The 72,089-nt window shown below is 40.6% G+C and overlaps 2 protein-coding genes across 2 annotated transcripts in view; both read left to right on the top strand.

Moving 5' to 3' along the window:
* LOC145875993 (uncharacterized) overlaps window positions 1–2,160 on the top strand; it is a 19,656-nt gene extending 17,496 nt beyond the window's left edge. Inside the window, exons 3-4 of the mRNA XM_082971764.1 lie at window positions 1–42; window positions 107–2,160. The exon at window positions 1–42 is cut by the window's left edge and continues 802 nt beyond it. Coding sequence (XP_082827890.1) covers window positions 1–42; window positions 107–346 — 282 coding nt within the window. The 3' untranslated portion in view covers window positions 347–2,160. The remainder of the gene's footprint in view (window positions 43–106) is intronic.
* Window positions 2,161–22,296: 20,136 nt separating this feature from the next.
* On the top strand, window positions 22,297–32,959 carry LOC145875974 (uncharacterized). The gene is made up of 2 exons (XM_082971751.1): window positions 22,297–22,842; window positions 29,081–32,959. Exons 1-2 carry the CDS (start codon window positions 22,512–22,514, stop codon window positions 30,040–30,042), a joined length of 1,293 nt encoding a protein of 430 aa, XP_082827877.1. The 5' UTR covers window positions 22,297–22,511; the 3' UTR covers window positions 30,043–32,959.
* The last annotated feature ends 39,130 nt before the right edge of the window (window positions 32,960–72,089 follow it).

The following is a 72,089-nucleotide window of genomic DNA, read 5'->3' as shown; positions in this document are numbered from 1 at the left end:
GGAGAGAAACCTTTTAGCTGTGATCAATGTGGGAAGAGTTTTGTTCATTCTGGGAGTCTGACTGTACACAGGAGAGAAACCCTATTGCTGTGATCAATGTGGGAAGAGTTTTATAAGATCTAGCAAACTGACATTACACCAGAGAATACACACAGGGGAGAAGCCTTATACATGTGATCAGTGTGGGAAGAGTTTTGCTGCATCTAGCAATCTGACTCTACACCAGAGAATACACACAGGAGAGAAACCTTATAGCTGTGATCAATGTGGGAAGAGTTTTGTTCATTCTGGGAATCTGACTGTACACAAGAGAACACATAGAGGAGAGAAACCTGCCCAGAGATAATCTGATAAAAGATCTCTGATCAAATATCAGAAAATACATGGAGTTGTTTCATGATATCAATAAATAAACTTCACAATGTAGAATGTTAACACATTGTAGTAGGACAATGTAGACACCTAAACGTTTGCCCCTTCATCAATTGATTTCAACATGATATGGATATTAGCCTTGGGGAAAATCCAGGCTCTGAAAGGGTTGTTACACTTACCACGTTGGTGACCCACTTGAATCAAAATGCAACACTTCAAAATGTATCTGGCTGTTTTCTACCAGTTGTCCTCTAACCAGGGATGTACACATTATTCCCAGATTCCGTGTGGTTTTTGAGCTGTTAGTTTTAACAGGACGTGCAACTTCATCTCCCTCCTGTCACACAAATGATTTTAGCATGATATCGATGAATAAGTGTTGTGTTCCTTTGTTTAGCGACCCCTAAATTTAAATGCGTCACTCCAAAATGTAGCTGACTGTCTTCTGCAGGTTGTCCTCTAATCAGTGAGGTAAAATATATCTCCCATTTCCATGTGTTTTTTAGTTGTGTTAGTTTCAACAGCACCTACAACCTGATTTCCCCCCTGACTATATCAGTGATTTATTGCTACTTGTCAAAACAAGTGTTTTTGGTGCTTGTGCAGTTTATAAGAAGCTTGTTTAATAAAAATACAAGTAATATGATTATTGTGGCAGATGTTTGTGTATATAGCACATGTTATGTTTAGGTTTTCAATACATCACAAACTGTTTCTGCATTTTGGTTTTTGATTTGGACAGCCCACCAGACATTATTTCCTAAAGGACTTAATGATGAAATGCCTATGTATTTTATGTTGTGATTCTGAACTTGAATTGTTTTCCTATTTAAGATAATTGTGATGCTTTTCGTACGATGTACCCAATGATTAATGAAAACTTGTCCTCATTGTGGTTTTATTTAATGCGTCTTATTTATACACTGTAGTGTTTGTGAAATGCTTGTTATGTTTGGTAGCACTTATTTATTTGTCCTTTGCCTCCAACCCCTTTCCATGCATGGAAAATATCCCACCTAGCAAAATGTAATTGAAAAGATATTGAAAATAAGACTATGCCCAACATCCAATACACATTCAGTTTTAGTTGAAAGTGAAAGTTGAGAAGATGTCGTTTTTTCATTGACTTGAAAACAACTTAAATTCAACTTACTTGCAGCCTATACACATGGACGCAGTATAATAAATTGGTCTATAATCAATTGTATTAACAATCCTACATCACTCCAGCATTTATTGACAACATCCAAGTGCTAATTGTCTTTATTCCACTACTGAAGAAGCAGGACTCAAATCACCTCATATTTCAAACATTCAGCCTGACAAAAGATACATGTTTTATTATTTTATGCCTCACCATTAAGTTAATTATTGCCAATACATATTAACAAAGGGGTGTACATTTGGTTTGATATTTCATATTTACAATTAATGTAGCATTTAGTAATCAATGATTTATGCAACCAACTGACAATTTTTGGGTACAATTATATTGACGTAATATCAGGGATCATTTTATAATGTCATTTTAGAATATCTGTGTTCATTCTCAGATGTGCCAACCCAAATGTACTAGAGCATGACATTGGGGACTGGGCCCCGATCCAACAACATGCCTATCTAGTGAACCCTGAAAAGAGAGAGAAGCTCCGCAGTGAGGTGGAAAGTTACTATGGATATTGCAGGAGTTTCCTCTTGAAATCAGACATGTCCGTTTTAAGGGCAACTTGGTAGCTGATTGTCTCAAGGCTGGGCAGTCAAAAATGTTTTGTGTTTAGCCATTGCGTTGCCATTGATCCCAATTTATTTTGACTGCACGTTTTTCCGTATTGGAGATGAGTATTGTTTGGGCTCGTTCCAAGGGGACGAGAGTTCTAGAAGCTAGTGAGTTTTAGGAAGACGAGAGTTCTAGAAGCTAGTGAGTTTTAGGAAGACGAGTGTTCTAGAAGCTAGTGGGTTTTAGGAAGACGAGAGTTCTAGAAGCTAGTGAGTTTTAGGAAGACAAGAGTTCTAGAAGCTAGTGGGTTTTAGGAAGACGAGAGTTCTAGAAGCTAGTGAGTTTTAGGAAGACGAGAGTTCTAGAAGCTAGTGAGTTTTAGGAAGACGAGAGTTCTAGAAGCTAGTGGGTTTTAGGAAGACGAGAGTTCTAGAAGCTAGTGAGTTTTAGAAAGACGAGAGTTCTAGAAGCTAGTGAGTTTTAGGAAGACGAGAGTTCTAGAAGCTAGTGAGTTTTAGGAAGACGAGTGTTCTAGAAGCTAGAATTGTAGGATTCTATAGAAAGAAAAAGGATTAAAAAAATTATACGGGTAATAAATAATAAATATTTTGTTTTCTTGTTTTTATTTGTTGATTGTATATTATTATTTAGAAATACGTGTTTTTTCTTGTTTTTAATTGTTGACAGCCAGTAGACACCATGTTTATATTGGTGAAGGTGAAGCATTGTAGATGATTAAGTGAAATGGAAGTTGTAGAGATACTCTGAATGATCGGCTATGAAAAGCCAACTGACATTTACTCCTGAGGTGCTGACCTGTTGCACCCTCGACAACCACTGTGATTATTATAATTTGACAATGCTGGTCATTTATGAACATTTGAACATCTTGGCCATGTTCTGTTATAATCTCCACCCGGCACAGCCAGAAGAGGACTGGCCACCCCTCATAACCTGGTTCCTCTCTAGGTTTCTTCCTAGGTTCCTGCCTTTCTAGGGAGTTTTTCCTAGCCACCGTGCTTCTACACCTGCATTGCTTGCTGTTTGGGGTTTTAGGCTGGGTTTCTGTACAGCACTTTGAGATATCAGCTGATGTAAGAAGGGCTTCATAAATACATTTGATTGATTGATTGATTGATTGATTGTACAACTGAATGCATTCAACTGAGATGTGTCTTGGGTACATATTGGTGTCACCTCGTTAGTCAGTATGTGTTACACCTGTGCTGGCTTGTCCATCTCGTTAGTGGGAAGGTGTTTCACCTGAGCTGGTCCAGGTTCTATTTAAGAGTGTCTGGCCCAGTGCTCCAGTTGTCTTGATACATGTGGAGAGTCAACACCTTTAGTTGCTCCACCTTTTTGGTTTGCTTCCTGTCTTTAAGTTTGGTGTGGGTTTTCTTTTGTTTGTCTCTTCTTGGGCAGATTTATTGGGTCTCATGGTGGGTGTCTTTTAGGTCCCAGTTGTTGTTACTAGTCAACTTCCAGTGGACACCCCCATAGTGTCTTTCAGAGCCCCTCCTAAAAAACAAGCTATATTTTGGGTTGGATATTGCATCATATTGTTAATATTTTAATCAATGGCATTTCCTTACAATGCTCATTAGTCTTTCAGTTGTTATTATTGTTTTTTATCCTCATATTTGTGTACTAAATATTTCTGATTATTTTCATAGTTTTTTCCTGTGAAGCCATTGTGTTGCATCCATGTCTGAAATGTGCTGTATAAATAAAGCTTGATTTGATTTGAACATATTGTAAAACAAATTAACCCAATGACCGACCAATCAACAAACTATTGGTCCACCTTAGTATGAAAAACTGTATCAATCCCACTTTTCCAGCCTGCTGAAGGCGTGGTGGAGTGGTAAACACCACCCCCGGCTCTACCAGGGGCTTGAGGTGGTCTCCCACAGCTCTGCTTATGTCATGTTCTGTGGCCTTGCTGTTCCATTTCTGACTGCCCCTGCAACACAGAAACACATTTAGTCATATTATATAAAACACTCAAAGTAAGAGCGTCTGCTAAATGACTTAAATGTAAATGTAAATGGATATGGAGCATCTATGGCCTCAGTTACACCTGGCACCTAAATGTGACTTCTGTCATCTGATCACTCCAAGCTGCATTAGGTTCAGATCTACCAGGATGGGCCTTTGACATAGTCTGGATGCAGTCAGGCCACTGATTATGCATAAGCAATGTAAAGAGATGGGGTGAATGAGTGGAAAAGTACATTTGACACAAATTACCTTCATAATATCAAAGAACAAATGTGTGTGCCTGAGGGGAAATTAACTTTCATACAGCCAACAGGGATGAGAAATTACACCAATATTAGTGGATAATTTGCACTAATGTAAATAAACATAGATGGAACATATTCCCTTTAGCTGACGTGATGAACCGCTAAGGGAACATAAATATTTACCATCTAAACCATGTGTGACCTCTCACCTCTCTGGCTGTAGAAGTGTTCTTCCTAACCAGTCCCTCAACAGCTCTCTGACTGAGCTCTACCCTCACTGGGTCTTCAGAGGAGAGGAAGGCTGAGGAGGGATGGAAGGATGAATGGATCAGTCAGTCAATAAATTGTAGAGCTGCTGTCTATGCTGTCTGACAAAATCACTATTTTAGTAGTTTATTAAAGTAAATAAGGCTTTATGACTGCTGAATACCAACTATCAATCACTTAGATCATGTATTTTCAGGTAGAGATACATCCTTGGGACGTCCATAGCCCATTGAAGTTGACATTTAAAATGGTTAAGGTAGGGGTTAAGGTTAGGGTTTAGGGTAGGGATGTCCCAAGGATCCCAGATAGCATTGACCATTGTGCATTCTTCTGTCTCTTTTACATAGCAGGTGATGAGTTCTGACTTCTGAACTTGAAAATATTAAATATCCTTATTATGTGAAATTGAATGAAACAATAATGTATGTTGATGCTAATATGATGTACAATATTCCATGATGTTTCTATATGATAACAATAGAGTAATATATTTAATATGATGTACAATATTCCATGATGTTTCTATATGATAACAATAGAGTAATATATTTAATATGATGTACAATATTCCATGATGTTTCTATATGATAACAATAGAGTAATATATTTAATATGATGTACAATATTCCATGATGTTTCTATATGATAACAATACAGTAATATATTTAATATGATGTACAATATTCCATGATGTTTCTATCTGATAACAATACAGTAATATATTTAATATGACAAATACTATTTTTTAACCGTTTCACAAATTCATTTTAATTAACTTAATCATTATGATTCAACATCAGTTCACCGTCTCACCTCATACTGTATTGGAGCAGCAGCAGCTGACTGCCCAGTTCACCGTCTCACCTCATACTGTATTGGAGCAGCAGCAGCTGACTGCCCAGTTCAACATCAGTTCACCGTCTCACCTCATACTGTATTGGAGCAGCAGCAGCTGACTGCCCAGTTCAACATCAGTTCACCGTCTCACCTCATACTGTATTGGAGCAGCGCAGCTGACTGCCCAGTTCAACATCAGTTCACCGTCTCACCTCATACTGTATTGGAGCAGCAGCAGCTGACTGCCCGGTTCAACATCAGTTCACCGTCTCACCTCATACTGTATTGGAGCAGCAGCAGCTGACTGCCCAGTTCAACATCAGTTCACCGTCTCACCTCATACTGTATTGGAGCAGCAGCAGCTGACTTGATCGTTGATACTAATCATCATGTTTGAATCTGAGAGTAAATAGAGCCGACTACACTCTAAAAATGAAGGGTTCAACTGGAGTCGTTCTCAGATCCCCTAAGAACCGTAGGGTTCTTGGTCAATGAAAAACAGACCCAAAAGGTTCTTCAAAGAACTTGTTAGAAGGTGGGTTCATCGAGGAACCTCCGTTGTTGCTGGACTTCTTCGGGAACTTCGCAATTACAACTGAAAACGATGGTGACAAGTTTGGATGCGACAACATTTAAAAAGGTTAAGTTGGGTTGATGTTTGGCTCTGAATATGTCTCGAAATAATGTATTATAATAAAATAACATACTAATAATGAGTAACGAAGACAATGATGGTTTCTGTGAATATCTTCCATAACGTTACTATAGTTAATTAACGTAAATATTAGAAAGCCGGGTTTGACCGTCGGCGTTGTATGAGCTACAGTACAGTACCGTTAGCTAGCTAGCTAACGTTATGTCCTAACTAGGCACAACTAGGTTTGGATTATTTCCTCAACTATATTCTTTCCCATATATTGTATATCGTTTCCATAAAGACAACATGGCTTTACACTCATTAACGTAAGTTTCCAATCTAGAGCAGTTCTCATTTTTGTGATAATGAACTAGCTAACGTTAGCTTCGTTAACTAACTAACTAAGGACGGTGACCTGTCCAGACGAGATGTTACAACGAACTGAATCGTCAATGGAGGTCTTCCTCTTTATATAGCCTGCTACAGCATGCAATACTATTAACTCACAAGGGGGCATAACGTTACATGTACAATACTATCCCATTTTGGAAACGTTACATGTACAATACTATCCCATTGTGGAAACGTTACATGGACAATACTATCCCATTTTGGAAACGTTACATGTACAATACAATCCCATTTTGGTAACGTTACATGGACAATACTATCCCATTTTGGAAACGTTACATGTCCGCCCCCTTGTGGAGGGAAATTAATATCTTAGATGGTAGCTGTAGATGGGATTCAAATGCATAATGGTATTAATACAGTGTCTAGACTACCTCTTTTGTATAAATGCCCTTCAGAATCCAAACACAGTATTGCCACGCAGCAAAATGTTGAGTAAAATCTTTCAAGTCAGCCTGATAAAATATTGAACAATTTGTGTACAAAGATATCTTGAAATGTGATATTATGCCTGTATGGCAGTACTGTTACTGTATGGCAGTACTGTATTGGCTAGTGCTTTCTCCAATATGTTCTTCTATTTTACATTACATTGTATGTCGATGCCATATATCTTTCAATATTCATTAAAAAAAAAAATATATATATATATATATATATATATATATATATATATATATATTAATACTTGTAAGACTATTCTTTGACACATTTTCTCTTCCTTTGAAATTCTTATAGGACAGAACATGGACACAATGCAATTGGGATCAAGAAGAAGGTACAGATATGTTGTAGGACAGCTGCATTTGAAGTGTACATTTAACCTACATAACAGTCAATACAAACATAGAACATCACCCAAAACACCCAAAACAAACACTCCCTGCCACACCCTGACCAAACTACAATAACAAATAACCCCTTTTACTGGTCAGGACGTGACAGCACTGTTTTTCAGCCAGAGACAGCAGAGTCATCATTCACCGTTTTGCCGCCTTCTGAGAGCCTATGGGAGCCGTAGGAAGTGTCACGTTACGGCAGAGATCCTCAGTTTTCAATAAAGAGAGTGTAGAAGGCCAAGAAATGGTCAGCGAGGGCACTTCCTGTAAGGAATCTTCTCAGGTTTTGGCCTGCCAAATGAGTTCTGTTATACTCACAGACACCATTCAAACAGTTTTAGAAACTTTAGGGTGTTTTCTATCCAAAGCTAATAATTATATGCATATTCTAGTTTCTGGGCAGGAGTAATAATCACATTAAATCGGGTACGTTTTTTATCCGGCCGTGAAAATACTGCCCCCTAGCCATAACAGGTTGTAGTTACAGTATACTACAATTAACTAATAGTATGTAGTATATACTCATTAAGTATGTAGTTACAGAATACTACAATTAACTAATAGTATGTAGTATATACTCATTAAGTATGTAGTTACAGTATACTACAATTAACTAATAGTATGTAGTATATACTCATTAAGTATCTAATATACAGTATACTACAATTAACTAATAGTATGTAGTATATACTCATTAAGTATGTAGTTACAGAATACTACAATTAACTAATAGTATGTAGTATATACTCATTAAGTATGTAGTTACAGTATACTACAATTAACTAATAGTATGTAGTATATACTCATTAAGTATGTAGTTACAGAATACTACAATTAACTAATAGTATGTAGTATATACTCATTAAGTATGTAGTTACAGTATACTACAATTAACTAATAGTATGTAGTATATACTCATTAAGTAAGTTGTATACAGTATGTTAGTATGGGTAGTCAAACACAGATATTCGCCTTTTTTCAATTGTTTTCAATGCCATTACATTAAAGGAGAAACATACCTACATTCAATAACATTTATACATTGTCTGAAACCTTTGTTTTAAACCCTTCTCAAAGTTGGTGCCTTGCTGGATTTGTATTTTTTTATTTTTTTTTAATTTAACACTACTTGACTTTCCTTGTATTTATGGCAGTGTAGTTCCCTTCAGGGTCAGTCAACTTTGGTACAACATACTATAGGGAGTCGCGACTTCGGTTGAAGGATCTAAAATCACACCTGAAAAGGCCAATGAAATCCGCTCCGGACTGGAAGTCCCGCCTTCCACAGGTGATGAGCGTCAGGCTGTGATTCATTCCTTCCATTATTCCGCTCTTCACCTCGGTGTGAACCGGAACAATTCATGCTACTAAAACATACAATTGGAACACGAGACTGTCTTACGTTGCTCCAACTAAACTGACCCTTAGTGGTAGAGTGTGATCAACCCCTGGACTTTGTGTGGTTCTCATAGTTTCCTAATCACAATGTCCTGGTTATAGCAATGAGTAAGATGGCTAAAAATGAGACCTAGGCAATGAAAGTTAAGACCGAGGTAAAGTTGGATTTATATTCACACATTCAGATATTCAACAGACATTGGCCAAAAGCCATTTAAAATGGTATAAATCAATAACTAATTCATTGATTATCACAGAAACATCAAACTAGATTTATTATATACATGTCTAGCATACTTTTACAACTTTTTTTAAACAAAAATTCCAGTTTTGATTTTATAGAAATACATAAATATATAAAATGCCATTTAAAAGTGGTATAAATCAATAACTAATTCACCATTTGTCACAGAACAAATAATAATAAAAAGTTCATTTGTGAAATGTCTTTCCTTAATGCATTTGAGCCAATCAGTTGTGTTGTGACAAGGTAGGGTTTTCTCACTTTCTAGTAGGCTTATATTGAACATATGGCAAATAGGAGTGGCGATGTCGTCCTCTATTATCCTCAGTCATTTTTCCATCCAAGTTGTCAGACCCCGGTGGCCTGAAAAAGAAAAGGAGAACTTCACGCTCCAGGAGCTCAGATGCAATAATTTAATAACCTAATAACCAACGTTTCCACAGACAAGCTGTCTTCATCACGGTATAATGACAAACACTGCAGGTAACTGGTTTATATTGTGTCAAAGGACACACACAGGTGTCTGTAATCATGTCTGAGTGTGGCCTGATATCATTGGTTAATTTACAGATATAAATAGAACATATGAAAACATAAATGGATAGCATACGATCATAGATACAATTTGGCTATGTAGACCTACAAACATTTACAATGAATAGCAATATTACAATAATGGATACATAGACCTGCAAACATTTACAATGAATAGCAATATTACAATAATGGATACATAGACCTGCAAACATTTACAATGAATAGCAATATTACAATAATGGATACATAGACCTCCAAACATTTACAATGAATAGCAATATTACAATAATGGATACATAGACCTCCAAACATTTACAATGAATAGCAATATTACAATAATGGATACATAGACCTCCAAACATTTACAATGAATAGCAATATTACAATAATGGATACATAGACCTCCAAACATTTACAATGAATAGCAATATTACAATAATGGATACATAGACCTCCAAACATTTACAATGAATAGCAATATTACAATAATGGATACATAGACCTGCAAAGATTTACAATGAATAGCAATATTACAATAATGGATACATAGACCTGCAAACATTTACAATGAATAGCAATATTACAATAATGGATACATAGACCTCCAAACATTTACAATGAATAGCAATATTACAATAATGGATACATAGACCTCCAAACATTTACAATGAATAGCAATATTACAATAATGGATACATAGACCTGCAAACATTTACAATGAATAGCAATATTACAATAATGGATACATAGACCTCCAAACATTTACAATGAATAGCAATATTACAATAATGGATACATAGACCTCCAAACATTTACAATGAATAGCAATATTACAATAATGGATACATAGACCTCCAAACATTTACAATGAATAGCAATATTACAATAATGGATACATAGACCTCCAAACATTTACAATGAATAGCAATATTACAATAATGGATACATAGACCTGCAAACATTTACAATGAATAGCAATATTACAATAATGGATACATAGACCTGCAAACATTTACAATGAATAGCAATATTACAATAATGGATACATAGACCTCCAAACATTTACAATGAATAGCAATATTACAATAATGGATACATAGACCTCCAAACATTTACAATGAATAGCAATATTACAATAATGGATACATAGACCTCGAAACATTTACAATGAATAGCAATATTACAATAATGGATACATAGACCTCCAAACATTTACAATGAATAGCAATATTACAATAATGGCTACGTTGAGACAGACGGGAGCAAAGGTCTTTAAATTAAAGATCCAGACAGCCTCTTGTTTTTAACAATAAATTGTCGAGGTCACCCCCTCTCCTAGGGAGGGTGACGTGTTCGATGCCGATATAATGTAGGGACGAAATCAAGGGGTTCGCTTCCAAAAAGATTTTACCACAAGGACAAATGAAAAGATAAATAACTGCCTTAGTGGTGCACCTGATAACACCTGTGATTGGGATCTGTTTCCCTGTTTGGGGGTGTTTGAAGGATCTACATTTGTAAGTGCCATTGCATTGAGCGCAGTGACCAAATTAATGAATGAATATGAAACTGCCTTAAATACAGATGTGAATGATAGTATGTTTTAAATTCTCACTTAAAATATGCATTGCTCTATTTGAACGTCTCAATATAATATTATTATTTCATGAAAGGAATGAAAAATAAATTTGTGTGCAACAACAACAAAAAACGTATCTTAACTACGTTTCCCTCCAGTCAGCAGACGGCGATGTGCGTCTTTCAGGTGATGCTGCAGCGTGACGCAGCGTGACGCAGCGTGTTTTAAATATACTTCTGACATCTAGTTAATTGCCCCCATTTACATGTTATAGGTACATTGTTAGTCAACTAGCTGGCTTGATAAGTTAGCCTAGCACTAAACTAGTCGCTCATGCTAACTAGCTAGCTAGCTAGCTAACATCCCCGAACATGAGCTCCCTAAACTACTCCCCTCCTGTTAAAGAAGAGGAGGTCTGCTGGACGGAGAAAGAAGCTCTGGGGCTGAACATTGTCGTGAAAGAGGAGAAGGAAGAGGAGGATGTCACAGTAAAACAAGAAGTAGAGGGTGAAGCTGTTACAGTGAAAGAAGAGGAGGAAGAGAAAGAGGAAGCTGTTACAGTAAAAGAAGAAGTAGAGGGTGAAGCTGTTACTGTAAAAGAAGAGGAGAAAGAGGAGGATGTAGTTTTTGAAGTGAAGGAGGAGAAAGAGGGAGAGATTACTGTCATATTGACAGAGGAGTCAGGAGATCTGATTACCATCAGTAAGTACTGTCTTAAAAACGGGCTCTAACTGTCCAACAATTTTAAACGAATGTGTTGTTTTAAAGCAGCATGCTACTAAAATTCTATACTTGAAAATGTTGTTCTGTACTATAGCAATTTATGTTATAATATAATGTTAAAGCTACATTTTAAAATGGGTGATTAAAGCCCTGAATGCTGATTGGCTGACAGCCGTGGTATATCAGGCCGTATACCATGGGTATGACAAAACATGCATTTTTACTGTTCTGATTACATTGGTAACCAGTTTATAATTGCAATAAGCCACCTCTGGTTTGTGATATATGGCCAATATACCACGGCTAAGGGCTGTATCCAGGCACGTTGTGCTGTGTTGTACATAAGGACAGTCTTTAACCATGCTATATTGGCCATATACCACACTTCCTCTGGTCTTATTGCTTAACTGTAACATGTGTATACCATCAGAGTCCCTCCCACCACAAAATCACAACTTAATTGTCTCACAGAATGGCAAACAAGTTATAAATGAAACTTTTGACGTGTGTCTATTGTAGGCCTTGTGTGGAGTGTGTATACCAACAAAAAGCAGATTTCTAAATAATGTTGGAGAAATACATAAAATAAGATGCATTATTGACATGAAATGGACATGTGTTATGGGGAGACTGAACATATTAGCAAACGTTTGTAAGTCTACAAAAAAACATAAAATAAAATAGCCATTTCAAGGAAAGGCTGAACTAAAGAATTATCATTTAGAAAGTATGGTAATTATTACTTTAGAGATGAAGTGGGACACCAACAAAACGTTATTTACATTGGATCAAATACAGCCTATAACATGACATTATCTATTATTATAGAGCTCTGATCAGCCTATAAACATGACATTATCTATTATTATAGAGCTCTGTTCAGCCTATAACATGACATTATCTATTATTATAGAGCTCTGATCAGCCTATAACATGACATTATCTATTATTATAGAGCTCTGATCAGCCTATAACATGACATTATCTATTATTATAGAGCTCTGTTCAGCCTATAACATGACATTATCTATTATTATAGAGCTCTGATCAGCCTATAACATGACATTATCTATTATTATAGAGCTCTGATCAGCCTATAACATGACATTATCTATTATTATAGAGCTCTGATCAGCCTATAACATGACATTATCTATTATTATAGAGCTCTGCTCAGCCTATAAACATGACATTATCTATTATTATAGAGCTCTGCTCAGCCTATAAACATGATCTATTATTATAGAGCTCTGATCAGCCTATAAACATGACATTATCTATTATTAAAGAGCTCTGATCAGCCTATAACATGACATTATCTATTATTATAGAGCTCTGATCAGCCTATAAACATGACATTATCTATTATTATAGAGCTCTGTTCAGCCTATAAACATGATCTATTATTATAGAGCTCTGATCAGCCTATAAACATGATCTATTATTATAGAGCTCTGATCAGCCTATAACATGACATTATCTATTATTATAGAGCTCTGTTCAGCCTATAAACATGACATTATCTATTATTATAGAGCTCTGATCAGCCTATAACATGACATTATCTATTATTATAGAGCTCTGATCAGCCTGTAAACATGACATTATCTATTATTATAGAGCTCTGATCAGCCTATAAACATGACATTATCTATTATTATAGAGCTCTGTTCAGCCTATAACATGACATTATCTATTATTATAGAGCTCTGATCAGCCTATAACATGACATTATCTATTATTATAGAGCTCTGTTCAGCCTATAACATGACATTATCTATTATTATAGAGCTCTGTTCAGCCTATAACATGACATTATCTATTATTATAGAGCTCTGATCAGCCTATAAACATGACATTATCTATTATTATAGAGCTCTGTTCAGCCTATAACATGACATTATCTATTATTATAGAGCTCTGATCAGCCTATAAACATGACATTATCTATTATTATAGAGCTCTGATCAGCCTATAACATGACATTATCTATTATTATAGAGCTCTGATCAGCCTATAACATGACATTATCTATTATTATAGAGCTCTGATCAGCCTATAAACATGACATTATCTATTATTATAGAGCTCTGCTCAGCCTGTAAACATGACATTATCTATTATTATAGAGCTCTGATCAGCCTATAACATGACATTATCTATTATTATAGAGCTCTGATCAGCCTATAAACATGACATTATCTATTATTAAAGAGCTCTGTTCAGCCTATAAACATGACATTATCTATTATTATAGAGCTCTGATCAGCCTATAAACATGACATTATTATTATAGAGCTCTGATCAGCCTATAAACATGATCTATTATTATAGAGCTCTGATCAGCCTATAAACATGACATTATCTATTATTATAGAGCTCTGATCAGCCTATAAACATGACATTATCTATTATTATAGAGCTCTGTTCAGCCTATAACATGACATTATCTATTATTATAGAGCTCTGATCAGCCTATAACATGACATTATCTATTATTATAGAGCTCTGATCAGCCTATAAACATGATCTATTATTATAGAGCTCTGATCAGCCTATAAACATGACATTATCTATTATTATAGAGCTCTGTTCAGCCTATAAACATGACATTATCTATTATTATAGAGCTCTGATCAGCCTATAAACATGACATTATCTATTATTATAGAGCTCTGATCAGCCTGTAAACATGACATTATCTATTATTATAGAGCTCTGATCAGCCTATAAACATGACATTATCTATTATTATAGAGCTCTGATCAGCCTGTAAACATGACATTATCTATTATTATAGAGCTCTGTTCAGCCTATAAACATGACATTATCTATTATTATAGAGCTCTGATCAGCCTATAAACATGACATTATCTATTATTATAGAGCTCTGATCAGCCTATAAACATGACATTATCTATTATTATAGAGCTCTGATCAGCCTATAAACATGACATTATCTATTATTATAGAGCTCTGATCAGCCTATAAACATGACATTATCTATTATTATAGAGCTCTGATCAGCCTGTAAACATGACATTATCTATTATTATAGAGCTCTGTTCAGCCTATAAACATGACATTATCTATTATTATAGAGCTCTGATCAGCCTATAAACATGACATTATCTATTATTATAGAGCTCTGATCAGCCTATAAACATGACATTATCTATTATTATAGAGCTCTGATCAGCCTATAAACATGACATTATCTATTATTATAGAGCTCTGATCAGCCTATAAACATGACATTATCTATTATTATAGAGCTCTGCTCAGCCTATAAACATGATCTATTATTATAGAGCTCTGATCAGCCTATAAACATGACATTATCTATTATTATAGAGCTCTGCTCAGCCTATAAACATGATCTATTATTATAGAGTTCTGCTCAGCCTATAAACATGATCTATTATTATAGAGCTCTAATCAGCCTATAACATGACATTATCTATTATTAAAGAGCTCTGTTCAGCCTATAAACATGACATTATCTATTATTATAGAGCTCTGTTCAGCCTATAAACATGACATTATCTATTATTATAGAGCTCTGATCAGCCTATAACATGACATTATCTATTATTAAAGAGCTCTGTTCAGCCTATAAACATGACATTATCTATTATTATAGAGCTCTGATCAGCCTATAACATGACATTATCTATTATTATAGAGCTCTGTTCAGCCTATAAACATGACATTATCTATTATTATAGAGCTCTGATCAGCCTGTAAACATGACATTATCTATTATTAAAGAGCTCTGTTCAGCCTATAACATGACATTATCTATTATTATAGAGCTCTGTTCAGCCTATAAACATGACATTATCTATTATTATAGAGCTCTGATCAGCCTGTAAACATGACATTATCTATTATTAAAGAGCTCTGTTCAGCCTATAACATGACATTATCTATTATTATAGAGCTCTGCTCAGCCTATAAACATGACATTATCTATTATTATAGAGCTCTGCTCAGCCTATAAACATGACATTATCTATTATTATAGAGCTCTGATCAGCCTATAAACATGACATTATCTATTATTATAGAGCTCTGATCAGCCTATAACATGACATTATCTATTATTATAGAGCTCTGTTCAGCCTATAAACATGACATTATCTATTATTATAGAGCTCTGATCAGCCTGTAAACATGACATTATCTATTATTATAGAGCTCTGTTCAGCCTATAAACATGACATTATCTATTATTAAAGAGCTCTGTTCAGCCTATAACATGACATTATCTATTATTATAGAGCTCTGTTCAGCCTATAAACATGACATTATCTATTATTATAGAGCTCTGATCAGCCTATAAACATGACATTATCTATTATTATAGAGCTCTGATCAGCCTATAAACATGACATTATCTATTATTATAGAGCTCTGATCAGCCTATAAACATGACATTATCTATTATTATAGAGCTCTGATCAGCCTATAAACATGACATTATCTATTATTATAGAGCTCTGATCAGCCTATAAACATGACATTATCTATTATTATACAGCTCTGCTCAGCCTATAAACATGACATTATCTATTATTATAGAGCTCTGATCAGCCTATAAACATGACATTATCTATTATTATAGAGCTCTGATCAGCCTATAAACATGACATTATCTATTATTATAGAGCTCTGATCAGCCTATAAACATGACATTATCTATTATTATAGAGCTCTGTTCAGCCTATAAACATGACATTATCTATTATTATAGAGTTCTGCTCAGCCTATAAACATGATCTATTATTATAGAGCTCTAATCAGCCTATAAACATGACATTATCTATTATTATAGAGCTCTGTTCAGCCTATAAACATGACATGATCTATTATTATAGAGCTCTGTTCAGCCTATAAACATGACATTATCTATTATTATAGAGCTCTGTTCAGCCTATAAACATGACATTATCTATTATTATAGAGCTCTGCTCAGCCTGTAAACATGACATTATCTATTATTATAGAGCTCTGATCAGCCTGTAAACATGACATTATCTATTATTATAGAGCTCTGATCAGCCTGGAAACATGACATTATCTATTATTATAGAGCTCTGATCAGCCTGTAAACATGACATTATCTATTATTATAGAGCTCTGATCAGCCTGTAAACATGACATTATCTATTATTATAGAGCTCTGCTCAGCCTATAAACATGACATTATCTATTATTATAGAGCTCTGATCAGCCTGAAGACATGACATTATCTATTATTATAGAGCTCTGATCAGCCTATAAACATGACATTATCTATTATTATAGAGCTCTGTTCAGCCTATAAACATGACATTATCTATTATTATAGAGCTCTGCTCAGCCTATAAACATGACATTATCTATTATTATAGAGCTCTGTTCAGCCTATAAACATGACATTATCTATTATTATAGAGCTCTGATCAGCCTATAAACATTATCTATTATTATAGAGCTCTGTTCAGCCTATAAACATGACATTATCTATTATTATAGCGCTGTGCTCAGCCTATAAACATGATCTATTATTATAGAGCTCTGCTCAGCCTATAAACATGATCTATTATTATAGAGCTCTGCTCAGCCTATAAACATGACATTATCTATTATTATAGAGCTCTGCTCAGCCTGTAAACATGACATTATCTATTATTATAGAGCTGTGCTCAGCCTGTAAACATGACATTATTTATTATTATAGAGCTCTGTTCAGCCTATAAACATGACATTATCTATTATTATAGAGCTCTGCTCAGCCTATAGACATGACATTATCTATTATTATACAGCTCTGCTCAGCCTATAAACATGATCTATTATTATACAGCTCTGCTCAGCCTATAAACATGACATTATCTATTATTATAGAGCTCTGCTCAGCCTAAAATACGACATTATGTAGCCTGGCAGGTAGGAGCCAGTAACCGAAAGGTTGCTGGATCAAATCCCTGAGCTGACAAGGTAAAAACGCTGTCATTCTGCCCCTGAGCAAGGAAGTTAACCCACTGTTCCCTGGCTGCCGATGACGTGGATGTCTATTAAGGCAGCCCCCCACACCTCTCTGATTCAGAGGGGTTGGGTTATGTACGGGACACACATTTCAGTTGAATCCATTCAGTTGACTAGGTATCCCCCTTTCCCTATTGTAGAGCTCTGCTCAGCCTATAAACATGTGAGAAAGATTAGATTTTATGTTCTACATTATTATTATTATTAGGGCGGCCACCAAGTTTTTATTAAATTATGTAATGTTCTGAAAACTGACTTCAGGTTTTTGAGGAATCTAGCCTCACAGGAAGACAGTTTTATTTTATGGAGGTTTAATTCAGTTCTCTGTTTAATATTGAACTAAATACTCTGTCTTTGGTAGGAGAGGGACCAGACTCTCACTCTGACAGCGGGGAGACTCCTTCAGGGGAACCAGACCTCAGAGACGCCCAAACCAGCGAGACAACACCACTGTTCCCAGTGTGGCAAGCGTTTTAAGTGGTTAAGGAACCTGAAAGTACATGAGAGAACGCATACAGGAGAAAACCCTTACGAATGCTCCCACTGTGGAAAGAGTTTTACCAAGTTAGGGAACCTAAAAGAGCATGAGAGGACACACACAAGAGAAAAGTGTTTCCAATGTTCCCAGTGTGGAAAGAGGTTTACCCAGTTACGGTACCTGAAACAACATGAAGAAATACACACAGAAGATAGGAAGACCTACCACTGCTCTCAGTGTGGAAAGATATTTACTGGGTTAGGGAACCTGAAAATACATATGAGAAGACACTCTGGAGAGAAGCCGTACCACTGTTCCCACTGTGTAAAGAGTTTTACCCGGTTAGGGAGCCTGAAACCACATGAGAGGGGACACTCTGGAGAGAAGCCGTACCACTGTTCCCACTGTGGAAGGAATTTTAGGTGGTATGCGAGCCTGAAGGAGCATGAGAGAATACACACAGGAGAAAAGCCTTACCACTGTTCCAATTGTGAAAATAGTTTTACCCGGATAGGGAGCTTGAAAAAGCATGAGAGAACACACACAGGAGAAAAGCCTTTCCAACATACTAATACACAGGAGGAGAAGACATACCACTGCTCTCATTGTGGAAAGACATTTTCCCAGTCAGAGGACCTGAAATCACACGAGAGAATAGAGAGGCTGTGTTCTGACTTATGTTTTTGATTGAGAAATTGTGTTTTTGTTCATTCTACATTAAATAATATTGTATGAATGAAATCATACTGAAAAATAGGTCTACATGTTTTTCCCAGCTCAAGACATGATCATGTCGAAAATCGGATTAAAAGAGTAAAAAAAAATGTTTTGATTATGAACTTAAGATTGATTGAATGCAAGTGTAAACCCCTAAATGTTGTTCACTATATCATTGGGATATTTCAAACATGTTAATTATTAAATAGATTGATATTAGTATTTCTTCATTCAGATTGTCATTGTAAATGCGTATTGGTTCTCAATTGACATATCTGATTAAATAAATGTGAAATAAAGTAAATGCCATATTGTTTTTGGGAAGTCTATTTGGTTCTATGTTGGGACTATAAGAATATTTTGAAGATAAATACACAAGGCAGAGTACGAGAGAGACAGAGGACGAGAGGTCAGTACAGTACTAACAACCAATGGAAATAGTGTTTTTTCCTGTAATAGGGAGTTATTGATCAGTGGTTCAGCAACATGGGAGGATGTAGATGTACACTACCGTTCAACAGTTTGGGGTCACTTAGAAATAACCTTGTTTTTAAAAGAAAGCCATTTTTTGTCCATTAAAATAACATCAAATTGATCTGAAATACAGTGTAGACATTGTTAATGTTGTAAATGACTATTGTAGCTGGAAACAGATGATTATTAATGGAATATCTACATAGGCGTACAGAGGCCCATTATCAGCAACCATCACTCCTGTGTTCCTATGGCACGTTGTGTTAGTTAATCCAAGTTTATCATTTTAAAAGGCTAATTGATCATTAGAAAACCCTTTTGCAATTATGTTAGCACAGCTGAAAACTGTTGTTATGATTAAAGAAGCAATAAAACTGGTCTGCTTTAGACTAGTTGAGTATCTGGAGCATCAATGTAACCTCTCAAATTCATAGACAGGTGTCGCGTCTATTTTTACCCAAAAGTAGTTTTTTACCTGGAGACTGTAGTGCTACTTTCTCAAAATGAACATAAATGCTGTAGGGGGAGGGTTCTGGTGTTTTACCAGGAGACTGGGGCCGATCCCCATTTAGGAATGTATGTCTTGCTTACTCACACTCTGCATGTGTTGATACCTGGCTGAAAACCCTCACAGTTGTTGGCCAACAGATTTTGTCATGGAGTTTTCATTCAATAGGGTTTAGAGTCCATTTCATCTTAAGCCATTCTTTTAAATACGGTAATACCTTTAATTAGAATGTTGTACCTTTAAATACCTTTTCATTCTAATTTTGTTGACGGACTCAATAGAATACACGGAGTCAGAAACTAGGGATCAATTCAAGAAAGTCATCATTCGTCTCTGTTTCAACACCAACTGGTAGATTTAAAAATACTCTGATCTTATAGATTATTTAGGTACATTTTAGGGTTAGGAAAGTATGTATGAATCATAAAAACGATAGTCCTATAAATCTACCCTAATTCTTACTAATCATGGAAGTTTGATGACAACGGCCCAATCCTATATTTACATAAGTGTTCAGACCCTTAACTCAGTACTTTGTTGAAACACCTTTGGCAGCGATTACAGCCTTGAGTCTTCTTGGGTATGACACTAGAAGCTTGACACAACTGTATTTGGGTAGTTTCTTCCATTCTTCTCTGCAGATCCTCTCAAGCTCTGTCAGGTTGGATGGGGAGCATCGCTGCACAACTATTTTCAGGTCTCTCCAGAGATGTTTGATCGGGTTCAAGTCCAGGCTCTGGCTGGACCACTCAAGGACAACAGTGCAATAATATGTAACAACTTCACAACAAATACACACATCTAAAGTAAAGGAATGGAATTAAGAATATATAAATATTTGGACGAGCAATGTCAGAGTGGCATAGACTAAAATACAGTAGAATAGTATAGAATACAGTATATACATATGAGATGAGTAATACATAGACAGATACAGTAGAATATGATAGAATACAGTATATACATATGAGATGAGTAATACATAGACAGATACAGTAGAATAGTATAGAATACAGTATATACATATGAGATGAGTAATACAGTAGAATACAGATAGTAGAATAGGATAGAACCTAGTCTGTTCATTATATACATCTACATGATGTATTGTTACACCATGTAGGAGCAGTATAGACCTAGTCTGTTCATTATATACTTCTACATTATGTATTGTTACACCATGTAGGAGCAGTATAGACCTAGTCTGTTCATTATATACATCTACATGATGTATTGTTACACCATGTAGGAGCAGTATAGACCTAGTCTGTTCATTATATACATCTACATGATGTATTGTTACACCATGTAGGAGCAGTATAGACCTAGTCTGTTCATTATATACATCTACATGATGTATTGTTACACCATGTAGGAGCAGTATAGACCTAGTCTGTTCATTATATACATCTACATGATGTATTGTTACACCAACACAAAAAAAGGAAATTATATTATTTTATACTAATACAATTGCTCAGAGAAAGAGATTTAGTTTCAAATGTAATTCTCAAAAGGTTGGGGTCTGAATTATTGCCACCCATGTTTTCAGTACTCCAGCACCCTCCCCTTGGGAGGATAACGACACTGAAATGTTTAATGAGATTAGAGAACACATTGGGTGGGATCTTAGACCATTCCTCCATACAGAATCTCTCCATGTCCTTGATTTATTTAGTCTGTCTTATGGACTGCCCTGTTCAATTCAAACCACAGATTTTCAATGGAGTTCAAGTCCGAAGACTGAGATGGCCATTAAAAATGTTGATTTTTGTGCCCAATTAACCATTTCTTTGTGGATATTGATGTGTCTTAATGGAAGATCCTCTTATGGCCAAGTTTCAGCCTCCTAGCAGAGAGGTAACCAGGTTTTGGGCTAAAATATCCTGGTAGTGGGTAAAGTTAATTTATTTATTTCATACAGTAATTTTTGCTCATCATTATCAAGGGTACCAATAACTAGGTGCTTATTTTGATATCTAGTTATTTGACTGAATCAGAAATACAGATGTGGAGTAGATGTAGAGTTTGTTTTAAATTCTCATAAAAAATCTGAACTAATCAAACACTTGTTGCTCTTTGTACTTGTTGATATAATATTCATATTTAATGGAGAGAAAAAAAACGTTTCCCTACTCCTTTATAATATTATAATCAATGAAGAATAAAAATAGTTTTCCCTCCTCAACTGCGTTTCCTCCCTCCAGACAGCAGATGGCGACATGTGTCTTTCAGGCGATGTTTCTAGTGTGACGTATAATCTAGTGGACGGAACGCTTCTTCAACAACTGCAGCCACCTCGGTAGCTCGCTAGCCGACAAAGTCTGAACATTCAAGTTCTTTAGACACTTTCCAGGTTTAATTGCAACTGTGATTTAAACATACTTATGTGTAAACAACTAGCTACCCCATTAAATTTAATATTTACGTTGTAAGTCAACTCTCTGGCTGGTTAAGTTAGCATTAGCCTAGCTAGCTAACATCCCCGACCATGTGCTCACTAAGTTACTCTCCTCCTGCTAAAGAAGAGGTCTGCTGGACGGAGAAAGAGGGACTGTGGCAGAACGTTGTCGTGAAAGAGGAAGAGGAGGATGTTACATTACAAAGACAAGTAGAAGGTGAGGCTGTTACCGTGAAAGAAGAAGAGAAAGACGCTTTCAGAGTGAAAGACGAGGAGGAAGATGCCGTTTTTGGAGTGGAGGATGAAGTGAAAGAAGATGAAGACGTTTTTGGAATGAAGGATGAAGAGGGGGAGATTACTGTCACATTAGAGGAGGACGAAGAAGAGAAGACTGGAGATCTGATTAACATTAGTAAATACAGTGAGTACTATCTTATAAAACAGGGACATTGATCTGATTAACACCAGTAAATACAGTGAGTACTATCTTATAAAACAGGGACATTGATCTGATTAACACCAGTAAATACAGTGAGTACTATCTAATAAAACAGGGACCTTGATCTGATTAACACCAGTAAATACAGTGAGTACTATCTTATAAAACAGGGACATTGATCTGTTTAACACCAGTAAATACAGTGAGTACTATCTAATAAAACAGGGACATTGATCTGGTTAACACCAGTAAATACAGTGAGTACTATCTAATAAAACAGGGACCTTGATCTGATTAACACCAGTAAATACAGTGAGTACTATCTAATAAAACAGGGACACAAACTCTGCAGATGTTGAACTAATGTGTGATTTTTAAAAGGGCATTCTACACTCAAATATGTTTTTGTACTGTATGAATTGTTCACTTTTCCTGTTGAAAAGTGATATAAATACAGTAAAGTATAAACACACTAATGGGAAACAAATAAATGTTTTGAGCAAAATAGTGTTTTTTTAACAACTGCAAACTAGAAGGAGTGAGTGATGTCATAGTAAGGCCTTCAAGGAGTTGGCTTGATGGGAAGTTGTGATGTCATCCAATAGGAGACTGATATTCATGTGAATATTCATTATTCTTTTTTAAATCCTTCATGTTCTGTCAAGTTGGTTGTTGATCATTGCTAGAAAGCCATTTTCAAGTCTTGCTATAGATTTTAAAGACGATTTAAGTCCAAACTGTAACTAGGCCACTCAGGAACATTCAATGTCATCTTGGTAAGCTCCTCCAGTGTAGATTTGGCCTTGTGGTTTAGGTTATTGTCCTGTTAGGAAAGTTGTTTGTATTCAGATCTCTGAAATGCTCTCTACCTACGTAACATTTAGTGTCTCCTTATGTTACGCTGGAAAAACAGTTTTCATGGATACAGAAATCCTAAATCATTTCAGAGTTTGCTAATCCAATGGTTCTAACCAAGAGTGACCTTAACTTTATTGACAACTCCCAAATGGATACTGTCATTAATGTGGTTCTTCAATAATTACACATAATACATAATACTTTAGCTGTTTAGTTACAGTCACATGTTCAACTATCATCAGCTGATCCAGGAAATCATTTTCTGAATGACAGTCACATGACAAACATGACGACATGCAACAACAACCAAAGTGCTTCTTCATTCATTACTCTGGTAAAGACAGTTATACTGTGCTCCACATTGGATCCAACACCCCTAACAAATTGATTTTTATAATGCGTTATTGTCTGATTGATTTACAGTAGGGTCTCGTTAGTCTGTTTGTGCACAGAGATATGCTCCACGTTGGATCCAACATTCCTACTTTGGTCATAATGTGTAGAGAACTGTTCCTTGATGGATAGGATATTGTACAACACACAGAGCTATTTTCCTATATTCAGGACATTTAGAATGACAACACATTACAGAGTAGCCTAGTGGGATTATTCACAAAATTATTTGGTGATCAGGTTATGAAATGTCATGACAAAGACATTTTAATTTCCATGTTTCACCTGAAATATTAAATGATTTATAGTCCTACGTCTATGTTGTTGTTAGATAAAGTTATGGGTCCTACAGTAGGTCTATGTTATTGTTAGGTGAAGTTATGGGCCAATTTGTTAAACACTTAGTGTACAAACCCTTATTGTCAGGCTGATGGAAAAGCTAGCCAAAGAGCATTTAACTGGTTGAAGTGTTTAACTATAAATCAGTTGATTTGCGACAATAACACAAACATATTAAGCAGGAGATTCAAACGAGCCTTACAATTATAATCCAAAAGTAATGTGAAATGTACTCATCATCAACCTGTAAATGGAGGCTATTTTTGCTGTCAGCCTATGAGAACTCCCCTGAGTTTCCCCCACGGTGGTGAATTAGTGAGTAGACACAGAGCTTAATGTGACTTTACTTGAGTAGCACTCCTGATCTTGCGCTGTAATATTCAGAATACATTGTGAAAAACTAAAATCTTAGCTCACCATTTTTGCTCCAGGCAGATATACTACATCCATAACTAGTGGTTTCCTCATTAGCAGATATACTATATCCATAACTAGTGGTTTCCTCATTACCAGATATACTACATCCATAACTAGTGGTTTCCTCATTAGCAGATATACTACATCCATAACTAGTGGTTTCCTCATTAGCAGATATACTACATCCATAACTAGTGGTTTCCTCATTACCAGATATACTACATCCATAACTAGTGGTTTCCTCATTAGCAGATATACTACATCCATAACTAGTGGTTTCCTCATTAGCAGATATACTACATCCATAACTAGTGGTTTCCTCATTAGCAGATATACTACATCCATAACTAGTGGTTTCCTCATTACCAGATATACTACATCCATAACTAGTGGTTTCCTCATTACCAGATATACTACATCCATAACTAGTGGTTTCCTCATTACCAGATATACTACATCCATAACTAGTGGTTTCCTGTTACGTGAATTAAGTTATCAATGTTCTTAAACCGAACTTCAATTAAACTACTCAGTCTGCCCCCCCCAGAGTGTGTTAGATTCTGGTTGAATGAAGCAGACGGATAGCCAGCCTACAAGGGTTTAAACGTTAATTTATGAGAGCTCTGAAAATCCTTACAATGTACTAAGCCTTTTATATTAACACACACACCAGTACAGAACTCCAGAACGACAGGGTGTTGTCCAGGGTCATGCCAAGGTTCTTAGCACTCTGGGAGGAGGACACAAGGGAGTTGTCAACCGTGATGGTGAGATCATGGAACGGGCAGTCCTTCCCCGGGAGGAAGAGCAGCTCCGTCTTGCCGAGGTTCAGCTTGAGGTGGTGATCTGTCATCCACACTGATATGTCTGCCAGACATGCAGAGATGCGATTCGCCACCTGGTTATCAGAAGGGGGAAATGAGAAGATTAATTGTGTGTCGTCTGCATAGCAATGATAGGAGAGACCATGTGAGGATATGACAGAGCCAAGTGACTTGGTGTATAGTGAGAATAGGAGAGGGCCTAGAACAGAGCCCTGGGGGACACCAGTGGTGAGAGCACGTGGTGCGGAGACAGATTCTCGCCACGCCACCTGGTAGGAGCGACCTGTCAGGTAGGACGCAATCCAAGCGTGGGCCGCGCCGGAGATGCCCAGCTCGGAGAGGGTGGAGAGGAGGATCTGATGGTTCACATTATCAAAGGCAGCAGATAGGTCTAGAAGGATGAGAGCAGAGGAGAGAGAGTTAGCTTTAGCAGTGCGGAGAGCCTCCGTGACACAGAGAAGAGCAGTCTCAGTTGAATGCCCAGTCTTGAAACCTGACTGATTAGGATCAAGAAGGTCATTCTGAGAGAGATAGCTGGCCAAGGACGGCACGTTCAAGAGTTTTGGAGAGAAAAGAAAGAAGGGATACTGGTCTGTAGTTGTTGACATCGGAGGGATCGAGTGTAGGTTTTTTCAGAAGGGGTGCAACTCTCGCTCTCTTGAAGACGGAAGGGACGTAGCCAGCGGTCAAGGATGAGTTGATGAGTGAGGTGAGGTAGTGGAGAAGGTCTCCGGAAATGGTCTGGAGAAGAGAGGAGGGGATAGGGTCAAGTGGGCAGGTTGTTGGGCGGCCGGCCGTCACAAGACGCGAGATTTCATCTGGAGAGAGAGGGGAGAAAGAGGTCAAAGCACAGGGTAGGGCAGTGTGAGCAGGACCAACGGTGTCGTTTGACTTAGCAAACGAGGATCGGATGTCATCAACCTTCTTTTCAAAATGGTTGACGAAGTCATCCGCAGAGAGGGAGTGGGGGGGGGGGGGAGGGGGAGGAGGATTCAGGAGGGAGGAGAAGGTAGCAAAGAGCTTCCTAGGGTTAGAGGCAGATGCTTGGAATTTAGAGTGGTAGAAAGTGGCTTTAGCAGCAGAGACAGAAGAGGAAAATGTAGAGAGGAGGGAGTGAAAGGATGCCAGGTCCGCAGGGAGGCGAGTTTTCCTCCATTTCCGCTCGGCTGCCCGGAGCCCTGTTCTGTGAGCTCGCAGTGAGTCGTCGAGCCATGGAGCAGGAGGGGAGGACCGAGCCGGCCTGGAGGATTAGGGGACAGAGAAAATCAAAGGATGCAGAAAGGGAGGAGAGGAGGGTTGAGGAGGCAGAATCAGGAGATAGGTTGGAGAAGGTTTGAGCAGAGGGAAGAGATGATAGGATGGAAGAGGAGAGAGTAGCGGGAGAGGGAGAGCGAAGGTTGGGACGGCGCAATACCATCCGAGTAGGGGCAGAGTGAGAAGTGTTGGATGAGAGCGAGAGGGAAAAGGATACAAGGTAGTGGTCGGAGACTTGGAGGGGAGTTGCAATGAGATTAGTGGAAGAACAGCATCTAGTAAAGATGAGGTCAAGCGTATTGCCTGCCTTGTGAGTAGGGGGGGAAGGTGAGAGGGTGAGGTCAAAAGAGGAGAGGAGTGGAAAGAAGGAGGCAGAGAGGAATGAGTCAAAGGTAGACGTTGGGAGGTTAAAGTCACCCAGAACTGTGAGAGGTGAACCATCCTCAGGAAAGGAACTTATCAAGGCGTCAAGCTCATTGATGAACTCTCCAAGGGAACCTGGAGGGCGATAAATGATAAGGATGTTAAGCTTGAAAGGGCTGGTAACTGTGACAGCATGGAATTCAAATGAGGAGATAGACAGATGGGTCAGGGGAGAAAGAGAGAATGTCCACTTGGGAGAGATGAGGATTCCAGTGCCACCACCCCGCTGGCTCGATGCTCTAGGGGTATGCGTGAACACGTGGGCAGACGAGGAGAGAGCAGTAGGAGTCGCAGTGTTATCTGTGGTAATCCATGTTTCCGTCAGCGCCAGGAAGTCTAGGGACTGGAGGGTAGCATAGGCTGAGATGAACTCAGCCTTGTTGGCCGCAGACCGGCAGTTCCAGAGGCTGCCGGAGACCTGGAACTCCACGTGGGTCGTGCGCGCTGGGACCACCAGGTTAGAGTGGCAGCGGCCACGCGGTGTGAAGCGTTTGTATGGCCTGTGCAGAGGGGAGAGAACAGGGATAGACAGACACATAGTTGACAAGCTACAGAAGAGGCTACGCTAATGCAAAGGAGATTGGAATGACAAGTGGACTACACGTCTCGAATGTTCAGAAAGTTAAGCTTACGTTGCAAAAATCTTATTGACTAAAATGTCGAAAATGCTAGCTAACTAACACTAACACTACACTAATCAAGTCGTTCCGTTGTAATGTGATAGTTTCTACAGTGCTGCTAGTCGGTAGAGGTTGGCTATTATACAAAAGCAACTTTGTAGCTAGCTAACATAACACTAATCAAGACGTTCCTTTGTAATGTATTTAGTTTCTACAATGCTGCTCGTCGGTAATAGTTGGCTAGGTATGGAACAATGGCGTCGCGGGGGACGGAAATAGCTGGCTAGCTAACCTCGATAATTACTAAACTACACAATTATCAAGCTATGACAAAGACAACTATGTAGCTAGCTAGCTAACACTGCACTAGTCAAACCGTTCCGTTGTAATGTATTAGTATCTACAGCGCTGCTAATCGGTAACGGTTGTTTAGCTAGCAAACCCACTAGCTAGCAGTGGGTTTGATGACTAGGTGTGTTGACTAAGTCTGGAGTCAGGACAAGGCGTCGCGTCGCGGCTGGCTAGCTAACCTCGATAATTACTCTAAACTACACAATTATCTTTGATAGCTAAGAAAAATTGCTCAGATCAAACAAACCAAACCGTTGTAATGTAAAGAAGTGTAGTATTACCTGTGGAGCGAAGCGAAGTGCGACTGCTCGCTCCGGAGTGGAGCGAGCAGTCCATTACATTTCCTCATTACCAGATATACTACATCCATTACTATCGGTTTCCTCATTAGCAGGGAGGAGTTTCTGCAACCAAATTGTGTGTGCTTTGCCCTCGTGCCGCAATTGTCGCAAACACAGAAAGGGACCCAAATTGGAGACCAAAAGTCGTCTGGCACACTGCTTAGAGTTTCAACAACATGAATAACTTATTTATAGCCTACAATCATCGATGTTACTACTAATGTGAAAACAAGACAAAATATGACTATTGTTGCTATCTTGACTGTGTTTATTTTCAAATTTAACAGACGTCAATTGTTGTACAACTTCATGGGTACGCTCTGGGCATCACCCTTTACCTCAAATAAACAGTGGATTTTTGTTGTGGGCATTTAACTATCTGACGTTGTCATTCACACAGGAGAGAGAAGTGACTATCGTGGATCCTCTGGGGAGCCTCAACAACATCATGAAGCTGAAGTGGCAGAGAAGAGTCTCTCCACATTAGAACACCTCAATAAACACCTGCAGAGACCCACAGGGAAGAAATCTCACTGCTCCTCTGACTGTGGGAAAAGATTCAACTCTTCAGTAAAACTTAAAATACACCAGAGAACACACAAAGGAGAGAAATCTTATAGCTGTGATAAATGTGGGAAGAGTTGTACTACATCAAGCCAGCTGACTTTACACCAGAGAATACACACAGGAGAGAAATCTTATAGCTGTGATCAATGTGGGAAGAGTTTTGGTCACTCGAGCAATCTGACAGTACACCAGAGAATACACACAGGAGAGAAACCCTGTAGCTGTGATCAATGTGGGAAGAGTTTTACTACATCTGGCTCTCTGACTGTACACCAGAGAACACACACAGGAGAGAAACCTTATAGCTGTGGTCAATGTGGGAAGAGTTTTGTTCAATCTGGAGAGCTGACAGTGCACCAGAGAATACACACAGGAGAGAAACCTTATAGCTGTGATCAATGTGGGAAGAGTTTTACTACATCTAGATTTCTGACTGTACACCAGAGAATACACACAGGAGAGAAACCTTATAGCTGTGGTCAATGTGGGAAGAGTTTTGGTCAGTCTAGCCAGCTGACATTACACCAGAGAACACACACAGGAGAGAAACCTTATAGCTGTGGCCAATGTGGGAAGAGTTTTGGTCAGTCTAGCCAACTGACTCTACACCAGAGAATACACACAGGAGAGAAACCTTATAGCTGTGGTCAATGTGGGAAGAGTTTTGGTCAATCTAGCAATCTGACAGTGCACCAGAGAAGACACACAGGAGAGAAACCCTATAGCTGTGATCAATGTGGGAAGAGATACTGTCGTAAAATATCTCTGATCAAACATCAGAAAATACATACATGAAGGATTTGTTTCATGATATCAATGAATTAATGTCACAATATAGAATGTTTTAACATTGTAGTAGGAGTATTTTAATGATGTCAATGTAGAACACTAAACGTTTGTCCCCTGTTCTATTGATTTCAACATGATATGGATATTAGCCTCAGGGGGAAAATCCAGGCTCTGAAATGGAAGAGTACTATTTATGAGATTTAACAAAAAGTGATTAACACAAAAAGGGTTGTGTTACACTTACCATGTTGGTTACCCACTGGAATCACAATGAAACACTTCAAAATGTTTAGGTTTTCAATATATCCCAAACTTCTTCTGCATATTGGTTATTGATTTGGACACGTTGCAACTGTGTTTTGACATTGCACTATTCTCATTTAGCAAAATGGAATTGAAAAGACGTTGAAAATAAGACTAAAAGTCCAATATATGTTCGGTTGTAGTTGAAAAGATGTCGTTTTTTTCAATGACTTGAAAACAACTTAATTTCAACATACTTGCAGCCTATACACCTATAATCAATTTTATTAACAATCTTACATCACTCCAGTATTTATTTACAACATTCAAGTGCTAATTGTCTTTATTCCACTACTGAAGAAGAATGACTCAAATCACCTCATATTTCAAACATCCAGCCTGACAAAATATACATTTTTTATCATTCCATGTCTCACCATTAAGTTAATTATTGCCAATACATATTAACAAAGGGGTGTATATTTGGTTTTGATATTTCATATTTACAATTATGTAACATTTAGTAATCATAGTTATTCATGCAACCAACTGACAATTTTTGGTACAATTATATTGGAATTGTTGCCCTGCTTTTAGAATATCAGGGTTCATTCTCAGATGTGCCAAACCAAATGTACTAGAGCATGACATTGGGGACTGGACCCCGATCCAACAACATGCCTATCTAGTGAACCCTGAAAAGAGAGAGAAGCTCTGCAGTGAGGTGGAAAGTTACTACGGATATTGCAGGAGTTTCCTCTTGAAATCAGACATGTCGTGGTAAGGACAACTTGGTTGCTGATTATCTCAAGGGTTGGCAGTCAAAAAGATGTGTTTTGCGTTTAGCCATTTAACCAGTGAGTTGCCATGGATCACAATTTATTTTGACACGTTTTTCTGTGTTGGAGATGAGTTTTATCTCTTATTCTTTTCCGTATTGAAAGTGCGCTGTTGGTTAGGGGCTCGTAAGTAAGCTTTCCAGTGTTGTATCCGGCGCATGTGACTATTACAATTTGATTTGAGTTTTGTTTGGGCTCGTTCTAGAAGCTAGTGAGGTTTAGGAAGACAAGAGTTCTAGAAGCTAGTGAGTTTTAGGAAGACGAGAGTTCTAGAAGCTAGTGAGTTTTAGGAAGACGAGAGTTCTAGAAGCTAGTGAGTTTTAGGAAGACAAGAGTTCTAGAAGCTAGTGAGTTTTAGGAAGACGAGAGTTCTAGAAGCTAGTGAGTTTTAGGAAGACGAGAGGTCTAGAAGCTAGTGGGATTTAGGATTCTATGGAAAGAAAAAGGAGAAACAAATAATACTATTGTAAATTATTATTTAGAAATATGTGTTTTTTCTTGTTTTTAATTGTTGACAGCCAGTAGACACCATGTTTATATTGTAGAAGGTGAAGCATTGTAGATGATTATGTGAAATGGAAGTTGTAGTGATACTCTGAATGAAAAGCCAACTGACATGCTTCAACACCTGCATTGCTTGCTATTTGGGGTTTTAGGCTGGGTTTCTGTACAGCACTTTGTGACATCAGCTGATGTAAGAAGGGCTTTATAAATACATTTGATTTATTGATTGTACAACTGAAATGTGTCTTGGGTGCACTGGTTAGCACGTCTAGCCCGTTAGCACGTCTAGCTCGTTAGCACGTCTAGTTCCGTCAGCACGTCTAGCTGGTTAGCACGTCTAGCTCGTTAGCATGTATAGCACGTCTAGTTCCGTCAGCACGTCAGCACGTCTAGCTCGTTAGCACGTCTAGTTCCGTCAGCACGTCTAGCTGGTTAGCACGTCTAGCTCGTTAGCACGTCTAGCTCGTTAGCACGTGTAGCTCGTTAGCACGTAGGACGCACTGATTGGTGTCACCTCGTTAGTCAGTATGTGTTACACCTGTGCTGGCTTGTCCATCTCGTTAGTGGGAAGGTGTTTCACCTGAGCTGGTCCAGGTTCTATTTAAGAGTGTCTGGCCCAGTGCTCCAGTTGTCTTGATACATGTGGAGAGTCAACACCTTTAGTTGCTCCACCTTTTTGGTTTACTTCCTGTCTTTAAGTTTGGTGTGGGTTTTTCTTTTGTTTTCCTCTTCATGGGCAGATTTAGTGGGTCTCATGGTGGGTGTCTTTTAGGTCCCAGTTGTTGTTACTAGTCAACTTCCAGTGGACACCCCCATAGTGTCTATCAGAGCCCCTCCTAAAACCCCACCTGTTTAGTTGTGGTTGTTGTCAGTGAGTCTTTGTTAGTTCCTCTTCTGTTTGAGAAACATTTTAGATTTTTCTTGCTGGGAAATGTAACAACAAACAATGTAGTAAAACAAGCTGATATTTTGGGTTGGATGTTGCATCCAATTAATATTTTAATCAATGGCATTTCATCCTCTTATGTTTGTGTACTAAGTATTTGTTTTTTCCTGTGAAGACATTGTGTTGCATCATGTCATATCAGAGACCCTCCTAAAGAACACACTTATATTTTGGGTTGGATATTGCATCCAAGGAATATTTTAATCAATGGCATTTCCTTAGAATGCTCATTAGTCTTTCAGTTGTTTCGTCTTCTGTTTGTTGTGTACTAAATATTTGTTTATTTTCATTGTCTTTTATTTGTTTTTTCCTGTGAAGCCATTGTGTTGCATCCATGTCTGAAATGTGCTGTATAAATAAAGCTTGATTTGATTTCAACAAATTAACCCAATGACTGACCAATCAACAGACTCTTGGTCCATCTTAGTATGAAAAACCGTATCAATCCCACTTTTCCAGCCTGCTGAAGGCGTGGTGGAGTGGTAAACACCACCCCCGGCTCTACCAGGGGCTTGAGGTGGTCTCCCACAGCTCTGCTTATGTCATGTTCTGTGGCCTTGCTGTTCCATTTATTGACTGCCCCTGCAACACAGAAACACATTTAGTCATATTATATAAAACACTCAAAGTAATGGATATGGAGCATCTATGGCCTCAGTTACACCTGGCACCTAAATGCGACTTTTGTCTTCCGATCACTCTAAGCTGCATTAGGTTCAGATCTACCAGGATGGGCCTTTGACAGTCTGGACGCAGTCAGGCCACTGAATATGCATCATCAATGTAAAGAGATGGGCTGAATGAGTGGGGAAAGGTACATTTTACACAAATTACCTTCATAATAAATCAAATGTTATTTGTCACATACAGGTGTTCAGAAGATGTTATTGCGGGTGTAGCGAAATGCTTGTGTTCCTAGCTCCAACAGTGCAGCAATATCTAACAACTTCACAACAAATACCTAATACACACAAATGTAAGTAATGGAATAAGAATATATAAATATATGGACGAGTGATGTCAGAGCAGCATAGACAGATACAGTAGAATAGTATAGAATACAGTATAGACATATGAGATGAGTAATACATAGACTAAGATACAGTAGAATAGTATAGAATACAGTATATACATATGAGATGAGTAATACATAGACTAAGATACAGTAGAATACAGTATATACATATGAGATGAGTAATACATAGACTAAGATACAGTAGAATACAGTATAGACATATGAGATGAGTAATACATAGACAGATACAGTAGAATAGTATAGAATACAGTATATACATATGAGATGAGTAATACAGTAGAATAGTATCGAATACAGTATATACATATGAGTGATACAGTAGAATACAGTATATACATATGAGATGAGTAATACATAGACATGGTTGTCTCATCGCTGAAACTCCCCAACGGCTCAGGAGGTGGAGTCATGCGTCCTCTGAAACATGACCCGCCAAACCGCGCTTCTTAACACCTGCCCGCTTAACCCGGAAGCCAGCTGCACCAATGTGTAACTCTTCAGCTAGCAAAGTATGTTGTCCTTGGCGCCGTAATTTGGCAATATAAAACTGTGGTAAAGTTACATAAAGTGCTGTTACGCAACTATAGGTTTTGTTACAATGTGAACAATTATAAAGATTTATGTTAACAACTTTCACCAAGCTCGCTAATTAGGGTACCTATTGTAACTTGGGAGTATTTGGGACCGTGTTTGAGTGAGTTGCTATGTGCTCACGCAGGTGCCCGAGGGCTGTGACTGCACCGAGGGCTAACATATTGTGTGTTGTCTCTTCGTGTGCAGGTATGTCTTTTATTTTGTTCCGAATATGTTGTATATCATTTTAATTGTATAGTGTGCTGTTGGGCACTGAATGTATGCATGCAGTTCCCGCTCTTTTGGCCGGACCTTCAGCTAGCAAGGTGCCCGAGAGCTGTGACTGCACCGAGGGTTAACATATTGTGTGTTGTCTCTTCGTGTGCAGGACCAATAAACATGATTCAACCATCATAAAAGTACACAACGCAGAACGAACCACGCTACAAACCGGTTTGCGTGGTTCGTTCTGCGTTGTGTACTTTTAATCAGGACACTGCCACAACTGGAATTATGATGGTTGAATCATGTTTATTGGTCCTGCACACGAAGAGACAACACACAATATGTTAGCCCTCGGTGCAGTCACAGCTCTCGGGCACCTTGCTAGCTGAAGGTCCGGCAAAAGAGAACGATAAAAGTAAGTACGGATAACCCGCGATGGACCAAACCAAAATATACAAACTTTTACAATTAGGTGTATTTACAATATAGATATCAAAAAATGTTTGTACACCGAAAAATAACATTAACTATGCTGCTGTAATTAAATAAAGAAAACACATAGAATTATTATTATTGTTATTAACTTATTAACATCCCCTCTTGACCTGGCCTACTTGAACTGTCCTTGCGTGCAACTTGGTGCATAATCTAGGGGAACAACATCACTCTACTACATTCACCCCCACTGTTTTACACTAGATTATAGGCACAAAACAAAACACATTACCTCGAAGGTAACAAAGCAAAGAAAGAAAAAAAAATTCACACCCACAGAGCGACGGAGTAACCCAGTGTAGTCCCTTAAATCTAGACCCACAAATGGTCGATCAGCTGGAAAGCTATCCCGCGAAGGATTAGGAAAAATAAGAGGTAGCTAATCCCTTATTCAACCGTATACAAAAAAATGCCAAATACATTTTATGCTGATGAACTACACACAAAGTTACATGAATTGTCAAAATTTTTAGACCAACCCACAAATCACTCTAAGACCCAGTTAGATTACCATATACACCCCAAAAAATGAAAAGGTAGGCAATATCCTACCGTCACTGAGAAACCAAGAACGGTTTCATTTCCTGTGTAGACATAGTTTGGATTAACCTATTCACTGGCTTAATAAATCTACCTAGTCTAGTCCGAACACCCTCACCCAAAAACCTAGCAGGAATGTCACGGACAGCACTAACCGTGCTCAGAGGTCTAACCTCAGGTTGGGGAATACTACAACTCGGCCTATCCGGAGCTAGCACACTTTCAGTTACAGACTCAACACTAGTAGTGTCAGACGACTGATCAGAATCCTGGTAGATTGCCACAGACCACACTGACAAAGCATCTTCAACTAAGTTAACAACATCTGTCACAGCACCATCCCCACTGAATGGAGTTTCGCCATCAGAACTCTTGTAGGCTTTGGGGATCTCTCTCTGGTCCACTTCTACTGAGCACACCTCACTGAAGGGGACGTCATATGGCCTTTCCACTTCACTTCCATCAACTGGGACTTCACCATCCTCTTGGAATATCCTCCCAGAAGACTCAGGAAGGCTTGCTACCCAGTGAACAGTCCTTGCGTCACTCCCATCCATTTTGCTGGACGTTGCAGACATCCCAGAGAACACGTCACCACCCGATAGATATCCGTGACTCTCAGGTTCCTCCCAAGAAGGCAAAGGCAGAAAGTTGACTGGCATAATCAGGTTCCTATGCACCGTCTTGATGCGTCCAGTGGTAGGGTGCTGTATACGATATGTGTTCAGTGAGCTGTTCTTCGCAACAACTATGTACACCGCACTGTCCCAGCGATCAGCCAGTTTCTTCTTGCACCTCTCTCCCTTGTTAGCAAGTAGAACTCTGTCTCCCTTCTCTACCGAATGACCCTTCGACCGTCTGTTGTAGGCCTCAGCTTGTCTCTTTTGTTGCTTACTAGCATGCTGCTGAGCCAATGTCATGGCTTCTCTCAGATCCTCACCCAAAGACTGGACATACTTATCCACATCGACCGTGTCCCCATCCAACAGCACACTTTCAAACATAACATCTACTGGCAACCTAGGGGTGCGTCCAAACATCAAGAAGAAGGGCGGAAACCCAGTAGTCTCGTGAACAGTGCTGTTATAGGAGAATGTCAATGTGTTCAACATCTGAGGCCATTTAGCCTTGGACCTAGCTGGCAGAGCTCTAATCATCCCACCCAGCGTGCGATTTAGACGTTCTGCTTGACCGTTCCCCATGGGATGATAAGGTGTGGTGTGGGACTTTCCAACACCAGAGAACTGAAGTAATTCTGCAATAAGTGAACTTTCAAAGTTAGCACCCCTGTCAGAATGGATACAATCAGCGAACCCATAAACGCAGAAGAAATTATTCCAGAGAACACGAGCCACAGTCTTAGCAGACTGGTTTGGACACGGATACACACATGCCAGCTTAGTAAAGTGATCAGTCACTACTAACACATCAATAGACTTGTTGTTTGAATCTTCTGCAGTCCAGAAATCAATACACACAAGTTCCAAAGGTGCCGTTGTCACAATGGAGACAAGTGGAGCTCTTGCTTCAGGCTCAGGTGCTTTACTCAACACGCATCTCTTACAGTGGGCCACGTATTCCTTGACATCCTTTTCCATAGAGTCCCAGTAAAACCGCTGTCTCGTAAGCCACAATGTGCGCTGCTGACCCTGATGACCAGCGTCATCATGAACTCCCTTCAACACAAGGCCTCTCAAAGACACAGGTACAACATACTGGAATATTTTCTTCTTACTCACTGGGTGTTTTGAGACACGATACAGAATCCCTAACCGCGTGGTGAGTTTTCCCCACTGTCTTAGAGTATAAACTGTTTCATTAGCTTCAAGGACTCGCTCTCTCCTAGATGGGCGCCGGCCTCTATCTACAAAGAACATGACTCTGCTGATGACAGGATCCAGTGACTGGTTATCATACAGCTCCTTGTGTGTAAAGACAGGTAAAGGGCTCTGACCCATGGACATCAACTTCTCAAGGTGCTGCGCATGTGAAATGGCCCTCACCGTGGCACCATCATCCCATCGGCGGTGAGCATGGAGGACAGCAGACACCTCTTCACAGGAAACCAACCCACTGACATCGTCTCCAGCTCTACTTAACTCACTCCCAGGAGCCATAGACGTTCCACAGCCAGCCTCGGGCTGTTCACAGGAGAGGCGGAACATGTCTTGAACATCATCCACTCGAAGACCTCTGGCTTCCTCCAGCAGGACATCATATGGAATTCTTGTCAGTCGGTGCAGAACTGTGGAGCGGACAAATGGCTCTCTGCTCAAAGCATCAGCAACGACATTCTTGGGACCCGGTATGTACTGGATATCAAAGTCAAAGGGTGCCAGCTTTGCGACCCATCTCTGGTCACATGCATCAAGTCTCGGCTTTGTAAGAATATATTTGAGTGGATTGTTGTCGGTCCACACAGTAAACTTATGCCCTCGCAGGCAATGGCTGAATTTATCATGAATGGCCCATTTCATGGCTAGAAATTCCAGCCGGTGAGCAGGATACTTGGATTGTGCATGATTAAGAGATTTACTAGCAAAAGCTATTGGCCTGGCTATTGCCGTCCCATCTTGCACTTGGGATAGTACAGCTCCCAAACCACTAGTAGATGCATCCACAGAAAGTAAAAATGTCTGAGAAAAATCTGGATGAGCCAGCAGTGCCTGGTCAACTAGTGCTGATTTCAAAGCTTCAAAAGCGAGTTGACATTCGGCAGTCCAGTCTGCAGCAGTGAGCCTGCGAGAGGGACCAGGCCTCCTCCTCCTCCAGGCCTCCTCCTCCTGTTTCAGCTAACCTGTAGTTAGCTGAAACAATGGCCTAGCAACCATGTAACAATTCTCAATGTAGTGTTGATAGAGTGACACCATCAGCTTCCATCATCTCGCTCTCAGTCACGTTCAAAATAGTTTGAACTTTAGCAGGGTCAGTGGCTACACCCTCCTGAGAAATGATGTGACCCAAAAACTTAACAGACCTCCTCAAAAACTTGCACTTAGACGGAGACAGTTTAAGATTGTGCTCCTGCAACCGCTGAAAAACCATCTCAAATCTCTGCAGACTCTCTTCCTCAGTCTTAGCAAAAACCATCAGATCATCCAAATAACAAAGGAGACTTAGAAAGTTTTGGTCACCAAAGATGGTCAGCATCATTCTCATGAACGTAGCCGGGCTGTTGCAGAGGCCCTGAGGCAACCGATTGTACTCATGCAGGCCTAAAGGAGAGGAAAGGCAGTGTATTTCTTATCCTCTTCATGCAGTGGCACGTTATAATACCCTGAAGTCAAGTCCATTGTGCTGAAGAAGGCATTACCTCCCAGCGCGGCCAGTACATCAGCCTGATGAGGCAGGGGATGAGCGTCCTTTACAGTGCGGGCATTTAACCACCTAAAGTCAGTACATAGGCGCAAGTCCCCATTCTTTTTCCATACCAGCACCAATGGTGAGGCATACTCACTGCTGGATTTTCTGACGATTTCCTTTTCCTCCATATCATCCAGTGTTTCCCTGAGTTTTTGGTAATGAGCTGGAGAAAGCCTACGATAAGGTAATCGAAATGGGCGGTCATCAGTCAGCCGTATGCGATGGCAGAACCCCTTTGCCTCACCACAATCTAGGCTATGTCTAGAGAACACTGTCATACTTCCCAATTAAATTGACAAGTTTATCCTTCCAGAACTGTGAAACTGGACACTCCTCAACAGACAGGCCTTGAAGTCCAAGATTGCTCAGTGTACTGTTGCCATGAACTACACTGCCACTAACTGAACTCTTAGCTGTCAGACTGCCGTGTGAGCTGTCACATTGAACTTTAGCCACGTTCTGGTAAGCTGCTTGCTGCTTGACATCATCAAAATCCTCTAATGCAATGCAAGGATACACATCCGCCACTTTAGCATTTCGTCTCAGGGTAACTGGTGATGTTGTTGGATTCACTATCTTCACAGGTAGCCATCCATCCCCCCACAGAGGCGTAACTACTCTCCCCACTAGTATGTGTCGATTCACACAACGAGATGACAACAGTACTGCCCACAGAGAGTTTTGTCTTTGGGGGTAGGCGGCCCCACACCAGATGCTCACTCATGGGTTGGAGCGTTACTGCTCTCTTCAACTTAATGGTGCCTACTTTATCTGGGATAGAGTCTCCTCTCCATCTCTCCAGATTTGACAGGAGACGCAGGAAGTGGCTGTCATCGCACTGGCTAGAGGAACCTGGTGTACCCACCACCCGCCAGTAGCTGTCATTTGATTTGACCTGTCTAATCAAAGACTTCAACACATTAGTGCCCACAATGAGTTCATCAACCTGCCCATCTACAATAAGCACTGGGACTACATAGCTGAAACCATAAAGCTGCATTTTTAAATCACACATGCCCACTGGGCTAGTTTGCTTCCCACCACAACCCACCAGGATGATATCTGAAGGAGCTAGAAAGTTCCCCTCTACCACTCCTGCCTCCCTCAACCGAGGTACAATATCTGCGCGCAGAGTAGTAGCCATGGACCCACTATCTAACATCCCCTTCAGCTCAACTTTATCCTGTACTGGCACAGAGGTGTAAAACAAACTGTCATTCTGAGTAATTCTCATTGTGTTCTGAAAAATGACTGTGTTGTTCTTGGGTACTGACTCACAAAAGTAAGAATAAACAGATTCGATATCATCATCAGTGGAGGAAAAACAAGACTGCCCCACATTGCCCTCCTCAGAATGGAGGCATTCTAGTTTTCCTGAGACCTGCCAGTCTGTCCACATCCAGGGCTCTGTCGCTGCCCAGCCTCACTACAGTCAAAGCTCATGTGGCCCGGAGAGAAGCACTTGAAGCACAGCTGGTGCATCTGACAGTGAGCTTTGGTCCAGTGATTAGTGCTTCCACAGACGGCGCACTCACGCTGACGTTTGTGGAACTGTTTACGGGGCCCTCTGTTCACAGACTGAGTATTGCTGACCAGAGCCTTCTCTAACAAAGTCAAAACCTTCTCTAATGTCTCACCCTCAGATATAGATATAGATGGTGCCTGGTCTGGTTCACGGCCACATTGAGAAAAGGATGACACCTTAGGTCTGTTCACAGGACCCACTCCCTCCTGGGGGGAGTCAAAGACGGCAGCCACCTGCTGTGAAAGTTGTGTTCTACATGCTTTACGTTCCCTTAACAGTTCATCCAACTGATTCTGTACCTCACTGGCTGTCCAGTCACGAAGGGCTTTGCTCTTGAACACTTGGGCCAACTCTTTATCAGGACAGTTGCGTACAAACATGACTGCCAACTCTGAGCACTCATTGGGTAGGGTCCTGCCCTCACTCACAAGGTACTGTTTGGCTGCCTCTGCAGCTTTGTTAACTGCTCCTTTTGGTACCTAGAAACATCTACATTAAATGAATTAGTGAAAAGTGAGTTAACATTCTAATGTGAATGATGATGATTTCTAATATTGTGTCTGGTTTCATCCATCAGATGTCTGTGATCTCACACTGGACCTAAACACAGTAAACAGACGCCTCTCTCTGTCTGAGGAGAACAGAAAGGTGACATGTAGGGGAGAGGAGCAGCCGTATCCTGATCACCCAGAGAGATTTGAGGTCTGTAGACAGGTGCTGTGTAGAGAGGGTTTGACTGGGCGCTGTTACTGGGAGGTAGAGTGGAGTGGTGGGATAATGGGGGCTGATATAGGAGTGACATATAAAGGAATCAACAGGAGAGGAGGGGGTAAGGACTGTTGTCTTGGACACAATGACAAGTCCTGGAGTCTGTTCTGCTATAACAACAGATACATTGCCAGGCATAATAATCATCTCACTACCATAGACGTCCCCTCCTCCAGCTCCCACAGAGTAGGAGTGTATCTGGACCGGTCAGCCGGCACTCTGTCCTTCTATAGAGCCTCCTCTGACACACTGACCCACCTGATCACATTCACCTCCACATTCACTGAGCCCCTCTATCCAGGGTTTTGGGTTGATGATGACTCCTCAGTGTCCCTGAAATAATAACTGGACACACACACACACACACACACACACACACACACACACACACACACACACACACACACCTGGACACACACACTGGACACACACACACACACACACACTGGACACACACACACTGGACACACACACTGGTCACACACACACACTGGACACACACACTGGTCACACACACACACTGGGCACATACTCACACACTGAAACACACACACACACACACACTAAACACACACACACTGGACACACTCTGAACACACACACACTGGACACACACACACACACTGGACACACACACACACACACTGGACACACACACACACACACTGGACACACACACACACTGGACACACACACTGGACACACACACACACACTGGACACACACACACACACACTGGACACACACACACACACTGGACACACACACACACACTGGACACACACACACACACACACTCACTGGACACACACACACACACACACACACACACACACACACACAATCACTGGACACACACACACACACTCATTGGACACACACACACTCACTGGATACACACACACACTCACTGGACACACACTCACTGGATACACACACACAATCACTGGACACACACAAACACACTGGATACACACACACACACACACACACACTGGATACACACACACACACACACACTGGACACTCGCACGTGTTAAATCAGTTTCTGGACCACAGGTTCTAGAACAGCTTCTATCCCAGTTCTATCTGCCTGTTAAATCAGTTTCTGGACCACAGGTTCTAGAACAGCTTCTATCCCAGTTCTATCTGCCTGTTAAATCAGTTTCTGGACCACAGGTTCTAGAACAGCTTCTATCCCAGTTCTATCTGCCTGTTAAATCAGTTTCTGGACCACAGGTTCTAGAACAGCTTCTATCCCAGTTCTATCTGCCTGTTAAATCAGTTTCTGGACCACAGGTTCTAGAACAGCTTCTATCCCAGTTCTATCTGCCTGTTAAATCATAAACCTAAACTGTTGTCATCAGACTATTACAACATGACTGAACCTTTTGGTTCCTTTTCTGATCTTTTACCACTTTGCATTTTTTATGATATATTTTACTGTTTGTGTTTGTACCACAGGAGGTTGGTGGGACCTTATTTAGGGAGGACAGGCTTGTAATGGCTGGAGTGGAATAAGTGGAATGGTATTAAACACGTGGTTTCCATGTGTTCCATTTCATTCACTCTGTTCCAGACATTATTATGAGCCGTCCTCCCCTCAGCAGCCTCCTCTGGTATGTCCTGTCCTGTATGTGAGAGAGATCCAACAATGAATTACAATGTATGTATTACTTTTAATACCTGCAAATGTCAAATAAACTACTGGAACTCCTTATGAATGTCTGCAGCCGACAAGAGGTGAAAATACTACCGGAATATTCTGCAAAATGTTGATGAAGACGTCACTCAATCCACCCAAAACAACATGCAGTCTTTCCACAAGACTCCCATGAAGTTATAGTGTGACGTTATGAGTCGACGTTAAAGTAACATTCTCACAACATACTGCACTTATTTTATCCTGTTTTAGATGTATCCTCTGTTTAAACATTTAAACTCTTAAAATAACACTGTTAAAATACCAATGTGATCATTTCTTGTCTTTTATGTTGGAAAAACTAATTGTACAATTATATGTGGACATACGCTCCATAGTTGTACAAGTATACATGGTTATATTGTACTTTTCATAATAAAACATACTTGAAACAAGAAAAATCATGTTAATATTGGAAAAAAATTCGTTATTGATTTTTACATTGCTTCTCCCTGTCTCATGTTGACGTTTGTCATGAATCTTGACCTGGAGGCAGAACTGTGCGATTTCCTCTAGATATGTCAGCTGCAAAGTCAGAATTGGCTGTGGAAAATAATGTTGTTTTATGGTCTTAATTTAAGGGAAGGATTAGCAGTGTGGTTAGGGTTGAGGTTAGGATTAAAATCTGATTGTATTACTTTGTGCCTGTGCTAGCTAGTAACCACTTTGCTGAACTGCCTCCAGGGGAAGATTCATGACAATAAATGCCAACCTGTCTCCAGAACAAGATTCATGACAATAAATGCCAACCTGCCTCCAGAACAAGATTCATGACAATAAATGCCAACCTGCCTCCCAGTCGTCCCCTCCTTATCTTTACAAGGCTGCAGAACATGCAAGCTAGTGATGTGGGGGTTCTCTCATAAGCCTCAGTCCCCAGGTGGGTAGATGGCAGGTTGTATAAAGAGAAGCTAGTGATGTGGGGGTTCTCTCATAACCCTCAGTCCCCAGGTGGGTAGATGGCAGGTTGAATAAAGAGAAGCTAGTGATGTGGGGGTTCTCTCATAACCCTCAGTCCCCAGGTGGGTAGATGGCAGGTTGAATAAAGAGAAGCTAGTGATGTGGGGGTTCTCTCATAACCCTCAGTCCCCAGGTGGGTAGATGGCAGGCTGAATAAAGAGAAGCTAGTGATGTGGGGGTTCTCTGATAACCCTCAGTCCCCAGGTGGGTAGATGGCAGGTTGAATAAAGAGAAGCTAGTGATGTGGGGGTTCTCTCATAACCCTCAGTCCCCAGGTGGGTAGATGGCAGGTTGAATAAAGAGAAGCTAGTGATGTGGGGGTTCTCTCATAACCCTCAGTCCCCAGGTGGGTAGATGGCAGGTTGAATAAAGAGAAGCTAGTGATGTGGGGGTTCTCTCATAACCCTCAGTCCCCAGGTGGGTAGATGGCAGGTTGAATAAAGAGAAGCTAGTGATGTGGGGGTTCTCTCATAGCCCTCAGTCCCCAGGTGGGTAGATGGCAGGTTGAATAAAGAGAAGCTAGTGATGTGGGGGTTCTCTGATAACCCTCAGTCCCCAGGTGGGTAGATGGCAGGTTGAATAAAGAGAAGCTAGTGATGTGGGGGTTCTCTCATAACCCTCAGTCCCCAGATGGGTAGATGGCAGGTTGAATAAAGAGAAGCTAGTGATGTGGGGGTTCTCTCATAACCCTCAGTCCCCAGGTGGGTAGATGGCAGGTTGAATAAAGAGAAGCTAGTGATGTGGGGGTTCTCTCATAACCCTCAGTCCCCAGGTGGGTAGATGGCAGGTTGAATAAAGAGAAGCTAGTGATGTGGGGGTTCTCTCATAACCCTCAGTCCCCAGGTGGGTAGATGGCAGGTTGAATAAATAGAAAACGATAGGCTACATAAAACAATCCATAAATGTATAATTATTATGTAATTTACACAAAACATTAAGGACACTTTTCTTTCCATGACAAACTGACCAGGCGTAACTCAATATTAGGAAGGTATCCTTAATATTTTGTCCACTCAGTGGCTCTGACCCTTTACGTAACAGTCAATCCTCTTTTTATTGGGTATTTACCAACGTTTCAGCATCACTGTGCCTTCTTCAGGGTGATGTCATCAATACTTGAACCAGGTTATGTAGATGAGCAGTGCAATTAGTGCAACCAATGACAATAGAGGGGTGTGTCATAATGATTAAGTTAATTACAATGAATTAATGAAACTGTTAAAAAAAAACAATAGTTTATGGCATATTAAATATTAAACAATAGTAGGGTATATTATATATATCCGGCTCTCCATGTAATCGGATTCATTATGATCTAGGATCAGGTTCCCCCTCTCCATGTAATCTGATTCATTATGATCTAGGATCAGGTCCCCCCTCTCCATGTAATCTGATTCATTATGATCTAGGATCAGGTCCCCCCTCTCCATGTAATCTGATTCATTATGATATAGGATCAGGTCCCCCCTCTCCATGTAATCTGATTCATTATGATATAGGATCAGGTCCCCCCTCTCCATGTAATCTGATTCATTATAATCTAGGATCAGGTCCTCCTCTCCATGTAATCTGATGCATTATGATCTATAAGGCTAAACTGATCCTAGATCAGCTCTCCTACTCTTTATGAATACTGTCACAGGTGACACTGCATCTGGCATCAATGTCCTCCATGAAGATGAGACTGATGTTCTGGCCTCTCATCCCCTCCTTCATCTCTCAGCAGGTTCACTGCATCTGGCATCAATGTCCTCCATGAAGATGAGGTTGATGTTCTGGCCTCTCATCCCCTCCTTCATGTCTCAGCAGGTTCACTGCATTTGACAAACTACAGAAGAAGTACATCATTATCTGCACTAAACAACTAAATACAATTTACTAAATTAACTAAATTAATCAACACTGAAATAAAATACTGAATAAGAAACTGAAAAAAAACTCCTTATTACTGCATCCCACCTTTCAGCCTTTTTCATGTTCAGGAAGTGAAGCGGGTGGTCATGCTGGCAGGAAACCCCAACACACCTGTCTCCTACAATTTCCTTGTTTTGGGTTTGGACCTGATGGCATTGCCTGCTTGAAATCCATGGCAACCCTAAAATATCTATAATAATATGAAGTACAATGCAAGTATTATGTACTGAAATGCTTCCTTGCAAGTTAACCTCTTGACAATGTCAAAATGAATAAAAAAAATATACGGCTGTCTTTAATAAGATAAAACTGAACTAACTGCTATCTTGAAATGTTGAAAAAGTGTTTTAAAATAGGCATCCTATCATTTGAAATTTAGTGGAAAGGCTAAGTGATTCTCCCCCTGACAAGAAGTTGACAGCCTTCAAACATAGTGCAAAAAAAGTAGGCGTGAACATAGAATATTTTTGGGTCCAAAAAAAAATGTCAAAATGAATAAAAAATATATACAGCTGTCTTTAATAAGATCAAACTGAACTAATTGCTATCTTGAAATGTTGAAAAAGTGTTTTTAAATAGGCATCCAATCATTTGAAAATTAGTTGAAAGGCTAAGTGATTCTCTTCCTCAGGTTACTAGAATATGCATATTATTAGTAGATTTGAATAGAAAACACCCTAAAGTTTCTAAAACTCTTTGAATGGTGTCTGTGAGTATAACAGAACTCATATGGCAGGCAAAAAAAACCTGAGAAAAAATTGAGTCAGGAAGTGGGAGAAATTCGAAATGTAGTTTTCTTTTCAATCCCTTGAAAAAACTACAATGACATGGTAGGTGCAACGTAAATCCTGACTCTTCCATTGGCTGTCAACAATCTTTAGGCACTGCTTTCATCCGTCATCTGTAACCGGGCAGAAAATTCTGTCTCATTCAATCCCTGGCCAATCAGAGAACAGGTGTCTTATGACTCGCATCCACGTGACTTAGCTGTTGTTTTTATTTACATTTACATTTAAGTCATTTAGCAGACGCTCTTATCCAGAGCGACTTACAAATTGGTGCATTCACCTTATGATATCCAGTGGAACAACCACTTTACAATAGTGCATCTAAATCTTTTAAGGGGGGGAGGGGGGTTAGAAGGATTACTTTATCCTATCCCAGGTATTCCTTAAAGAGGTGGGGTTTCAGGTGTCTCCGGAAGGTGGTGATTGACTCCGCTGTCCTGGCGTCGTGAGGGAGCTTGTTCCACCATTGGGGTGCCAGAGCAGCGAACAGTTTTGACTGGGCTGAGCGGGAACTGTGCTTCCTCAGAGGTAGGGGGACCAGCAGGCCAGAGGTGGATGAACGCAGTGCCCTTGTTTGGGTGTAGGGCCTGATCAGAGCCTGAAGGTACGGAGGTGCCGTTCCCCTCACAGCTCCGTAGGCAAGCACCATGGTCTTGTAGCGGATGCGAGCTTCAACTGGAAGCCAGTGGAGTGTGCGGAGGAGCGGGGTGACGTGAGAGAACTTGGGAAGGTTGAACACCAGACGGGCTGCGTCTATTTGTTCTTGTATGACTGAATACCTACAGCCCCGTTGTTAAATTATCCCAATTTTACGTTAAAAAATACCCTAAAGGATTGATTGTAAACATCGTTTGCCGTGTTTCTACAAATGGTAATGGAATTTTTTGGCCATTTCGTCTACGGATTTGCGTCCACGCCACATTGGCATGGTAACATGTAGTTCTGGACGGGTCAACAAAACGGACGTATTTTGGACATAAATGATGGACTTTTGCAGAACAAATGAAAATTTTTCTTGTGGAAGTGGGAGCCCATCCCGAGTGCATTCCGCCGAAGATCAGCAAAAGGTAAGTAAATATTTCCAACATATTGTTAGAGATTTGTCGACGCCGTGGTTGTAGGCTAACTGTATAGCTTAGCATTGAAGGCTAACTGTATAGCTTAGCATTGAAGGCTAACTGTATAGCTTAGCATTGAAGGCTAAGTTCTGTACTCAGAATATTGAACAATGTTGCTTTTTCCGTAACGTTATTTTAGAAATCTGACAAAGTGGTTGCATAAAGGAGTAGATTATTTGTAATTCTTTAAATAATTGTTAGATTTTTTTTTTCAACGTTTTATGAGTTCTTCCGTAAATTAAATGTGCCTTTTCACCGGCTGTTAAGGGGAGAAAACATTTTCTGAACGTCACGCACCAATGTAAAAATCGGTATTTTTGGATATAAATATAAACTTGATCGAACAAAAAATGCATGTATTGTCTAACATGATGTCCTAGGAGGGTCATCTGATTCAGATTGTCAAAGGTTTGTGCTTAATTTTAGCTGTATATCTGGTTTTGTGATGCTATCGGCTTTGAAAATGGCTGAGATGCTAAAATAATGTAATGTTTTTCTTTCACCGTAAAGCCTTTTTGAAATAAGACAATGTGATTGGATTAACGAGTAGAGTATCTTTAAAATGCCATATAATACTTGAATTTTAATTTTGAGATTATTTGGATGTATATGATACTTTATCAGTGTTTACATTCATACCAACATGATGTATATGATACTTTATCAGTGTTTACAGTCATACCAACATGATGTATATGATACTTTATCAGTGTTTACAGTCATACCAACATGATGTTTATGATACTGTCACGTCCTGACCAGTAGAGGGTGTAGTTGGGTCAGGATATGGCAGAAGGAAGTGTGTGTTTTTTATTGTTTCATTGATTTTGGCCGTGTGACTTCCAATCAGGCACAGCTGTAGAGGGTTGTGGTTGATTGGGAGTCACACATAAGTTGCCTACGTTTCCTTTGTGTTTCGTGGGTAATTGTTCTTGTTATTGTGGTTGCACCTGACAGGACTGTGTTGGCTGTCAGTTTTGTTGTTTTTGTGAATTGCATAGTGTTCGTTGAATTAAATATGACGAACCCTAACTCCGCCGCGTTTTGGTCCACTTCTTCCTCAGACAGCCGTTACAGAATTACCCACCAAACCCGGACCAAGCGGCGGAAGAGGAAGGAGCAGCAGGAGTACAGCGTTATGGACCAATGGACTTGGGAACAGATCCTGGACGGAGAGGGACCATGGACTCAGCCTGGGGATGATCGCCTCACGCAGTGGGAGATTGAAGCGGCGAGAGCGGAGAGGCGCTATTACGAGGAGAGAGAGCGCAACGAGTGCGAGAGGCAGCCCCAATAATCTTTTTTGGGGGGGCACACGGGACAGTCGGTGGAGCTGGGGTCGGTACCAGAGCCAGTCGGGATGACATTGGAGGTGAGCGAGGGATATGAGGCAGAGACTGTGACGGGGTTAATGGGGAAATTAAGAGAGAGCGAGATGAGAGAGCTGCTAGTGTGGTGCATAAAGTACGGCATTCGCCCTAATGAGCGTGTCGTGGGAATGTCACCTGAGGCAGCTCTCCATACTCGTCCTGAGGTGCGTGCTGGTTGTCTGGTAAATACTGTGCCTGCGCCCAGAAACAGGCCTCCTGCATGTCTTCCCAGCCCTGCACGTCCTGTGCCTAAGCCCAGAACCAGGCCTCCTGCATGTCTTCCCACCCTGGTCAAGCCCGTGCCTCCTCCACGGACCAGTCCTCCAGTGGGTTTCCCTATCCTGGTCAAGCCCGTGTCTCCTCCACGGACCAGTCCTCCAGTGGGTCTCCCTATCCTGGTCAAGCCCGTGCCTCCTCCACGGACCAGTCCTCCAGTGGGTCTCCCTATCCTGGTCAAGCCCGTGTCTCCTCCACGGACCAGTCCTCCAGTGGGTCTCCCTATCCTGGTCAAGCCCGTGTCTCCTCCACGGACCAGTCCTCCAGTGGGTCTCTCCACCCTGGTCCCTCCTGTGCCACCTCCTCAAACCAGGCCTCCAGCGGGTCTTCCCAGACTGGTGAGTCCAGGGCCTGCGCCCAGAGCCAGGCCTCCGTTATGTCTCCCCAGCCTGGTGAATCCTGAGCCGGAGCTGCCAGAGTGGCCAGACTGCCCGGAGCTGCCAGAGTGGCCAGACTGCCCGGAGCTGCGAGAGTGGCCAGACTGCCCGGAGCTGCCAGAGTGGCCAGACTGCCCGGAGCTGCCAGAGTGGCCAGACTGCCCGGAGCTGCCAGAGTGGCCAGACTGCCCGGAGCTGCCCGCCAGTCAACAGTCACCAGAGCTGCCCGCCAGTCAACAGTCACCAGAGCTGCCCGGAGCTGCCAGAGTGGCCCGACTGCCCGGAGCTGCCAGAGTGGCCCGACTGCCCGGAGCTGCCAGAGTGGCCCGACTGCCCGGGTCTGCCAGAGTGGCCCTCCTGCCCTCCGGCCCAGCCCGAGTGGCCCTCCTGCCCTCCGGCCCAGCCCGAGTGGCCCTCCTGTCCTCCGGCCCAGCCCGAGTGGTCCGTCTGCCAGGGTCAGCCCGAGTGGCCCGTCTGCCCGGCGCAGCTATCGGCGCCACCAAAGTGGGCAACGCCGAAGGTGGAGCGAGGTCCACGTCCTGCACCTGAGCCACCTCCAGGATAAGTGGGTTGGGGAGGGGGGGTGTAGCACACTGCCATTGTTGACGGCAGCCACCCTCCCTTCCCTCCCTTTTTTTTTGTTTAGAACTCATATGGCAGGCAAAAACCTGAGAGATTCCTTTACAGGAAGTGGCCTGTCTGACCATTTATTGGCTTTCTTTGACATCTCTTCCCAAAACAAAGGATCTCTGCGGTAACGTGACACTTCCCACGGCTCCCATAGGCTCTCAGAGCCCGGGAAAAAACAGAATGTCGTCATTGCAGCCCCAGGCTGAAGCACATTATCGCCTTAGTCAAGTGGCCGATCAGGGGACAAAGGGCTTAGGCACATGCACTGGCCGCCCCCGTCTTTCTGTTTTTCCCTCTATTTACCGAAACGTAGATTCCCGGTCGGAATATTATCGCTTTTTTACGAGATAAATTGCATAAAAATTGATTTTAAACAGCGGTTGACATGCTTCGAAGTACGGTAATGGAATATTTAGAAATTTTTTGTCACGAAATGCGCCATGCTCGCGACCCTGATTTACCATTTTGGATTGTGTCTAGAACGCACCAACAAAACGCCGCTGTTTGGATATAACGATGGATTATTTGGGACCAAACCAACATTTGTTATTGAAGTAGAAGTCCTGGGAGTGCATTCTGACGAAGAACAGGAAAGGTAATAACATTTTTATTATAGTAAATCTGATTTTGGTGAAGGCTAAACTTGCCGGGTGTCTAAATAGCTAGCCCGTGATGGCTGGGCTATGTACTTAGAATATTGCAAAATGTGCTTTCACCAAAAAGCTATTTTAAAATCGGACATATCGAGTGCATAGAGGAGTTCTGTATCTATAATTCTTAAAATAATTGTTATGCTTTTTGTGAACGTTTATCGTGAGTAATTTAGTAAATTGTTAGTAAATTCCCCGGAAGTATGCTAGTTCTGAACGTCACATGCTAATGTAAAAAGCAGTTTTTTGATATAAATATGAACTTGATTGAACAAAACATGCATGTATTGTATAACATAATGTCCTAGGTGTGTCATCTAAGGTATTTGAAAATCGCACCACAGGATTCAACTGGCTGTTACGTAGGTGGGACGATTTGGTGCCACCTGCCCTAGAGAGGTTAACCGGCGCCTTACAACCCCCGGGGAATTGGTCAAAGCATATAGTGAGTTTTGAGTTAATAACATTGGGATGAAAATTCTCGTGACAACTTGGTCCTTCGAGCCGGATCTCAATACCTGCCTCTGTCGTCCCAAGGAACTGCTGGAAACCGTGCACGGGCGGATCCAGGATCCGTAAGACAAAGACCTGACCTTTGAATTGAGGGTTTATTTCAGGCCAGTGGTGAACTGGTACACGACAGAGGTGGTGTCGACCATTCAAACAGTTTTAGAAACTTTAGAGTTTTCTATCCATATATAATAAGTATATGCATATTCTAGTTACTGGGTAGGATTAGTAACCAGATTAAATCGGGTACATTTTTTTATCCAGACGTGCAAATGCTGCCCCCTAGCCCTAACAGGTTAATGTATTTTTATTTTAGTATAAGTAGTATATCCTGATAGCCAAGGTTGGTTTGGCTTTACCTTTTAAGGGAGGGAATGGATATATAAAAGGGTATTATATGATTTTTTAAAAAGTAATTAGGAGTAATTTAGGAAGATTTGACCCTCCAGAGGAGAGCCACATTTGAATATATGAAGATGACATATTGGTGGCGAATCCCTCCCAGGGGGGCTGTAAAGCGAACACTCTAGCTCTGTTAGTGTTCTTAGCAGAACAAGGTCATAAAGTTAATAAGAGGAAGTTACAGCTCTGGCAGGAACAGGTCATTTATTTGGGACACACAATAAGACAGGAAGGGAGAACACTTAATTCCACCAGAAAGACAGCCATTCTAGAAGCACCTAAACCACTCAATAAGAAACAGATGAGTTTTCTTGGAATGATTAACTATTGTCGTGCGTAGATACCCCACTTTGCATTACATACAGGGAAGCTTAGTGAGTTGATATATGGTAAAGCTATGGCAGCAAAAGATAAGATCAAGTGGACAGATGAGGTTGAGAACCAGTTTGTAACGATAAAGAAGTTATTGAAAACTAGCTCTGTCCTAGCGTTTCCCAGATATGATTGTCCTTTTACACAGACAGTAGACTGTAGGGAAGGATTCATGACGTCAGTACTAACCCAGAGACACGGGGGGGGGGGGGGGGGGGAGAAATAGGCCTAATGCTTATTATTCCTCCCGATTAGATGAAGTAGCCCAAGCCATGCCACTATGTTTGCAGTCTGTGGTGGCAGCAGCTCAGGCAGTTGAGGACTCGGCATCTGTTGTGCTCTATCATGATTTGACTTTAAAAGTTCCTCATGCCGTATCCATACTGTTGTTAGAACATAAGATGGCTTACAGGTCACCAGCTAGACATTTGTCTTGTATGATAATTCTTTTGAACATGCCTAATTTGACAATAGGATGTTGTACTACTCTGAACCCCTCAACATTAGTTCCTATTGCAACAGATGGCAGCCCACATGATTGTGTAACAGAAACTGAGAAAGTTGTCGTACCAAGACCCGATTTGACTTATCTAGCTTTACCTGATGGGGAACTGACTATGTTTGTAGATCGATCATCAAGAAAAAACCATGATGGCACTAATGCGACAGGATATGCTATAGTTACAGACACAGAGGTCTTGGAAGCAGAGCCGTTACCGAGAAACTATTCAGCACAATAAGCAGAAATAGTAGCACTTACCCGTGCGTGTCAGTTAGGGACAGGAAAACGTATTACTATTTACAAAGACAGTGCCTATGCATTTAACACAGTACACATATTTGCAGCCCAATGGAGAAGCAGGGGAATGGTAACCACTCCTGGGAAACCTATTACACACGCTCAGTTGATTTTGAATCTATTAGATGCTGTACTTTTGCCAGAAAAGTTAGCTATTTGTAAATGTGAGGCCAACATTAGAGGGACAGATAGTGTCAGTAACAACAACAGAAAAGCAGATGCGGAAACGAAAAAGGCAGGTCTTAAACCGCAGCCGTCGACACAGCAGTTTTTAAAAGAGGAAGTAAACATAGACAAAGCTATATTAAAATTGTCAGTCTAGAGCACCAGTGAAAGGGATTTCGAAATGGGAGAAGTTAGGAGCAATTTATATAAGGACGGTATTTGGTATCATGATAAGTTACCAATACTACCTAAGTCATTGTTTAGATATGCGGCAAGATTGACACATGGGCAGAGCCATGTGTCAACAGGGGATAGTAGAGCAGGTGGTAGAGCAGGTTAGAAAACACTTTGTGGCCTATTGGATAACGAACTACTTAAAAAAATAAAAAAATATAATAGACAAGTATATTAAATGGGAAGAACCGTTCCCAACTTACTGGGAGAATACGATTAGGGTAGTTGGTTTACTAGGATCTATCTCTTTAAATAATGGATTACATTTTAGCTGATCAGGTAAACCATATAGAATGCCAGAGTTAGGGAGGCCAGAACAGGTAGACATAGAAGTTGAAGATACACTAACAGAACACATGGTTAACCAAACCCGTATGTCCGAGACTTTGTGTCCAACAGGTGAATTACAGGAGAAGATGATTCACTCAATCCAACCAGGAGACTGGGTGTGGATCCAGTCCCTGAGGAGAAAAGAACTGGAAGCAGCCACGGTGGGAGGGCCCATACCAAGTGTTCCTGGTAATAGCCTTTGTGGTGAGAATAGCTGAAAGAGCTACCTGGGTTCATATCACACATTGCGGGAGGGTAAGACACACTGACACTGTCGAACAATCACAGAGTTAGGAGAAGAACCGAATACCAATAAGGTTCAGGGGTTACCTCTCTAACAAAGATTCCCTAACCCGCCCGATCCTCACTGTGTGCGTTCATAGAAGTGAAAGTGTGGGTTGGCCTCTAGCCAGTGATATATTCTCCGGGAGGGGGTGGGGCTTTACAGGGGTACTGGTCAGTCTGAGCTGTCTGATTTTGGGAGCCATATTCCTAATACACCATGAACCACTCGAGAAGTCAGAAAGTTGTAACTTGACCCATAGTGTAGAAGATGAGGAGTTTATATGGCCTAGGTACAAAAGGTCACTCGATCTGGATAAAAAGGAAGTGAGAGTAGAGTTAGGGAAGGATGTCTCAATAGAGTTCTATGCAGACCAAATGGGGTCCCTAACCTCCTGGCAGTCTAGGACTCGGACTTCATGGGGAAGATATCTGTGTAGATCCCGGTGTAACTCATGGAATCATAGCTCACACAGAGAGAGAAGGCTATGTCAATCCACACACCCAATATAGAAACAGATGGAATATAGTGAAGGCCAGGGTTTTTGACTGCAATCCAGAGCAAGGGAAGTATTGCTTGAAGATAGGAATGACCATTAAAAGCATAAGGAAAGAGGATTTAGGGTTATGGTATGTTGGCCTTGACCAGACCATTGTCGACACTGCAGTACCATTCCGAGTAGTAGAGGTTAGGACAGGAGATAGTTCTACCGCCAGCCAGAATACCAGTAGTACCCCTGATAAAACGGACATTACCCGTGTAGTCATCCAGAGCCAAGGACCGGTGAGGATAGTTCAGACGAAAGATCTTAAGGAAGTGATTGAGGTGGAGACTTGGTTTGGGGATTCCAACCTATGGCTGGAATGGATTCAGTATACAGCTAGATCAGTAGCTAAAGAAGAAGGTTATGCCTGCGCAACAGCCAAACTTCAGTTGACAACCATCCCCTTTCTACTCCATGGAATTAATTTACCAAGGGGAATGGCCTGTATGGTAAAGCTGTTCATGAAAGCAAGGAAGCCAGACAGTTGCACTGATCTGCATTATCTGTATCCTATGTGCCCATTAGATCCAGACTTCCCCCTTTCACAGTCGCAGGAGGAGACTATTATTGCGTGGCTCGACACAACACACACGGATGGAACGTAGGGGAAGTAAGAACATGCAATAGGACAGAGAATGTTACAACGGACGAGACAATGAGGGACCTGACTGGGTGGTTGAGTTCCGAGGACTTTAGTAAGATAAAAAGGCCGAGAGCGGATGTCTGGTGGTTTTGTGGAGGTATGAAGCTGTGGCCAAACCTGCCTGCAAATTGGACTGGTATTTGTGCATTGGTACAGTTAGGCATGCCCTTCACCCTTATACAACACAAAGACCTAGTGCCAGGTGAAAGAGATGGGAGGAGTGCTCCGTCAGGGTCCTTTGAGGATAGAATTTACATTGATAGCATTGGGGTTCCAAGGGGGGTGCCTGATGAGTTTAAAGCTAGGAATCAGATATGGGCTGGATTGGAATCAAGTCTTTTTGGTGGTCAACTCTCAATAAAAATGTGGATTGGATAAATTACATTTATTATAACCAACAGCGTTTCATCAACTATACCAGAGAGGCAATTCAAGGGTTAGCAGAACAGACAGCTGGGAACACTTTGATGGTATTGCAGAATAGAATAGCTTTGGATATGCTTCTGGCTGAAAAGGGTGGTGTGTGTGTGATGTTCGGATCTGAATGCTGTACTTTCATCCCTGAGAACACTGCTCCAGATGGATTATTGACCAAGGCCCTGGTCGGTCTAAACAATTTAGTTCAGGAGTTAGCAGAAAATTTCGGGGTGGACACGGCACTCACGGGATGGTTTGGTAGTACGTTCGGAAAATGGAAAAAGGTTGTAATCACTGTGTTGTGGGCTGCTTTCACCTGTATGACTGTGTTGATATTATGTGGTTGTTGTTTGGTCCCTTGTGCGAGAGGTCTTATTTCCAGGGCTCTGGAGAGATCGATGACGGAGCAGATGGTGAGATACGGACCGATTCCAAGTTCAGACCAGTGGGATGACAAATACCTACCGCCGAGCCTGGTGGAGGATTCATTCAATTACGAGGAGCCCATGTTTAGGAAGACTGTTTCTCTAAATGAAGGTCATAGCAAAAATCCTAATCCGAAGAGTTATGACTGGACATAGGCTTAGAAGAGTCATTGATAAGTATGTAATGAAAATACATGTATTCGTTTTCTTTGATCTAGTTTGATTTTGTGTGACATTTCTGAATCCAATAAAAATAGATGTGTTAATGTGTATGTGAAATATTTAGCCAATAGGGTGGATTGTAATGGAAATAATATGATTAACCTGTTAGGGCTAGGGGGCAGTATTGACACGGCCGGATAAAAAACGTATCCGATTTAATCTGGTTACTACTACTGCCCAGTAACTAGAATATGCATATAATTATTAGCTTTGGATAGAAAACACCCTAAAGTTTCTAAAACTGTTTGAATGGTGTCTGTGAGTATAACAGAACTCCTATGGCAGGCAAAAACCTGAGAAGGTTTCATGCAGGAAGTGGCCTGTCTGACAAGTGGTCGGTCTTCTTGTCTCTGTTTATTGAAGAGTCAGGATCTTAGCTGTAACGTGACACTTCCTACGGCTCCCATAGGCTCTCAGAGCCTGGGAAAAAGCTGAACGATATTGAGGCAGCCCCTGGCTGAAACACATTATCGCCTTTGCCAAGTGGCCGATCAGAGGACAAAGGAATTAGGTGCGTGCCCGAGTCGACCCAGTGATATATTTTCTTTCGTCTGTTTACCTAATTGCAGATTCCCAGTCGGAATATTATTGCTTTTTTACGAGAAAAATGGCATAAAAATGGATTTTAAACAGCGGTTGACATGCTTCGAAGTACGGTAATGAAATATTTAGAAATCTTTTGTCACGAGATGCGCCGTGCGCGTGACCCTTATTTACCATTCGGATAGTGTCTAGAACGCACGAACAAAACGCCGCTGTTGGAACATAACTATGGATTATTTTGGACCAAACCAACATTTGTTATTGAAGTAGAAGTCCTGGGAGTGCATTCTGATGAAGAACAGGAAAGGTAATCAAACTTTTCTAATAGTAAATCTGATTTTGGTGAAGGCTAAACTTGCTGGGTGTCTAAATAGCTAGCCCTGTGATGCCGGGCTATCTACTGAGAATATTGCAAAATGTGCTTTCACCGAAAAGCTATTTTAAAATGGGACATATCGAGTGCATAGAGGAGTTCTGTATCTATAATTCTTAACCTGTTAGGGCTAGGGGGCAGTATTGACACGGCTGGATAAAAAACTTACCCGATTTAATCTGGTTACTACTCCTGCCCAGTAACTAGAATATGCATATAATTATTGGCTTTGGATAGAAAACACCCTAAAGTTTCTAAAACTGTTTGAATGGTGTCTGTGAGTATAACAGAACTCATATGTCAGGCAAAAACCTGAGAAGATTTCATGCAGGAAGTGGCCTGTCTGACAAGGTGTCGTTCTTCTTGTCTCTGTTTATTGAAGAGTGAGGACCTTAGCTGTCCCGTGACACTTCCAACGACTGCCATAGGTTCTCAGAAGGCGGCAAAACGCTGAATCGTGGCTTTGCAGGCTCTGGCTGAAACAAAGTAGCGCGTTTGGGTAGTGGCTGGTTACAGTACTGTGAGACTCAGGCTCGTGCCCGCGTCGACCGAAAGCTTTGTTTTCTTTCCTCTGTTTAGCTAAATGGACATTCCCGGTCGGAATATTATTGCTTTTTTACGAGAAAAATGGCATAAAAATGGATTTTAAACAGCGGTTGACATGCTTCGAAGTACGGTAATGGAATATTTAGATTTTTTTTGGTCACGAATTGCGCCATGCGCACGACCCTGATTTACCATTTCGGATAGTGTCTGGTACGCACGAACAAAACGCCGCTATTCGGATATAACGATGGATTATTTTGGACCAAACCAACATTTGTTATTGAAGTAGCAGTCCTGGGAGTGCATTCTGACGAAGACAACAAAAGGTAATCAAACTTTTATAATAGTAAATCTGATATTGGTGAGTGCTAAACTTGCCGGGTGTCTAAATAGCTAGCTCATGATGGTTGGGCTATGTACTTAGAATATTGCAAAATGTGCTTTCACCAAAAAGCTATTTTAAAATCGGACATATCGAGTGCATAGAGGAGTTCTGTATCTATAATTCTTAAAATAATTGTTATGCTTTTTGTGAACGTTTATCGTGAGTAATTTAGTAAATTGTTAGTGAATTCGCCGGAAGTTTGCGGGGGGTATGCTAGTTCTGAACGTCACATGCTAATGTAAAAAGCTGGTTTTTGATATAAATATGAACTTGATTGAACAAAACATGCATGTATTGTAAAACATAATGTCCTAGGGTTGTCATCTGATGAAGATCATCAAAGGTTAGTGCTGCATTTAGCTGTCTTCTAGGTTTTTGTGACATTATATGCTAGCTTGAAAAATGGGTGTCTGATTATTTCTGGCTTGGTACTCTGCTGACATAATCTAATGTTTTGCTTTCGTTGTAAAGCCTTTTTGAATTCGGACAGTGTGGTTAGATTAACCTGTTAGGGCTAGGGGGCAGTATTGACACGGCTGGATAAAAAAACGTACTCGATTTAATCTGGTTACCACTCCTACCCAGTAACTAGAATATGCATATACTTATTACATATGGATAGAAAACACCCTAAATTTTCTAAAACTGTTTGAATGGTGTCTGTGAGTATAACAGAACTCATTTGGCAGGCAAAACCCTGAGACATTTTCTGACAGGAAGTGGATACCTGATGTGTTGTATTGCCTTTAAAAATATCCCATTGAAAAACACAGGGGCTGAGGAATATTTTGGCACTTCCTATTGCTTCCACTAGATGTCACCAGCCTTTACAAAGTGTTTTGAGTCTTCTGGAGGGAGATCTGACCGAACAAGAGCCATGGAACGATGATGTCCCATTAGACACCTGGCGCGCGAGTTCATGTTGGGTACCCTCGTTCCAATACGTTATAAAAGAGTATGCACTCGTCCACCTTGAATATTATTCATGTTCTGGTTAAAAAAGGCCCTAATGATTTATGCTATACAACGTTTGACATGTTTGAACGAACGTAAATATATTTTTTCCCCTTGTTCATGACGAGAAGTCCGACTGGCTTAGATCATGTGCTAACAAGACGGAGATTTTTGGACATAAATGATGAGCTTTTTTGAACAAAACTACATTCGTTATGGACCTGTGATACCTGGAAGTGACATCTGATGAAGAGAATCAAAGGTAATGGATTATTTACATAGTATTTTCGATTTTAGATCTCCCCAACATGACGTCTAGTCTATATCGCAACGCGTATTTTTCTGGGCGCAGTGCTCAGATTATTGCAAAGTGTGATTTCCCAGTAAGGTTATTTTTAAATCTGGCAAGTTGATTGCGTTCAAGAGATGTAAATCTATAATTCTTTAAATGACAATATAATATTTTACCAATGTTTTCTAATTTTAATTATTTAATTTGTGGCGCTGACTTGACTGCCGGTTATTGGAGGGAAACGATTTCCTCAACATCAATGCCATAGTAAAACGCTGTTTTTGGATATAAATATGAACTTGATAGAACTAAAAATGCATGCATTGTCTAACATAATGTCCTAGGAGTGTCATCTGATGGAGATTGTAAAAGGTTAGTGCATCATTTTAGCTGGTTTTATGGTTTTGGTTACCCTGTCTTTGAATTGACAAAACATTACACACAACTCTTGTAAATGTACTGTCCTAACATACTCTAAATTTATGCTTTCGCCGTAAACCCTTTTTGAAATCGTAAAACGTGGTTAGATTAAGGAGATGTTTATCTTTCAAAGGGTGTAAAATAGTTGTATGTTTGAAAAATATGAATTTTGACATTTATTTGGATTCAAATTTGCCGCTCTTGAAATGCACCTGCTGTTGATGGAGTGCACCACGGGTGGCACGCTAGCGTCCCACCTAGCCCATAGAGGTTAACGAGAGTCTTGTCTTTAAATAGCTGTAAAATAGTCATATGTTTGAGAAATTGAAGTAATAGCATTTCAAAGGTTTTGAAAATCGCGCCACAGGATTCAACTGGCTGTTACGTAGGTGGGACGAATTCGTCCCGCCTGCCCCAGAGAGGTTAAATTTACTAAATTACTCACGATAAACGTTCACAAAAAGCATAACAATTATTTTAAGAATTATAGATACATTACTCCTCTATGCACTCGATATGTCCGATTTTAAAATAGTTTTTCGGATGAAGCACATTTTGCAATATTCTGAGTAGATAGCCCGGCATCACAGGGCTAGCTATTTAGACACCCGGCAAGTTTAGCCTTCACCAAAATCCCATTTACTATAACAAAAATGGTCTTACCTTTCCTGTTCTTCGTCAGAATGCACTCCCAGGACTTCTACTTCAATAACAAATGTTGGTTTGGTCCCAAATAATCCATTGTTATATCCAAACAGCGTCGTTTTGTTCGTGAGTTCTAGACACTATCCGAAATGGTAAATAACGGTCCCACGCATGGCGCATTTCGTGACAAAAAATTTCTAAATATTCCATTACCGTACTTCGAAGCATGTCAACCGCTGTTTAAAATAAATTTTTATGCCATTATTCTTGTAAAAAAGCGATAATATTCCGACCGGGAATCTGCAATTAGCTAAACAGCCGAAGGAAAATACTGCAAGGGGTCGAATCGGGCACGCGCCTAATTCCATTGTCCTCTGATGGGCCACTTGGAAAAGGCGATAATGTGTTTCAGCCTGACGCTGCCTCGTCATCGTTCAGGTTTTTCCCGGGCTCTGAGAGCCTATTGGAGCCCTAGTAAATGTCACGTTACAGCTAAGATCCTGACTCTTCAATACACAGAAGCAAGAACAACAACACCTTGTCAGACAGGCCACTTCCTGCATGAAACCTTCTCAGGTTTTTGCCTGCCATAGGAGTTCTGTTATACTCACAGACACCATTCAAACAGTTTTAGAAACTTTAGGGTGTTTTCTATCCATATGTAATAAGTATATGCATATTCTAGTTACTGGGTAGGAGTGGTAACCAGATTAAATCGGGTACGTTTTTTATCCGGACGTGAAAATACTGCCCCCTATCCCAAACAGGCTAAGGACACCTTTCTTTCCATGACAAACTGACCAGGCGTAACTCAATATTAGGAAGGTATCCTTAATATTTTGTCCACTCAGTGGCTCTGACCCTTTACATAACAGTCAATCCTCTTTTCCAGGAAACCTTCTTTAAATTTCCCCAAATGCTTCCACACTGCTGCTCTCTCACAGCTGCTCCAGGGCATCTTGGGTTGAGGAGTCATTCTCTTCTAACCTGATCACAGCTGCTCCAGGGCCTCTTGGGTTGAGGAGTCATTCTCTTCTAACCTGATCACAGCTGCTCCAGGGCCTCTTGGGTTGAGGAGTCATTCTCTTCTAACCTGATCACAGCTGCTCCAGGGCCTCTTGGGTTGAGGAGTCATTCTCTTCTAACCTGATCACAGCTGCTCCAGGGCCTCTTGGGTTGAGGAGTCATTCTCTTCTAACCTAATCACAAACAAAGACAAGATTCAAACAAATAAACATGATGGTCCAACATAATAGGGGGGGGGGGGAGTATAGGGAAGGTAGGGGAGAGGAGGGGGGACTTCCTCCATGTCAGGGAAGGTAGGGAAGAGGAGATGAAAAGGAAAGACTTTGTGTCAGGTAAGCAGCCTCCAAGTCTACCCTCACCAACTGACCAGACTGAGTGAGTTCTGAACATCCCTCTCTGTCCTCTGATGCTGCGTCCAAGTCTTCTTGGGTCTTTCTGGTGTCTCTGTCTTGACTCTTTAGTGAGTTTTTTCAGTTCTTTCCCAGGCTGCCTGAAAAACACAAAAAGATGGCACATACATAAGAGTTATAAACTATCAAAATAAAGAGAATCCCACACTCCATATATAAACTCCCAATAATTTATTGGTTATTTACCAACATTTCAGCATCACTGTGCCTTCTTCAGGGTGATGTCATCAATACTTGAACCAGGTTATCTAGACAAACAGTGCAATTAGTGCAAACAATGACAATAGAGAGGGGTGTGTCATAATGATTAAGTTAATTACAATGAATTAATGAAACTTTAAAAAAAAAACAATAGTTTATGGCATATTAAATATAAAAAAATAGTAGGCTATATTATACATATACGGTTCTCCATGTAATCTGATTAATTACGATCTAGGATCAGGTCCCCCCTCTCCATGTAATCTGATTCATTATGATCTAGGATCAGGTCCCCCCTCTCCATGTAATCTGATTCATTATGATATAGTATCAGGTCCCACCTTGTCCATGTAATCTGATTCATTATGATCTAGGATCAGGTCCCCCCTCTCCATGTAATCTGATTTATTATGATATAGGATCAGGTCCCCCCTCTCCATGTAATCTGATTCATTATGATCTAGGATCAGGTCCCCCTCTCCATGTAATCTGATTCATTATAATCTAGGACCAGGTCCCCCCTCTCCATGTTTTCTGATTCATTATGATCTAGGATCAGGTCCCTCCTCTCCATGTAATCTGACTCATTATTTTCTAGGATAAGGTCCCCGCTCTCCATGTAATCTGATTCATTATGATCTAGGATCAGGTCCCCCCCCTCTCCATGTAATCTGATTCATTATGATCTAGCATCAGGTCCCCCCTCTCCATGTAATCTGATTCATTATTATCTAGGATCAGGTCCCCCCTCTCCATGTAATGTGATTCATTATGATCTAGGATAAGGTCCCCCCCTCTCCATGTAATCTGATTCATTATGATCTAGGATCAGGTCCCCCCTCTCCATGTAATCTGATTCATTATGATGTAGGATCAGGTCCCCCCTCTCCATGTAATCTGATTCATTATGATATAGGATCTTTTTATTTTTTTTATTTAATATTTATTTAACCAGGTAGGCCAGTTGAGAACAAGTTCTCATTTACAACTGCGACCTGGCCAAGAATAAAGCAAAGCAGTGCGACCGAAACACCAACACAGAGTTACCTGGAATAAACAAGCGTACAGTCAATGACACAATATAAAAAAGAAAGTCTATATACAGTGTGTGCAAATGGCGTGAGGGGGTAAGGCAATAAAAAGGCCGTAGTAGCAAAGTAATCATAATTTATCAGATTAACACTGGAGTGATAGATGAGCAGATGATGATGTGTAAGTAGTGATACTGGTGTGCAAAAGAGCAGTAAAGTAAATAAAAACAGTATGGGGATGAGGTAGGTAGATTGGGTGGGCTATTTACAGATGGACTATGTACAGCTGCAGCGATCGGTTAGCTGCTCAGATAGCTGATGTTTAAAGTTAGTGAGGGAAATATAAGTCTCCGGCTTCAGCGATTTTTGCAATTCAAAGCCAAAGGAGGTGTTGGCTTTGGGGATGACCAGTGAGATGTACCTGCTGGAGCGCGTGCTATGGGTGGGTGTTGTTATCGTGACCAGTGAGCTGAGATAAGGCGGAGCTTTACCTAGCATAGACTTGTAGATGACCTGGAGCCAGTGGGTCTGGCGACGAATATGTAGCGAGGGCCAACCAACTAAAATGACCTGTGTTGCAATCATGAAAAAAAACTACCCGGCCTTCATCGTTTGACATTGAGAACATTGGGAGAGATGAGAGCTGACGTTTTAGTAAATGTGCAGATTACGTATCTCAGTCACAGACAAGAAGCTCAATTAAGACATTATCTTCACCACTGGGACTGGGGACAACAGGACCACAGGCCAAATAATACAGCTCAACACTTCCATACTACCACAGTGAGTAGAATCAGGCTTCTGAACACAGAAAACTTGCAGAATTATTAATGATGAATTGTATTAGACGTTATTAGACATTTCTGTTGTTGAGGAGGATGGGAGACCCACAGAGACGTCAAAATGTTTTTCAAAAATCGTCGAAGAGTCATTTTTTTAACCTAAAGCATTTAATAAAGACACTTATAGTACAATATTATGGGGAATAGGAATGAGAGGGCTACTTACACCAGTTTTGGGAAGGGATCACAGCAGTGATTGAATGAGGGTATGAGGCATGAGTTGAGGTGTTCAGAGGCTTGACCAGTGCAGGACAGGATTTGACTGGGAAGACAATAACACAACACACTACACAGTGAGACAAAAGAGCTAAGAATGAGTTAGTCCAAGCAAGGAGTAAAATCATAGATGTGTAATAATGTCTTTGTGATTGACTCTACATAAAGTAATGAGAGAAAATTGACAGGGGTTCCCTCACAGTGCTTGGAGAGGAAACATTCAATGTGCCAGTGGATGAGTGGGCCACATGAGACGTGGCTTCCAGTTCATGTGAGGAGGTAGTTGACAATGGTAGTGGAGTGGTCATCGCTTGTTAACTTGTTATGGATGGTGGGCAGTATTTTCACGGCCGGATAAAAAAAAGTACCCGATTTAATCTGATTATTACTCCTGCCCAGAAACTAGAATATGCATATAATTATTAGCTTTGGATAGAAAACACTCCAAAGTTTCTAAAACTGTTTGAATGGTGTCTGTGAGTATAACAGAACTCATTTGGCAGGCCAAAACCTGAGAAGATTCCTTACAGGAAGTGCCCTCTCTGACCATTTCTTGGCCTTCTACACTCTCTTTATTGAAAACGGAGGATCTCTGCTGTAACGTGACACTTCCTACAGCTCCCATAGGCTCTCAGAAGGTGGCGGAACGGTGAATGATGACTTTGCAGGCCATGGCTGAAAAACAGTAGCGCATTTGGATAGTGGTCGATCAGAGAACAATGAGACTGGGGGCGCGTGCAGAGAAGACCCCATGTTTTTATTTTCTCTCTCTTTGTACTAAAACACGATTTCCCGGTCGGAATATTATCGCTTTTTTACGAGAAAAATCGCATAAAAATTGATTTTAAACAGCGTTTGACATGCTTCGAAGTACGGTAATGGAATATTTTTAAAATTTTTGTCACGAAAAGCACCGGGCACGTCACCCTTCGTAACTCTTCGGATAGTGTCTTGAACGCACAACAAAATGCCGCTATTTGGATATAACTATGGATTATTTGGAACCAAACCAACATTTGTTATTGAAGTAGAAGTCCTGGGAGTGCATTCTGATGAAGAACAGCAATGGTAATCCAATTTTTCTTATAGTAAATCTGAGTTTGGTGAGGGCCAAACTTGGTGGGTGTCAAAATAGCTAGCCCGTGATGGCGAGCTATCTACTCAGAATATTGCAAAATGTGCTTTCACCGAAAAGCTATTTTAAAATCGGACATAGCGATTGCATAAAGGAGTTCTGTATTTATAATTCTTAAAATAATTGTTATGCTTTTTGTGAACGTTTATCGTGAGTAATTTAGTAAATTCACAGGAAGTTTCGGTGGGTATGCTAGTTCTGAACGTCACATGCTAATGTAAAAAGCTGTTTTTTGATATAAATATGAACTTGATTGAACAAAACATGCATGTATTGTATAACATAATGTCCTAGGAGTGTCATCTGATGAAGATCATCAAAGGTTAGTGCTGCATTTAGCTGTGGTTTTGTTTTTTGTGACATTATATGCTAGCTTGAAAAATGGGTGTCTGATTATTTCTGGCTGGGTACTCTGCTGACATAATCTAATGTTTTGCTTTCGTTGTAAAGCCTTTTTTAAATCAGACAGTGTGGTTAGATTAACGAGTCTTGTCTTTAAAATTGTGTAAAATAGTCATATGTTTGAGAAATTGAAGTAATAGCATTTCTAAGGTATTTGAATAACGCGCCATGGGATTCCACTGGCTGTTGAGTAGGTGGGACGATTTCGTCCAACATACCCTAGAGAGGTTAAGCTTCAACTTTTCCGACACACACACATTAGTACATTCATCTTATAATCACTCGGTTATACCTTTTCAGGGTGAAATCATTTAGTCAAACCTTTAATCATAGTATTTCCATTACAATCAACCCTATTGGCTAAATATTTCACATACACTATAACACATCTATTTTTATTGGATTCAGAAATGTCACACAAAATCAAACTAGATCAAAGAAAACAAATACATGTATTTTCATTACATACTTATCAATGACTCTTCTAAGCCTATGTCCAGTCATAACTCTTCGGATTAGGATTTTTGCTATGACCTTCATTTAGAGAAACAGTCTTCCTAAACATTAAAGATGGTCTCGTCTAACATGGGCTCCTCGTAATTGAATGAATCCTCCACCAGGCTTGGCGGTAGGTATTTGTCATCCCACTGGTCTGAACTTGGAATCGGTCCGTATCTCACCATCTGCTCCGTCATCGATCTCTCCAGAGCCCTGGAAATGAGACCTCTCGCACAAGGGACCAAACAACAACCACATAATATCAACACAGTCATACAGGTGAAAGCAGCCCACAACACAGTGATTACAACCTTTTTCCATTTTCCGAACGTACTATCAACCCATCCCGTGAGTGCCGTGTCCACCCCGGAATTTTCTGCTAACTCCTGAGTTAAATTGTTTAGACCGGCCAGGGCCTTGGTCACTGATCCATCTGGAGCTGTGTTCTCAGGGATGAAAGTACAGCATTCAGATCCGAACATCACACACACACACCACCCTTTTCAGCCAGAAGCATATCCAAAGCTATTCTATTCTGCAATACCATCAAAGTGTTCGCAGCTGTCTGTTCTGCTAACCCTTGAATTGCCTCTCTGGTATAGTTTATGAAACGCTGTTGGTTATAATAAATGTAATTTATCCAATCGACATTTTTATTGAGAGTCGACCACCAAAAAAGACTTGATTCCAATCCAGCCCATATCTGATTCCTAGCATTAAACTCATCAGGCACCCCCCTTGGAACCCCAATGCTATCAATGTAAATTATATCGTCAAAGGACCCTGACGGAGCACTCCTCCCCTCTCTTTCACCTGGCACTAGGTCTTTGTGTTGTATAAGGGTGAAGGGCATGCCTAACTGTACCAATGCACAAATACCAGTCCAATTTGCAGGCAGGTTTGGCCACAGCATCATACCTCCACACAACCACCAGACATCCGCTCTCGGCCTTTTTATCTTACTAAAGTCCTCGGAACTCAACCACCCAGTCAGGTCCCTCATTGTCTCGTCAGTTGTAACAATCTCTGTCCTATTGCATGTTCTTACTTCCCCTACGTTCCATCCGTGTGTGTTGTGTCGAGCCACACAATAATAGTCTCCTCCTGCGACTGTGAAAGGGGGAAGTCTGGATCTAATGGGCACATAGGATACAGATAATGCAGATCAGTGCAACTGTCTGGCTTCCTTGCCTTCATGAACAGCTTTACCATACAGGCCATTCCCCTTGGTAAATTAATTCCATCGAGTAGAAAGGGGATGGTTGTCAACTGAAGTTTGTCTGTTGCGCAGGCATAACCTTCTTCTTTAGCTACTGATCTAGCTGTATACTGAATCCATTCCAGCCATAGGTTGGAATCCCCAAACCAAGTCTCCACCTCAATCACTACCTTAACTTCTTGGGGCTATGTGGGACGCTAGCGTGCCACCCGTGGTGCACCCTATCAACAGCAGGTGCATTTCAAGAGCGGCAAATTTGAAACCAAATAAATGTCAAAATTCAAATTTTTCAAACATACAACTATCTTACACCCGTTGAAAGATAAACATCTCCTTAATCTAACCACGTTGTCCGATTTCAAAAAGGTTTTACGGCGAAAGCATAAAGTTAGATTTTGTTAGGAGAGTACATTGACAATAGCTGTGTGTAATGTTTTGTCAATTCAAAGACAGGGTCACCAAAACCATAAAACCAGCTAAAATGATGCACTAACCTTTTACAATCTCCATCAGATGACACTCCTAGGACATTATGTTAGACAATGCATGCATTTTTAGTTCTATCAAGTTCATATTTATATCCAAAAACAGCGTTTTACTATGGCATTGATGTTGAGGAAATCGTTTCCCTCCAATAACCGGCAGTCAAGTCAGCACCACAAATTAAATAATTAAAATTAGAAAACATTGGTAAAATATTATATTGTCATTTAAAGAATTATAGATTTACATCTCTTGAACGCAATCAACTTGCCAGATTTAAAAATAACCTTACTGGGAAATCACACTTTGCAATAATCTGAGCACTGCGCCAGAAAAATATGCTTTGCTATACAGACAAACGGCCATGTTGGAGAGATCTAAAATCGAAAATACTATGTAAATAATCCATTACCTTTGATTCTCTTCATCAGATGTCACTTCCCGGAATCCCAGGTCCATAACGAATGTAGTTTTGTTCAAAAAAGCTCATCATTTATATCCAAAAAGATCCGTGTTGTTAGCACATGATCTAAGCCAGCCGGACTTCTCGTCATGAACGAGGGGGAAAAATATATTTACGTTCGTTCAAACATGTCAAACGTTGTATAGCATAAATCATTAGTGCCTTTTTTAACCAGAACATGAATAATATTCAAGGTGGACGAATGCATTCTCTTTTATAACGTATTGGAACGAGGGTACCCAACATGAACTCGCGCGCCAGAGTAAAAGTAAAAGACTCAAAACACTTTGTAAAGGCTGGTGACATCTAGTGGAAGCAATAGGAAGTGCCAAAACATTAATCAACCCCTGTGTGTTTCAATGGCATAGGCTTAAAGGTAATTCAACACATCAGGTATCCACTTCCTGTCAGAAAATGTCTCAGGGTTTTGCCTGCCAAATGAGTTATGTTATACTCACAGACACCATTCAAACAGTTTTAGAAACTTTAGGGTGTTTTCTATCCATATATAATAAGTATATGCATATTCTAGTTACTGGGTAGGATTAGTAACCAGATTAACCTCTCTAGGCTAGGCGGGACGAATTCGTCCCACCTACGTAACAGCCACTGCCAGCCTGTGGCGCGATTTTCAAAACCTTAAAAATCCTATTACTTCAATTTCTCAAACATATGACTATTTTACAGCCATTTAAAGACAAGACTCTCGTTAATCTAACCACACTGTCCGATTTCAAAAAGGCTTTACAACGAAAGCAAAACATTAGATTATGTCAGCAGAGTACCAAGCCAGAAATAATCAGACACCCATTTTTCAAGCCAGCATATAATGTCACCAAAACCCAGAAGACAGCTAAATGCAGCACTCACCTTTGATGATCTTCATCAGATGACAACCCTAGGACATTATGTTATACAATACATGCATGTTTTGTTCAATCAAGTTTCCTAGTCTTCCCTGTGGCTCAGTTGGTAGAGCATGGTGTGTGCAACGCCAGGGTTGTGGGTTCGATTCCTACGGGGGGCCAGTACAAAAAGAAAAGAAAAAAAAGAAATGAAATGTATGTATTCAATACTGTAAGTCGCTCTGGATATGAGCGTCTGCCAAATGACTAAAATGTAAGTTCATATTTATATCAAAAACCAGCTTTTTACATTAGCATGTGACGTTCAGAACTAGCATACCCCCCGCAAACTTCCGGGGAATTCGCTAACATTTTACTAAATTACTCACGATAAACGTTCACAAAAAGCATAACAATTATTTTAAGAATTATAGATACAGACCTCCTCTATGCACTCGATATGTCCGATTTTAAAATAGCTTTTTGGTGAAAGCACATTTTGCAATATTCTAAGTACATAGCCCAGGCATCACGGGCTCGCTATTTAGACACCCGGCAAGTTTAGCACTCACCATAATCATATTTACTATTATAAAAGTTTGATTACCTTTTGTTGTCTTCGTCAGAATGCACACCCAGGACTGCTACTTCAATAACAAATGTTGGTTTGGTCCAAAATAATCCATCGTTATATCCGAATAGCGGCGTTTTGTTCGTGCGTTCCAGACACTATCCGAAATAGTAAAGAAGTGTCGCGCGCATGGCGCAATTCGTGACAATAAAATTCTAAATATTCCATTACCGTACTTCGAAGCATGTCAACCGCTGTTTAAAATCAATTTTTACGACATTTTTCTCGTAGAAAAGCGATAATATTCCGACAGGGAATCTCCTTTTCGGCAAACAGAGGAAAAAATCCCAAAGGCGGGGGCGGTCGGGGTCACGTGCATAAGCCCAGTGTCCCTTGATCGGCCACTTGAGAAAGGCGATAATGTGTTTCAGCCTGGGGCTGGAATGACGACATTCTGTTTTTTCCCGGGCTCTGAGAGCCTATGGACGACGTGGGAAGTGTCACGTTAGAGCAGAGATCCTTAGTAAATGATAGAGATGGAAAAGAAGTTCAAGAAATGGTCAGACAGGCCACTTCCTGTAAAGGAATCTCTCAGGTTTTGACCTGCCATTTGAGTTCTGTTATACTCACAGACACCATTCAAACAGTTTTAGAAAATTTAGGGTGTTTTCTATCCATATGTAATAAGTATATGCATATTCTAGTTACTGGGTAGGAGTGGTAACCAGATTAAATCGGGTATGTTTTTTATCCAGCCGTGTCAATACTGCCCCCTAGCCCTAACAGGTTAGATGAAGTAGCCCAAGCCATGCCACTATGTTTGCAGTCTGTGGTGGCAGCAGCTCAGGCAGTTGAGGACTCGGCATCTGTTGTGCTCTATCATGATTTGACTTACATCTAGACGTTCCGCTAGCGGAACACCTGCTCCAATATCCAATGATAGGCGTGGCGCGAATTACAAATTCCTCAAAAATACAAAAACTTCAATTTTTCAAACATATGACTATTTCACAGCATTTTAATGACAAGACTCTCCTTTATCTAACCACACTGTCCGATTTCAAAAAGGCTTTACAGCGAAAGCAAAACATTAGATTATGTCAGCAGAGTACCAAGCCAGAAATAATCAGACACCCATTTGGAATCGTTCACAAACATTGGCACATTCTAAAATACGATGATAGCCTCGGTAATGTGTTTTCTGATCTTCCCCTGGTCGTATTCTCGCGGGGTAGAAATCTCTGGTACCTCCTAGTGGATGTTCAGTTACATAACCAAACACCACTGGTACCTGCTAGTGGATGTTCAGTTACATAACCAAACACCACTGGTACCTCCTAGTGGATGTTCAGTTACATAACCAAACACCACTGGTACCTCCTAGTGGATGTTCAGTTACATAACCAAACACCACTGGTACCTCCTAGTGGATGTTCAGTTACATAACCAAACACCACTGGTACCTGCTAGTGGATGTTCAGTTACATAACCAAACACCACTGGTACCTCCTAGTGGATGTTCAGTTACATAACCAAACACCACTGGTACCTGCTAGTGGATGTTCAGTTACATAACCAAACATTTACAGCTGACAGCCCCCAGACAAGAGCACCCGAGACATATGGGCTGTAACCGAGAATGACTTCGAGGGTATTGAAAATGACGATATTCTACCGTTTTGTACGGCCTGCTTTGACAAAACTCAAAACAGCCCAAGAATAGAAGATTTATCACACATATACACGCCTCCAATCAGCTCTAGGAATTCAGTATTTAATCAGGTACCTACACCATATCGTAGTCCTGCAAGGCTCCCCAGAACCCTAGACATTCAGTATTTAATCAGGTACCTACACCATATCGTAGTCCTGCAAGGCTCCCCAGAACCCTAGACATTCAGAATTTAATCAGGTACCTACACCATATCATAGTCCTGCAAGGCTCCCCAGAACCCTAGACATTCAGTATTTAATCAGGCCCTACACCATATCGTAGTCCTGCAAGGCTCCCCAGAACCCTAGACATTCAGTATTTAATCAGGTGCCTACACCATATCATAGTCCTACAAGGCTCCCAGAACCGTAGTTGAAGTACAACGAGCGGCGTCACCTCTGACCGAGAAGTACGACTGGTCTGAAAACCATTGGATTGATGAGCTCTTTATGGATACGCCCTGTTTTTATTATAGTTATAATTTTTTGAAAGATTATCTTAAAACATTTTCAAATATTGTTATTTGTTTCAGACTCCAATCTTGCCGAGTCTAGACATCAAGAGGACAACGGGGTAGGAAACAACATCGACTCCTCTGAAAAACAGGCATCAAACAACCAAAGGTAATTTAACTAAAAAAGGTCTAACAGT

This window comes from Salmo salar, unplaced genomic scaffold (genome assembly GCF_965601325.2).
Source record: "Salmo salar unplaced genomic scaffold, fSalSal1 ptg000414l, whole genome shotgun sequence".
In the NCBI taxonomy this organism is placed as follows: Eukaryota; Metazoa; Chordata; class Actinopteri; order Salmoniformes; family Salmonidae; genus Salmo; species Salmo salar.
Note: the sequence above shows the minus strand (reverse complement) of the source record. Positions and strands in the feature narration are given on the sequence as shown.

What these genes read in the sequence shown, in the direction of transcription:
- LOC145875974 (XM_082971751.1), top strand. Translation starts at nt 22,512, where the DNA reads ATGTGCTCACTAAGTTACTCTCCTCCTGCTAAAGAAGAGGTCTGCTGG. An exon ending in GATTAACATTAGTAAATACA is followed by an intron (nt 22,843 to 29,080) that starts GTGAGTACTATC and finishes TCATTCACACAG; the next exon opens with GAGAGAGAAGTGACTATCGT.